A 72089-nucleotide genomic window follows, 5' to 3' on the forward strand; every position below is an offset into this window, starting at 1 on the left:
TGCTGCCTGTGTGTGTGTGTGTCAGGTGCTGCATGTCTGTATGTGTGTGGGTGTGTCAAGTGCTGCATATTTGTGTGTGTGTGTGTCAGGTGCTGCATGTCTGTGTGTTTCTGTCAGGTGCTGCATGTCAGGCGCTGCATGTCTGCGTGTGTGTATGTGTCAGGCGCTGCATGTCTGAATGTCAGGTGCTGTGTGTGTGTGTGTGTGTGTGTGTCAGGTGCTGCGTGTGTGTGTGTCAGGTGCTGCATGTCAAGTGCTGCGTGTCTGCGTGTGTCAGGTGCTGCGTGTCTGCGTGTGCCAGGTGCTGCATGTCTGCGTGTGTCAGGTGCTGCGTGTGTGTGTCAGGTGCTGCATGTGTGTGTGTGTGTGTGTGTAAGGTGCTGCGTGTGAGTATGTCAGGTGCTGCGTGTGAGTGCATGTGTCAGGTGCGTGAGTGTGTGTGTCAGGTGCAGCGTGTGTGTGTCAGGTGCTGCGTGTGTGTGTCAGGTGCTGCGTGTGTGTGTGTGTCAGGTGCTGCGTCTGTGTGTGTCAGGCGCTGCGCATCTGTGTGTGTCAGGCGCTGCGAGTCTGTGTGTGTCAGGCGCTGCGTCTGTGTGTGTCAGGCGCTGCGCGTCTGTGTGTGTCAGGCGCTGCGCGTCTGTGTGTGTCAGGCGCTGCGCGTCTGTGTGTGTCAGGCGCTGCGCGTCTGTGTGTGTCAGGCGCTGCGCGTCTGTGTGTGTCAGGCGCTGCGCGTCTGTGTGTGTCAGGCGCTGCGCGTCTGTGTGTGTCAGGCGCTGCACGTCTGTGTGTGTCAGGCGCTGCGCGACTGTGTGTGTCAGGCGCTGCGTGTGAATGTGTGCGTGTGTGTCAGGTCCGTGTGAGTGTCAGGTGATGCGTCTGGGGACGGCGGGGAGGGATGGACGGACACAGCAGGGAGGGCGGGGGGGATGGACGGACACAGCAGGGAGGGCGGCGGGGGGGATGGACGGACACAGCAGGGAGGGCGGGGGGGGATGGACGGACACAGCAGGGAGGGCGGGGGGGATGGGAGGGCAGGGGGGGATGGACGGACACAGCAGGGAGGGCGGGGGGATGGACGGACACAGCAGGGAGGGCAGGGGGGGATGGACGGACACAGCAGGGAGGGCGGGGGGGGATGGGCGGACACAGCAGGGAGGGCGGGGGGGATGGGCGGACACAGCAGGGAGGGCGGGGGGGATGGGCGGTCACAGCAGGGAGGGCGGGGGGGATGGGCGGACACAGCAGGGAGGGCGGGGGGGGATGGACGGACACAGCAGGGAGGGCGGGGGGGATGGACGGACACAGCAGGGAGGGCGGGGGGGATGGACGGACACAGCAGGGAGGGCGGGGGGGATGGACGGACACAGCAGGGAGGGCGGGGGAGGATGGACGGACACAGCAGGGAGGGCGGGGGGGGATGGACGGACACAGCAGGGAGAGCGGGGGGGGATGGACGGACACAGCAGGGAGGGCGGGGGGGGGATGGACGGACACAGCAGGGAGGGCGGGGGGGGGATGGACGGACACAGCAGGGAGGGCGGGGGGGGATGGACGGACACAGCAGGGAGGGCGGGGGGGATGGACGGACACAGCAGGGAGGGCGGGGGGGATGGACGGACACAGCAGGGAGGGCGGGGGGGTGGACGGAAACAGCAGGGAGGGCGGGGGGGGATGGACGGACACAGCAGGGAGGGCGGGGGGGGATGGACGGACACAGCAGGGAGGGCGGGGGGGGGATGGACGGACACAGCAGGGAGGGCGGGGGGATGGACGGACACAGCAGGGAGGGCGGGGGGGATGGACGGACACAGCAGGGAAGGCGGGGGGGATGGACGGATACAGCAGGGAGGGCGGGGGGGTGGACGGACACAGCAGGGATATGGACGGACACAGCAGGGAGGGCGGGGGGGATGGACGGACACAGCAGGGAGGGCGGGGGGGGGGGGTGGACGGACACAGCAGGGAGGGCGGGGATGGACGGACACAGCAGGGAGGGCGGGGGGGGGGGGTGGACAGACACAGCAGGGATATGGACGGACACAGCAGGGAGGGCGGGGGGGATGGACGGACACAGCAGGGAGGGCGGGGGGGATGGACGGACACAGCAGGGAGGGCGGGGGGGGGGGGTGGACGGACACAGCAGGGAGGGCGGGGGGGGGGTGGACGGACACAGCAGGGAGGGCGGGGGGGGATGGACGAACACAGCAGGGAGGGCGGGGGGGGGATGGACGGACACAGCAGGGAGGGCGGGGGGGATGGACGGACACAGCAGGGAGGGCGGGGGGGGATGGACGGACACAGCAGGGAGGGCGGGGGGGGGTGGACGTACACAGCAGGGAGGGCGGGGGGGGGGTGGACGTACACAGCAGGGAGGGCGGGGGGATGGGCGTACACAGCAGGGAGGGCGGGGGGGGGATGGGCGGACACAGCAGGGAGGGCGGGGGGGGGATGGGCGGACACAGCAGGGAGGGCGGGGGGGTGGGCGGACACAGCAGGGAGGGCGGGGGGGGGGGGCGTACACAGCAGGGAGGGCGGGGGGGTAGGCGTACACAGCAGGGAGGGTGGGGGGGATGGGCGGACACAGCAGGGAGGGCGGGGGGGGGATGGGCGGACACAGCAGGGTGGGCGGGGTGGGTGGGCGTACACAGCAGGGAGGGCGGGGGGATGGGCGGACACAGCAGGGAGGGCGGGGGGGATGGGCGGACACAGCAGGGAGGGCGGGGGGGGTGGGCGTACACAGCAGGGAGGGCGGGGGGGGTGGGCGTACACAGCAGGGAGGGCGGGGGGGATGGGCGTAGACAGCAGGGAGGGCGGGGGGGGATGGGCGTAGACAGCAGGGAGGGCGGGGGGGATGGGCGTAGACAGCAGGGAGGGCGGGGGGGATGGGCGTAGACAGCAGGGAGGGCGGGGGGGATGGGCGTAGACAGCTGGGAGGGCGGGGGGGGGTGGGCGTAGACAGCTGGGAGGGCGGGGGGGGTGGGCGTAGACAGCAGGGAGGGCGTAGACAGCTGGGAGGGCGTAGACAGCTGGGAGGGCGGGGGGGATGGGCGTAGACAGCAGGGAGGGCGGGGGGGGTGGGCGTAGACAGCAGGGAGGGCGGGGGGGGATGGGCGTAGACAGCAGGGAGGGCGGGGGGGGATGGGCGTAGACAGCAGGGAGGGCGGGGGGGGATGGGCGTAGACAGCAGGGAGGGCGGGGGGGGATGGGCGTAGACAGCAGGGAGGGCGGGGGGGGATGGGCGTAGACAGCAGGGAGGGCGGGGGGGATGGGCGTAGACAGCAGGGAGGGCGGGGGGGGGATGGGCGTAGACAGCAGGGAGGGCGGGGGGGGATGGGCGTAGACAGCAGGGAGGGCGGAGGACGGACACGGCAGGACGGACACAGCAGGCCGGGCGGACACAGCAGGGCGGGCGGGCGGCCGGGCACAGCAGGGCGGGCACAGCATCGGAGGACGGACACAGCAGGCCGGGCGGACACGGCCGGGCGGGCAGGCGGGGGACGGACACAGCAGGGCGGCCGGGCGGGCGGACACAGCAGGGCGGCCGGGCGGGCGGACACAACAGGGCGGGAGAAGTATAAGAAAAATAAGAAAGGATGGCATACATCCTGCCGACGCTCCCGCTGAGTTAAGTGGGCCCGGCTTCCTCCGAGCTGCGGCTATGTCCTCCCGCTGACACTCCTGAAGGGGACCCGGCTTCTGCTCCGTCGTTCTCCTCCCCCAGTAAGGCTCCCTCCATCGCTCACGTCCCGCGATCTCCTCCGGGTCTTGTAGAGGCTCCCTCCTTCTCGTCCTCCCGCCGCCTGCAGCTGTCCTCGTCATGCACGAGACACTGCTTCCCGCGCTCTCCTCGTGCACAACTTGACAAGCTCATCTATGTTCACCCCCTGCTTGCGGCCACTGCGCAGGCGCAACAAATTGAAAAGCCCTATCTTTATAATGGGGCATATTTTACTTAATTAAAAAAAAACTATAACTTTTTGAAAAACCACAACCCCAAAAGGCACTACACTGGGACATACTCTATCTAATAAAACAAACCCCAAGTCTTAATTTGTCCTCTATCCTGAGTTATGCCTTCCCAAAAAAATCCTCATTCACTCTATAGGAAAACCATGTCAAAAAGCCACAGAGGGAGTGGCAGAAAAAAACTGACAGTTGGAACTTTAGCTTACTCTCAATTCCTCATTTTTTATTATTTTGCCCTGAAATTTGGCATGCACCAGCGGGTGACGATTCTACACGTCCATGCCAAATTTCAGCTCGGTACGTCCAATCAGTTTTGAGGTGTAGCCCCTCAAACACCATGCCCCCATCTCAGAAGTTGCCTATGGGAGAATTCCGTTTGTTCGATTCAGCCTTAATATAAGGGCACGACCGTGCCCTTATAATAAGGCAAATGCGATTTTTTTCCTTAAAAAACAATATTCTCTTTTGTGTATCTAACCACAGTATTAGGGCCCACGCTGAAGTGCAGAAATCGTTATATGGCGATTTACACACTGCTGCACATGTACGCACACTGCTTGCTGCCTGCGTGAGGATTTAGATTGCGATCATAGTCTGAGTGACGGCGGCGGGCCAGTAACAGGGTGGCGGTGCAGTGTTTTATGGCCGTCAAAGCGGCGTTCGGGGGAGGGTGCGGTACGGACAACAGAGGCATGTCCGATCCATTTCACCAGCTGCGTGATGTCAGCATGAGTTGTAGTTTTGCAAAAAATCGCAAACCACAACTCCTTCCACTAGCATGGGGGGGCCTCCCAGCACAGGGCAAGGCCTCCCCGCATACCAGGTCCCCCCACCACACTAACATATGAGCACTTCGCTAAACAGTGAAGCACTCGCATCTTCAGGGTAGCCCCCTGCCTTTCAGCAGTCGCCGGGCCGCCATGTTTTGGGTCACAGGCCCTGTAAATGGTCCGGACACACCTCCATTGTCCGAACCGAGTCCCCCCAACCCCCACTGACACCCAGAAAATGTTGTGCCGCTGCCCCATCACTGCCCCCACAATCTAAGTCCTAGTGTATGAGCACAGCTGCGTGCGCGCATGCACAAAAGTGCGGAAATCGCTGAATACTGATTTCTGCACTTCAGCGTGTAACACTGAATCAGTCCCTATGTGTGTAAAAAACATTCATTTGTAAAACGGTGTTTTTGTTACATTATTAGGTTACATATAAATAGAATAATGCTAATACTGGCCCTCATTCCGAGTCGTTCGCTCGGTATTTTTCATCGCATCGCAGTGAAATTCCGCTTAGTACGCATGCGCAATATTCGCACTGCGACTGCGCCAAGTAATTTTACAATGGAGATAGTATTTTTACTCACTGCTTTTTCATCGCTCCGGCGATCGTAGTGTGATTGACAGGAAATGGGTGTTACTGGGCGGAAACAGGCCGTTTTATGGGCGTGCGGGAAAAAACGCTACCGTTTCCGGAAAAAACGCAGGAGTGGCCGGGGAAACGGAGGAGTGTCTGGGCGAACGCTGGGTGTGTTTGTGTCGTCAAACCAGGAACGACAAGCACTGAACTGATCGCAGATGCCGAGTAAGTCTGAAGCTACTCTGAAACTGCTAAGTAGTTTGTAATCGCAATATTGCGAATACATCGTTCGCAATTTTAAGATGCTAAGATACACTCCCAGTAGGCGGCGGCTTAGCGTGAGCAACTCTGCTAAAATCGCCTTGCGAACGATCAACTCGGAATGAGGGCCACTGCATTGGGAAAATCACTGAATACTAACACATACAAAAGGAATACATTTGTAGCGCTGCACCTAATGTATAGGTGTAGTACCTGTTGCAATTGTGTGTTTAACATACTTGTTTAGTGAAATTGTGTGTGTTACTTTTGGGTGTTAGAAGACAGTATGAGGGTAATGTTCATACAATAAATACAGTATTGCAGGAAGGGCTGCCATCAGAAAATGTGGGGCCCGGGACTGACAAACTATGCAGGCCCCCCCAAACAATGCATCTGTCACCATACTATACCCTACACAGTAATGCCCCTGACACCATGTTATGCCCCCCACAGTAATGCCTCTGACACCATATCATGCCCCCATATTAATGCCCTTGTCATCATAGCATGCCCCACAGAGTAATTATGCCAGTACCTGCTTGTTGTCAGGGTTTCTTCTCATTGTCAGGGGTTTCCCCTCCCCAGTCGCTGCTGATGGTCTGCTAATGCCCCCGTCCGCCATCTGTCCTCATACATCCGCAGTGATCCAAATCACTCTATTGAAAATGTCCCTCCCAAAATGTCCGCCGCCTCAGAGGAGACAAATATTAAAGATACTAGAGGAGCCTCCTCTAGTGTCTTTAAAAACTGTCTCCTCCAAGGCGGCAGCCATCTTGGAAGGTACATTTTCAATAGAGCGATGCGGATGGCGGCGAATGTATGGGGACAGATGGTGGTTGGCAGCATGAGCAGCCCAGGCCCTCTCTTCTCTGTCAGAGAGGCTGGGCCCAGGATAACAGTGCCCCCAGCACCGCCCTGATGGCAACCCTGATTGCAGATAACAAAAGACATATACAATCCAATTTGAATTACTATTGTATGGATTAAATAAAACAAATTAGATATAAAGAGAGTATATTCAGATTAATTTTGCACAATAATAACGGCATAATACTGAATATGTTAATTAGTCTGGAAACTGGTAGCAGGATGTATAATCAATGTTAACATCATAGCAGAGGACCCTACACTGTGTATCTCTCTGCTATAGCGTCTGAATTCAGGGAATGTTAGTTCAAAAATACTACAATAATTTGTTAAGCTGATAAGTCCCTTCATAGCCTTCCCTCTTGGTCAGTGCCTACATTGACTTTCATAAATTACAGTTGGTAATGTAATTAGGTGAGTGCTGAGCTTTATGATTTTTATTTAAATGTTGTGGTCACTCACATACCATTGGCACCACGGCACCACGGATGTTTGAGTGCTGTGGATTAAAGCCTATTGTTTATACAGGTCGAGTATCCCATATCTGGAATGCCTGGGACCAGGAGCATTCCGAATATAGGATTTTGCGGATAACAGTATACCTGTTATCTGGATGGGTACCGGGGGTTCGCATCGGGTCCGGAACATCGGTGTGGAGGTATCGGAGGTCCGCAGTGGGTCTGAAGCGGGGGAGGGAGGGGGGTTTAGGGGGTTCGCGGCGGGTCCGGCACAACAGCGGGTCTGGCGTGTCCTTGCAGCAGTGACGGTGAGGGAATGACTACAAAGCCACTCCCACACCTGTCTGTGATTGGCCTTGGACTCCAGTGATGTAATGACACCAGGCACATCATGATGTCACTACAGGGCCGAAATATTCTGGTTTTCAGATTTTCGATTTCGGTTATTCGGATACCCGACCAGTATAACATTTGTTTGATTACACTTTCTCCTGCACCCCTATTTTACATGTAAGTCAGATGTTGTCAGATATTCTCCAATTGTTCATTAACTGATAAGCTTGGGTGTGTTTTGTTCTCTTTAAGTGTTTGGAACAGGTCACAGGGCATAAACCCATGATACAAGCATACTGTGTATTTAAATTTAAAGTATATGATGCTTGAGAGCAATAGATTAGCTGAAGGCTGCATAAGCCTGAGGCCATATAAGAGCCCAATTTTTTGTGATTGGTTGTTTATAACTAAGCAGTTGCTAGGTAGATTAGTGTTTTCTCTGGTATTTTTCCTATAGGATTATAGGGCTGTCCGTCAAGGGTGTAGGGGTTGGTCTCGGAATAATATATAAGCCATAGTCATGTGCCTCAGACTTCCTCTTGTCATTTTGGAATGATGGAAGGCTGAGTACACATGCTGTATTTTATACTGTGCTGTTTTTCATGTGGCTTTTATACTGTGCTGTTTTATTTTATCCTGGGCTGTTTTTATTTTATCCTGTGCTGTTTTTATTTTATACTGTGCTGTTTTTATTTTATCCTGTGCTGTTTTTATTTTATACTGTGCTGTTTTATTTTATCCTGGGCTGTTTTTATTTTATCCTGTGCTGTTTTTATGTTATACTGTGCTGTTTTTCATGTCTCCCCATGGTTTCCCTTTAGTGCTGTGATCCCCTCGCCAATTCTGCGTTCCTCTGGGCCTGCTCCCCCCCCCTCCTCCGGCGTTGGGCCGAGGCCGCCGCTCTCGGCGGCTGCGCTCTCGGCTGTGGTCTCCCCAGCCTCTGTGTCCCGATCTTGAAAGCGGGTCCCGGCGGGGTCGCGTTGCCGCGGTCCGCGCCTCTCCTCCGTCTGGCCGGTCTGGATGCGGGTCGGGCGCCCCTGCCGTGGATGCCGCGGGCGTGGTGCTGGCGCGGGTGGTTTCCCCGGCGCCCACGACGCTGCGGATTCCCTTCTCCCCGCTCGGCGTTTCCGAGCGCGCCTCTCTCCCCTCACCGCTGGCGGCTCCGGTGCCCACGTGGGGCCTGGCGGCCCTGGCTGTATGTGGGGGGCAACAGCCGGCGGCTTGTGGAGGCTGGAGCGGCGCGTGGGTAGCAACCGCTCCCCGCCTTCCTGGTAGCCGGTGCCTGGGTATGCTCTGATGGGCGAGGGTGGGTACGGGGGGCCAGACGCTCTGGGGTTGGTGGACGGGGGTCCACGTTTTTTCTCCAGGGCCGCGTGGGGTTGGCGACTTCTTTTCGGGGTCGCCTGCCGCGGGGCTCAAGCCGGGGTCTCGCCTGTGGGCCCCTGCTCCCTGGGGCTGCTTGGTTCATTGTCCCCAGGGCCGGTTCCGGGGCTTCTGGCACCCCGGGCGGCATTAGGGGCGTGGCTTCACACAGGGTGCGTGGTCAGTTACGCCCCCTGTACTGTTGTAGGATGTGCGGTGCGTGATGACGTCATCGCGCACCGCACAGCAAAGGTCCTTTCCACGAAGGTAAACTAGACGCTAAGCGTATAGTTCCCTTCGTGGAGAGGACCTTTGCTGTGCGGTGCGCATTGACGTCAACACGCACCGCACATCATTACAGTAAAGGTCCTCTCCAGGAAGGGGAAACTAGACGCGTAGCGTCTAGTTTCCCTTCACAGCGTGCAGCACACGAAGGGAAACTAGACGCATAGCGTCTAGTTTCCCTTCACAGCGGACAGTTGGACAGCGGGCCGCGGCAGCGGGGGGCACTACAGCAGCAGCGGATCTGGCCATGGTGCGGCGCCCCGGGCAAAGTCCTGCTTGCCCGTGGCAAGATCCGCTACTAATTGTCCCCCACGTGGTACAGTTAACTGGTGTCCCCCGGGGCGCGGCAGCCGGGTCTGTCTGTTGCCTCCTTCCCACAATTTGCGCCATGTGCGGCGGTTTCTGTGCCGGGGTCCTTTCCCGCGTGTTACTTCAGGAACAAGTAATCCAACCCCCCCCCCCCCCGTCCTTTTCGGGTTCATAGCTCGGTAATTTCCCAGCGGCTGCGGCCCCGCGTGCCCGGTTTTTGGCCCTCCTGGCTTCCGGCCTACACCATTGGGTCATCCCGTTTAGCCGCGCTTCCCCTCCTGCCGCGTGTTCCTCCCTCCCATCTGGGTGTTTTCCCTCGCCTCAACCCGCTGTCCCAGGGTTGCAGCGTTTGTTGTGTCCCCGCTTGTGCCTCCTGTTTCTGTGTTTATGTGCGGGCACTTCCTGCGCTTGTTGTCCCCTCTGTTTCATCTGCACAGGTGTCTGCAAGTCCGGGGGAGGCGGTGGATTCCTCGCAGAGGGATTGAGAGATGGCTTTACGTACTTTTCATCTGTGGTTACGGTTTTTGGATTTTACGGCTTGCTGCACCGGGGTCGCGACCTGCTGCGTATCCCCACTTGCTGCAGTTTTGTGTCAGCGCTCGCAATTTTAATCCTAGGTTTCCGCTTGGGCAGATTACGACGTGGAGTCCATCGTATTCGGGGAGGGAACATCGTTTTTTTCCTTGGGTTTGTGGTTGGGGGTCACCCGGCAGGCCAGACCGCACAGTGGGGTCCCAGGTTGCAGGCCCCTCGCAGTTGGCGCTTCTGTGTTGCGCTCCTTGGTAGGGGTGGGGTTTTTTCGCTTATGGCAGGGGCAAGTACACCACAGGCGTCCACTCCCGTTTTCGGCACTCATGCAAATTGGTGAGGCCGGTAACCTGTCCAGTGACGGTGCCCCAGCCACGAGCGGGTAACCTGCCCGTGGTGGCGCGCCGGCATTTTAGGTCCGCTCACGCTGTCCCGCATCAGGTCCGGCGGAAGGGGGATGCAGGACCGGCTTGGGGCTCGTGTGGGCTCTATGCCCTTTTTTTCCTCTCTTCACGTCTTGTCTTCCCTGTGGGGTTGGTGCCCAAGGACCCTGGGCTAATTCCGCCTTTTCCTACATTTGTCTTATCCTCATGGGGTTTCTTTTCATGCTCCGTTTCCTAGGCCATGCGCAGGGTGGGTATTAGTCTTTTAGGGACTCTGCGTATTGTGTCGTCAATATGGGCAGGGTACCTTCTTTTTGGCTAACTTATACGTTGGGTCGTGTTTTCGCCTCTTCCCCTGCGCCCCTATCCCCTGGAATTTTTTGGGCCGCGATTGGGTGCCAGTTTTATGCGGACGGGTGCGTGTCCCTGGGTTTTCTGTCTCATGTGCCTCTTTGAGAAATGCGGAACTTTCTAGCGTTGGTGTATACTGTCCGTCTCCGCCTTCCCCCCCCCCCCCTTGGTGTTGCTCGCTACCGGGACTATTTTCTCTTCATGGGTCTGGGAGGCATTTCGGTTTGCAGCAATCCTTCTGTAGGTTGCCAGGTCTTATTCGGGGTCCTGGGTGTTCCCGTTGCCCCAGTACGCTGCTAGGGCCCTACCGGTTGCCTGAGTTTTCAGGGTTTGGCACTGGGCACAATGGCGGGTTGCTGTCGCCTCCTCGCTGACAAGTTACCGACACTTTTTGGTTTTTATTAACCACTGCTTGGGGCGACTTGAAGTTTGGTTTTAGCGGTTGCAGTCGTCGTTCAGCTCCCCCCCTTTTTTGCGAGCAGGTTTATCCCCATGGGTGGCATAGTTTTTGCAGTAAACCTACGGGCCGCTGCGGGGTCGGCCAGGTAGCATCACGCAGTTTCCCTTCCCGCGAGATCAGATATGTTTTCGTTTATTTGGTTTTCATTCCTATAGTCTTGTTACGGGGAGGTTTTTCCGGCCTCCTCCTCCTTGTTCCCTCCGGCCCCCCTGCGAATGTTGCGACATCTGTTTGTCTGCTTGAGGCACAGTTTTACCATTGCGCGCGCGGAGTCGGAATGGGTTTGCGAATGATTTGTCTTATTTCAGTTTGATAAGTGACGTGGGTTCCGGGGGTGGGGACATAGGTTTTCTCATGCCCGTCTTCTGTCGGGCGGATTGTACGGGTGGCTACTCGGACTAGGTATGTGTTGGCTCCTTCCTCGTTTGGGGCGTCTGCTGCGTCCTGGTGTTTTTTCAGTAGGTTGGATACAGCGGGTGTGTCCCTGGTAGATGGTTTGATGGTTTTCGTGTTCGAGCGTTCTCTGGGAGGTAGGTCCAAGGCAGCCATGTATCCTGCCCTTGCGGGCTTTTCCTTCCGTTCTAGGCTGCGCGGGCTGGTGGACCACGCCTGGTCTTTCGCCCCTTTTGGGGGCTCTTAAGGGTTGGGGTTAGGGTGCGCCCCGTGTCTGAGGATAGCCATAGGCCTGCTATGTGGCAACTTTTGGCGGAGTTGCTGGGTGTGCTGCCTCCTGTCGACGAGTCGGTGTTGGAGGTGGCCCCTGTTTAGATTAGCCCTTGCTTTGGCTTTCTTCTGGGTTTTGAGGGTGAGCGAGTGGTGGCGAGCAGCAGACATTTCGGGATTCCGGGGCCTTTTCTGTAACGAGGGTTGCAGGATGGTCGGTTGCTCTGCAGGAGTGTGATCCAAATCGGATCAAGCAGCTGGGGGTCGCTGGGTGTCCTTGGAGGCCCAGGAGGAGGTAGGTGTCTGCCCGCTGCGCCTGACGCATGAGTATAGATGGGCCTCCGGGGGGGGGGGGGGCGTCCAGTTGCTGATACAGGCGCTCGCTGGTCCTCTCTCTACTTTACAGATTGCGTCTGTGTTTGGGGTCGGTCAGTCCTTGCGGAATGGGGCGGCTGACCATGCGGCAGCCAAAGGGTCCACCACGGCAACTGTTCAGGAGCTGGGTCGTTGGGGGTGTAATTTTAGGCCCTATGCCTTGTGGCTTGGGGTGGCTACCATGCAGCAGCCACAGGGTCCTCCACGGCTGCTGTTCAGGAGGTGGTCCGTTGGAGGTATACTTCTTAGGTCCTATTCCTTGCGGATGGGGGTGGCTACCGTGCGGCAGCCACAGGGTCCCCCACGGCAGCTATTCGGGAGGTGGTCCGTGGAGGTATGCTTATTATAAGTCCTTCTGCATGTGGTACTGTTTAGTTGCGCCTGTTGCGCTAACCCAAAAACTTGTTTAGCCGTCGGTTTTTGAACGGGTAGCGTTCAGGAATCGAGGGTGTGAAGTTAATTTTTTAATTTTCCTCTGAGGGGGCCTAATTACAATTGGCTCATCAAAGGTCCACGGGAGTTTTTTTGAGTTTTCTCCTTTACTTGGGTTAATTCCGTTCTCTGTCACTCGGTTTTCCTATGTAATGTATGTCAGTGTGATGATGTTAGGGTGTTTTTTTTTTGCAGCCATCGATGGTTTGAACAGGAGTGGCTGGTTGGCCACTCTTACAAATTTTGGGCGGCAGGGCATTCCTTGGCGCGTAGGACAGCTGATGTTTTGGTCAGGGTGGTTTGTTGGTTGGGTGTCCATGGTTAAGGGATACTGAGGGGTATTTGTACAGCTCCTTTGCCACCGTGAGCATAGTTGGGGTCATCCTGGCGGTATTGTCCTGCGTTTTGGGCGGCGCCGATAGGGGTCGCGTTGACAGCATTTACCCCAATTTGTTCATTAAGGCTGATTTGCTGGGCCACATTGTCACTGGCCGGAGATCCGTTTTGGGTGGTCAATTAGTCCAGCGTTTTTTTTCATTGGAGGTGGTGGTGCTTTTCTCAGCTATTTAGAAAGCCCGCCAGATGGTAATTCTGATGTTTTGTTGTTGTTATGGTTTTTAGGTGGAGTAGTGGTCAGGCATCCTCTGCTTGTGCTGCGTCAGCGGCAGTTCTACAAGGAGGATGAGGTTCGTCTTCTCCGGCTGGAGTTTTCGGGTTTTCTTAAATGGGGATTTGGTCCTTTCCGTTAGCGATCTTGTTTTCCTGGTTTTTATTGGTTTGGATAGCGGGGCGGTTTGTTAAACCTTTGTGGCGGGAAGTCGCTACCAACCAGTGGTCAGATGGACATACTGTAAGTGGTCATTGTGGGGCACCCTCTTTAGAAGGATGGCAGGTGTGTTCTTACCTTGCGGTTGGACATTTAGACGTTCCCCTGTGGGAATCGAACGTTTGCCAGAGAAAAGAGTGGTGAGTCCTGCACAATGCGGGTTATGCAGGGAGGAGGCGGTGTTGTGGTTTAGTCCCCTCCTCAGTTTTTGTGTTTCAATCTAAATGACTGGAGCTGGTGTCTGGTAGCGACTTTTCCTTTGCCATCCTCCAATATAAACTCAATTCACTTACAATTATAGTTTAAAGAACAGGTCAGCGATCAATAAATATCGTCTGACCTTTAACTACAGCTAACTGTGTCCGTGTCGTTATTTTAGTGTGTCGTTATTTTAGTGGTAAGCTAGCTTAAAGAAGTGTTTATGTCAATCGCAATAAAATTATGGGCGCCTTAGATTAGCTGAAGGCTGCATAAGCCTGAGGCCATATAAGAGCCCAATTTTTTGTGATTGGTTGTTTATGACTAAGCAGTTGCTAGGTAGATTAGTGTTTTCTGTGGTATTTTTCCTATAGGATTATAGGGCTGTCCATCAAGGGTGTAGGGGTTAGTCTCGGAATAACATATAAGCCATAGTCATGTGCCTCAGACTTCCTCTTGCCATTTTGGAATGCCCTCCCGCCCGCCCTGACTATGTTTTTTCCTGCATCTTGTTCTTTCTCGGTTGGCTCTTGACAGCCAGATTGGTGGGAAGTCGCTACCAACCAGCAGTCAGATGGGCATAAGTGGTCATTGTGGGGCACCCTCTTTAGAAGGACGGCAGGTGTGTCCTTACCTTGCGGTTGGACATTTAGACGTTCCCCTGCGGGAACCGAACGTTTGCCAGAGAAAAGAGTGGTGAGTCCTGCACAATGCGGGTTATGCAGGGAGGAGGCGGTGTTGTGGTTTAGTCCCCTCCTCAGTTTTTGTGTTTCAATCTAAATGACTGGAGCTGGTGTCTGGTAGCGACTTTTCCTTTGCCATCCTCCAATATAAACTCAATTCACTTACAATTATAGTTTAAAGAACAGGTCAGCGATCAATAAATATCGTCTGACCTTTAACTACAGCTAACCGTGTCGTTATTTTAGTGTGTCGTTATTTTAGTGGTAAGCTAGCTTAAAGAAGTGTTTGTCAATCGCAATAAAATTATGGGCGCCTTATTGATATTGTTGAAAGTCAGTGTAGGAACCAACTAAAATAGAAGGCTGTGACGGGGTTGGTTAGCTTAACAAATGATTGCAATATTCTGGAACTAACATTCCCTGAATGCAGATGGATTACAGTTTACAATAACTAAACAAGAGTGTACAATAATTAGGTGAGTGCTGACTTTGATCGCTATATATCTCCTATATAATAGCCCTGTAACTCTGTGCCTGACCCTCTAACGCTGGGCGGAGTCACAGAGCCCACCACATGTCCTGCAAATCTCTCTGCAGCGTCCTTCCTCCTGCTGCCTGTCCATCACCCCCCTCCACCATCAGCACACCCCCACTTCCCGGCAGCGGCACAGCAGCAACTGCCGCCTGTCTAACACCCCCCTCCACCATCAGCACACCCTCACTCCCCGGCCGCTGACGCACAATTGCCGCCGCCGCCATACACAAGGGACGGGTGGTGCAGGGGAAGCTTTCATAGACCACTCCCTAATGCCCCGCCTCTCCGTATCCCCTCCCTGCCTGCTTTCCCGCGTCTCCGTATCCCCTCCTAACCGCCCTACGTCTCCATATCCCCGCCCTGCGTCGGTGTGTCCCTTTACTAATGCCCTGCGTCAGTATGTCCCCTTCCTTCCGCCCTGCCTCTCTGTATCCCCTCCCTGCCTCCCCGCTGTATCCCCTCCCTGCTGCCCGCGTCTCCGCGTCCCCTCCCTGCAGCCCCGCGTCCCCTCCCTGCCGCCCCGCGTCTCTCTATCCCCTCCCTGCCGCCCACCTCTCCGCGTCCCCTCCCTGCCGCTCCGCGTCTCTCTATCCCCTCTCTGCCGCCCACCTCTCCGTGTCCCCTCCCTGCCGCCCGCATCTCTCTATCCCCTCCCTGCCGCCCCCCCCCCCCCCTGGTGCCCCGCATCTCCGCGTCCCCTCCCTGCCTCCCCGCACCTCCGTGTCCCCTCCCTGCCGCCCCGCATCTCCACCCTGCCGCTCTGCGTCCCCTCCCTGCCGCCCCGCCTATCCACCCTGCCAGCCCTCCGCATCCCCTCCTTGCCGCCCAGCGTCTCTCTATCCCCTCCCTGCCGCCCCACGTCTCTCTCTCCCCTCCATGGCGCCTGCCTCTCCACGTCCCCTCCCTGCCGCCCTGCGTCTCTCTATCCCCCCCGGCCGCCCCGCCACTCCATGTGCCCCCCCTGTCGCCCCGCCTCTCTCCGTGTGCCCGCCCTGCCGCCCGCCTCTCCGTGTCCCCACCCTGCCGCACCGCGTTTTCCTGTCCCCCCCTGCTGCCCCGCCTCTCCGTATCCCCTCCCTACTGCCCGCCTCTCCGTAGCCCCTCCCTACCGCCCGCCTCTCCCCATCCTACCGTCCCACCTCTTCGTATCCCCTTCCTACCACCCCGCCTCTCCGTATCCCCTCCCTACCGCCCCGCCTCTCCGTATCCCCTCCCTGCCTGCTTTCCCGCGTCTCCGTATCCCCTCCCTACCGCCCACCTCTCCATATCCCCTCCCTGCCACCCCGCGTCTCCTCCCTGCCGCCCCGCGTCTCCTCCCTGCCGCTCCACATCCCCTCCCTGCCGCCCGCCTCTTTGCATCCCCTCCCTGCCGCCCCGCCTCTTTGCGTCCCCTCCCTGCCGCCCCGCCTCTCCGCATCCTCCCCTGCCGCCCGCCTCTCCGTATCCCCTCCCTACCGCCCGCCTCTCCGTAGCCCCTCCCTATCACCCGCATCTCCCTCTTCTCTCCCTACTGCCCCTCCTCTCCGTATCCCCTCCCTACTGCCCCGCCTCTCTGTATCCCCTCCCTACCGCCCTGTGTCGATGTGTCCCCTTACTACCGCCCTGCGTCGGTATGTCCCCTTCACACCGCCCTGCCTCCCTGTATCCCCTCCCTACTGCCCTGCCTCCCTGTATCCCCTCCCTACCGCCCGCCTCTCCGTATCCCCTCCCTACCGCCCCGCCTCTCCGTATCCCCTCCCTACCGCCCCGCTTCTCTGTATCCCCTCCCTACAGCCCAACCTCTCTGTATCCCCTCCCTGCATCTCTGTAAACCTCCCTACCGCCCTGCGTCTCTGTATCCCCTCCCTAATGCCCCGCCTCTCTGTATCCCCTCCCTGCATCTCTGTATCCCCTCCCTACCGCCCTGTGTCTCTCTATTCCCTCCCTACCGCCCTGCGTCTCTGTGTCCCCTCCCTACTGCCCTGCGTCTCTGTGTCCCCTTCCTACCGCCCTGCGTCTCTGTGTCCCCTTCCTACCGCCCTGCGTCTCTGTCTCCCCTTCCTACCGCCCTGCGTCTCTGTGTCCCCTTCCTACCGCCCTGCGTCTGTGTCCCCTCCCTACCGCCCTGCGTCTCTGTGTCCCCTCCCTACGTCTCTGTGTCCCCTTCCTACCACCCTGCGTGTCTGTGTCCCCTTCCAACCGCCCTGCATCTCTGTGTCCCCTCCCTACTGCCCTGCGTCTCTGTGTCCCCTTCCTGCCGCCCTGCGACTCTCTATCCCCTCCCTAATGCCCCGCCTCTCTGTATCCCCTCCCTGCATCTCTGTATCCCCTCCCTACCGCCCTGCATCTCTCTATTCCCTCCCTACCGCCCTGCGTCTCTGTGTCCCCTCCCTACTGCCCTGCGTCTCTGTGTCCCCTTCCTACCGCCCTGCGTCTCTGTGTCCCCTTCCTACCGCCCTGCGTCTCTGTGTCCCTTCCTACCGCCCTGCGTCTGTGTCCCCTTCCTACCGCCCTGCGTCTGTGTCCCCTCCCTACCGCCCTGCGTCTCTGTGTCCCCTCCCTACGTCTCTGTGTCCCCTTCCTACCACCCTGCGTGTTTGTGTCCCCTTCCTACCACCCTGCGTCTCTGTGTCCCCTCCCTACCGCCCTGCGTCTCTGTGTCCCCTCCCTACCGCCCTGCGTCTCTGTGTCCCCTTCCTACCGCCCTGCGTCTGTGTGTCCCCTTCCTACCGCCCTGCGTCTGTGTCCCCTTCCTACCGCCCTGCGTCTCTGTGTCCCCTTCCTACCACCCTGCGTCTGTGTGTCCCCTTCCTACCACCCTGCGTCTCTGTATCCGTCCGCCCTGCGTCTCTCTATCCCCTCCCTACCGCCCTGCGTTTCTGTGTCCCCTTCCTACCGCCCTGCGTCTCTGTGTCCCCTTCCTACCGCCCTGCGTCTCTGTGTCCCCTTCCTACCGCCCTGCGTCTCTGTGTCCCCTTCCTACCGCCCTGCATCTCTGTATCCCCTCCCTACCGCCCCCCCCCCCCTCCTTCCACCCGCAGCATCTACAGACTCCCTGCCTCATCTGCGGTCCCCCCCGCACCCACTACATTCTGCACATTGTGCCCTGCAGGCGCTGGTCACACGGTTGCAAGGGGCTATGCCCCCTTCACCATCGGACGCCCTTTCCTCCTCCAATATTTACCCACTACCAAAGCTAACAACGCAGGTAATACTCCATATAATACAAATATTGAACCCCAGAAAGGCGCCATGAAGTTAAGGGGCGTAGCCCCTTCCGACGGTGTGAAGAGCGCCCGTAGGGCGCAATGAAGCACCTGGTATATATATATATATATATACATGGAAGGTCAATGCGATAGGCGGCACTCGGAGACCTGTACTCAGCAGTAGATTTGCATAAATGCCCCGTATGGGTGCTTTATTCAGACGGAGAAGGGGAGAAATTCCTGAAACGTCACTTGAATAAAGCACACCCTATGGGGCATTTATGCAAATCTACTGCTGAGTACAAGTCTCCGAGTGCCGCCTATCGCATTGACCTTCCATGTTATTGGGGATTGCACCCCAGAGGAGGGTACCGGAGCCAGTTAGTGCATGACTGGAGTGCCAGAACTTTCTGTTTCTCTCTCTCTCTCTCTCTCTCTCTCTCTCTCTCTCTCTCTCTCTCTCTCTCTCTCTCTCTATATATATATATATATATATATATTTGTGTGTGTTTTGGAAGCAGTAGCAGAATCCCAGGTGTGTGATCAGCAGCACCTGGGATTTCCTGATATAAGGGTTTCCAGAGCAGAGTCACCTTGCTCTTGATGGTGGAATAGCTACCCAAGTGATAGGCCAGGTTGTGTGGGTTAGACTAAGGACCACTGGAGCCTATCAAGAGTCTGCCATGCTGAGAGTGCCTGTATGCTACTGTCTGTAATACCGACTGCACATGGATTTAACTTGCTATGTGGTGACTTGCTGTTCAAAATAAACACCAAAAGTGTTCATCTGAGTCTCCGTGTTTGTGATCCTTGTCAATATATATACACACAGGGGGTAATTCCAAGTTGATAGCAGCAGGATTTTTGTTAGCAATTGGGCAAAAACCATGTGCACTGCAGGGGAGGCAGATATAACATTTGCAGAGAGAGTTAGATTTAGTTGGGGTGTGTTCAATCTGCCATCTAATTTGCAGTGTAAAAATAAAGCAGCCAATATTTACCCTGCACAGAAATAACATAACCCACCCAAATCTAACTCTTTCTGCACATGTTATATCTGCCTCCCCTGCAGTGCACATGGGCCCTCATTCCGAGTTGTTCGCTCGCAAGGCGAATGTAGCAGAGTTACACACGCTAAGCCGCCGCCTACTGGGAGTGAATCTTAGCTTCTTAAAATTGCGACCGACGTACGCGCAATATTGCGATTACAAACGAGTTAGCAGTTTCAGAGTAGCTCCAGACTTACTCTGCCTGTGCGATCATTTCAGTGCTTGTCGTTCCTGGTTGACGTCACAAACACACCCAGCGTTCGCCCAGGCACTCCCACCGTTTCTCCGGCCACTCCTGCGTTTTTTCCGGAAACGGTAGCGTTTTCAGCCACACGCCCCTGAAACGCCGTGTTTCCGCCCAGTAACACCCATTTCCTGTCAATCACATTACGATCGCCGGAGCGAAGAAAAAGCCGTGAGTAAAAATACTTTCATCATAGTAAAGTTACTTGGCGCAGTCGCAGTGCGAACATTGCGCATGCGTACTAAGCGGATTTTCACTGCGATGCGATGAAAAATACCGAGCGAACAACTCGGAATGAGGGCCTTGGTTTTGCCCAATTGCTATCAAAAATCCTGCTGCGATCAACTTGGAATTACCCCCACAGTGTATCCGAAAAGTATTCACAGCGCTTCACTTTTCCATATTTTGTTATGTTACAGCCTTATTCTAAAATGGAATAAATTAATTTTCCCCCTCAAAATTCTACACACAATACCCCATAATGACAACATGAAAAAAGTTTTTTTTTTTAGATTTTGCAAATTTATTAAAAATAAACAGCCTTTGCCATGAAGCTCAAAATTGAGCTCAGGTGCATCCTGTTTCCACTGATCATCCTTGAGATGTTCCTACAGCTTAATTGGAGTCCACATATGGTAAATTCAGTTGATTGGACATGATTTGAAAAGGCACACACCTGTCTATATAAGGTCCAACACTTGACAGTGCATGTCTGAGCACAAACCAAGCATGAAGTCAAAGGAATTGTCTGTAGACCTTCGAGACAGGATTGTCTCGAGGCACATATCTGGGGAAGGGTACAGAAAAATATCTGCTGCTTTGAAGGTCCCAGTGAGCACAGTGTCATCATCTGTAAATGGAGGAAGTTCTGGATAGATTGCTTAGAAAATAGGCAAAAATCACTCCGTGTGTATGGGGCATTAGATTTGGGAGGGGTGTGTTCAAACTGAAATCTAAATTGCAGTGGAAAAATAAAGCAGCCAGTGTTTAGCCTGCACAGAAAGAAAATAACCCACCCAAATCTAACTCTCTCTCTGCACATGTTACATCTGCCCCACCTGCAGCGCAACATGGTTTTGGCCATTAGAGAAAGATTTTGCTTTTGCGATCAATCCTGAATTAGGCCCTAAATACTTACATTTCCTCTTGGATTACACTGATGGCTCTGTCACTTCTGGTATTCCCCAAAAAGAGTAACCACTTCCTGCTTTACCTTGATAACGGGTGAAGCAGGAGCTGCTTTTTCTCCCTGGTGAATGGCGTGTTAGTTCATGTAGCGCTTTATGCTTGTATGGGTAAAAAGTTGAATTTCAGTCTAAACATACAGTATTGCATCTATGTTGTGGACTTTCCCCTTAATCTCTTAGCATCATAAAGTACATATATATGAAGATGCCGTTTTTCCAGTGACCATCAAGTACCCTGTTCCATTACTTTTTACCTAAAGTGCTTTTAATACAGTACAATCATCTTCTCTAGGTCTTTCTCTTTCAATAATAATGGTGCTGCTTGTAGCTTCCTCTGTTTGAAATCTGGGGGCAAAATATAGTTTTAAACATAACGTTATTCTATAACTATTACGTTTTGTAAAAAGATCAGGGTTAGCTAAGGGGGCAATAACTAGATATTTGTTGCAAACTGACAATTGATGCTAAGTCAGCTTCTTTGAATACAAAGTAAGGATTTTTTTGTGTATAATTTCCTATGCTCTCTCTTTTCTCTATAATTATATTTCTCTTTTTAGGGTACAAAGGTTATAGGGGTTTTGGTGCAGAAGATTACCTACTGTATTTGATTGATTGCTCTCTAAAAAAAGGAAATACTGTATTACTTTTCTATTCTTTTGATCTTGCTACTAAATTGCCCAGGGAATTCCTGTTAGAGGGTTTCTGTAAAGTTTCTCTGACTGTTCTTTGTATTTTCACTGTAAAGAAACTTTATTTGAAGCATCATCATTTCTAGATGGTCATTTTCCATTATTTTTCCAGGTGTATATGTATCAAACCTTGGAGAGAGATAAAATACCAACCAATCAGTGTATGCCATTTTGCAAGCTGTGTTTTAAAAATGTCAGGAGCTGATTTGTTGGTTCTTTATCTCTCTCCACTTTATCTCTCTCCAAGCTTTGATACATCTCCCCTCCTGTATTTCCAACAGAGTTTATTTGATAGTAAACTTTGTTTTCAACAACTCTTGCAGTTCAGGTGGGGCTAGATTACGGTTGAAACCAGGGCTGGCTCGACCATTACACTTGTTACACAGTTGAGTAAGGCGCAACAGTGAGGAGGGCACCGGGCAGCCTGGACCACGCCCCCAGCCCACCCAGGATGCCCATGCTGTATCCCTGGCTCTGGGGGCTCCCGCCTCCCACAGTGTTCCTGACTCAGCTGGTGCCCCTACCAGACTGGATGGAGCGTGTCAGTAGCAGCACACTGAAAATAATTTAACACTGCTGCTGTGCTGTAACACAGTGGGAAGCACTGCAGCCTGCAGGGGAAACAGACCCTTCTGTGGACCGGCCGCCTAAAGGAGTTGGCGAGTAACTGCTGCAGGCTGCACCCCTCATATGTGACAATGCGACACCCCACTCAGACTAAAAATGTGACAGCCAGAACCGCCGGCTGGGGAGTGGAGCTGTCACTCCGGGAATGGTGGTCTCACCCTGGGAGAAAGATGAGCGCCCTGGGGCAGGGTCTCCTCTTATATAGCTTGGTATCACGGGCTCCCAGTCACTGCTGCTGGCTGTGGTGTGTGTGTGTGTGTGTGTGTGTGTGTCTGTGTGTGTGTGTTCTGTGCAGAGGCAAAAGCAGGCTCCTGGAAGGGGGGGCGGGGGGTTCCAAGGAGGGGTTGGAGACTATATATAAAGGTAAAATGAAACAATGATGTCCTGTGGGTGCAGTTTGTATAAATGTCCCCCATTTTCAAAGTAGGTGTGACATGTGAGCACAAGTGCAATTCCTGTAGTGGATTTCATAACTGTGTGATACTGAGACAGGATGTTATATGCTAACCATGTTCGGTTAGTTTTGCAGGTCAGAGTATCTTGATACAGTGTGTTCCAATGCATTTCGATCGGCGACTGTGCAGGTCCATTGTAGAAAAAAGATTTATTTTCTCTTGGAGTTTGAGTACTCAGAAACCCCCCATGCTTGCGCCACTGCTGTGTGCATGTATAGGGTGGCTGCTGTACATCAGCATGCTGTGTGTGACTGAGCACCACATATGGTGGTGATGAGCGCTACTGTGTGGTGTAATATGAATTGGGGGTACTATTGTGTGGCCACACCCCTTTGTTGTGAGACCACACCCTTTTCCACATCACACACCTTCCACACGCGTTGTCCCTTTATTAGATTTATCCCGTCAAGGTGAGCCAAAATCTTTATTTGCTTACCAAAAAAATTAAGCTTGGACCGGCCCTGGTTGAAACGTTAATGACAATCTAGCACTCCTTGATGTGACTAGTCTGCTAGATATAAATAAGTTGGTATTAGATCATACAGCTAAATGAAATAGGGTTATGATGTTCTCCTAGCTTTGTTCTGAGAGTCAAAAAATCTAAACCTGGCTGGAGACAAAACTTTGACCTTTGCATGTAATACGGAAGACTTAAAAAAGGAAAAGCAGGTGCTGAGTAGAGATGAGCGCCGGAAATTTTTCGGGTTTTGTGTTTTGGTTTTGGGTTCGGTTCCGCGGCCGTGTTTTGGGTTCGACCGCGTTTTGGCAAAACCTCACCGAATTTTTTTTGTCGGATTCGGGTGTGTTTTGGATTCGGGTGTTTTTTTCAAAAAACCCTAAAAAACAGCTTAAATCATAGAATTTGGGGGTCATTTTGATCCCAAAGTATTATTAACCTCAAAAACCATAATTTACACTCATTTTCAGTCTATTCTGAATACCTCACACCTCACAATATTATTTTTAGTCCTAAAATTTGCACCGAGGTCGCTGTGTGAGTAAGATAAGCGACCCTAGTGGCCGACACAAACACCGGGCCCATCTAGGAGTGGCACTGCAGTGTCACGCAGGATGTCCCTTCCAAAAAACCCTCCCCAAACAGCACATGACGCAAAGAAAAAAAGAGGCGCAATGAGGTAGCTGACTGTGTGAGTAAGATAAGCGACCCTAGTGGCTGACACAAACACCGGGCCCATCTAGGAGTGGCACTGCAGTGTCACGCAGGATGGCCCTTCCAAAAAACCCTCCCCAAACAGCACATGACGCAAAGAAAAAAAGAGGCGCAATGAGGTAGCTGACTGTGTGAGTAAGATAAGCGACCCTAGTGGCCGACACAAACACCGGGCCCATCTAGGAGTGGCACTGCAGTGTCACGCAGGATGTCCCTTCCAAAAAACCCTCCCCAAACAGCACATGACGCAAAGAAAAAAAGAGGCGCAATGAGGTAGCTGACTGTGTGAGTAAGATAAGCGACCCTAGTGGCCGACACAAACACCGGGCCCATCTAGGAGTGGCACTGCAGTGTCACGCAGGATGTCCCTTCCAAAAAACCCTCCCCAAACAGCACATGACGCAAAGAAAAAAAGAGGCGCAATGAGGTAGCTGACTGTGTGAGTAAGATAAGCGACCCTAGTGGCCGACACAAACACCGGGCCCATCTAGGAGTGGCACTGCAGTGTCACGCAGGATGGCCCTTCCAAAAAACCCTCCCCAAACAGCACATGACGCAAAGAAAAATTAAAGAAAAAAGAGGTGCAAGATGGAATTGTCCTTGGGCACTCCCACCCACCCTTATGTTGTATAAACAGGACATGCACACTTTAACCAACCCATCATTTCAGTGACAGGGTCTGCCACATGACTGTGACTGATATGACGGGTTGGTTTGGACCCCCCCCAAAAAAGAAGCAATTAATCTCTCCTTGCACAAACTGGCTCTACAGAGGCAAGATGTCCACCTCATCATCATCCTCCGATATATCACCGTGTACATCCCCCTCCTCACAGATTATCAATTCGTCCCAACTGGAATCCACCATCTCAGCTCCCTGTGTACTTTGTGGAGGCAATTGCTGCTGGTCAATGTCTCCACGGAGGAATTGATTATAATTCATTTTAATGAACATCATCTTCTCCACATTTTCTGGATGTAACCTCGTACGCCGATTGCTGACAAGGTGAGCGGCGGCACTAAACACTCTTTCGGAGTACACACTTGTGGGAGGGCAACTTAGGTAGAATAAAGCCAGTTTGTGCAAGGGCCTCCAAATTGCCTCTTTTTCCTGCCAGTATAAGTACGGACTGTGTGACGTGCCTACTTGGATGCGGTCACTCATATAATCCTCCACCATTCTTTCAATGTTGAGAGAATCATATGCAGTGACAGTAGACGACATGTCCGTAATCGTTGTCAGGTCCTTCAGTCCGGACCAGATGTCAGCATCAGCAGTCGCTCCAGACTGCCCTGCATCACCGCCAGCGGGTGGGCTCGGAATTCTGAGACTTTTCCTCGCACCCCCAGTTGCGGGAGAATGTGAAGGAGGAGATGTTGACAGGTCGCGTTCCGCTTGACTTGACAATTTTCTCACCAGCAGGTCTTTCAACCCCAGCAGACTTGTGTCTGCCGGAAAGAGAGATCCAAGGTAGGTTTTAAATCTAGGATCGAGCACGGTGGCCAAAATGTAGTGCTCTGATTTCAACAGATTGACCACCCGTGAATCCTTGTTAAGCGAATTAAGGGCTCCATCCACAAGTCCCACATGCCTAGCGGAATCGCTCCGTGTTAGCTCCTCCTTCAATGTCTCCAGCTTCTTCTGCAAAAGCCTGATGAGGGGAATGACCTGACTCAGGCTGGCAGTGTCTGAACTGACTTCACGTGTGGCAAGTTCAAAGGGCATCAGAACCTTGCACAACGTTGAAATCATTCTCCACTGCACTTGAGACAGGTGCATTCCACCTCCTATATCGTGCTCAATTGTATAGGCTTGAATGGCCTTTTGCTGCTCCTCCAACCTCTGAAGCATATAGAGGGTTGAATTCCACCTCGTTACCACTTCTTGCTTCAGATGATGGCAGGGCAGGTTCAGTAGTTTTTGGTGGTGCTCCAGTCTTCTGTACGTGGTGCCTGTACGCCGAAAGTGTCCCGCAATTCTTCTGGCCACCGACAGCATCTCTTGCATGCCCCTGTCGTTTTTAAAAAAAATCTGCACCACCAAATTCAAGGTATGTGCAAAACATGGGACGTGCTGGAATTTGCCCATATTTAATGCACACACAATATTGCTGGCGTTGTCCGATGCCACAAATCCACAGGAGAGTCCAATTGGGGTAAGCCATTCCGCGATGATCTTCCTCAGTTGCCGTAAGAGGTTTTCAGTTGTGTGCGTATTCTGGAAAGCGGTGATACAAAGCGTAGCCTGCCTAGGAAAGAGTTGGCGTTTGCGAGATGCTGCTACTGGTGCCGCCGCTGCTGTTCTTGCGGCGGGAGTCCATACATCTACCCAGTGGGCTGTCACAGTCATATAGTCCTGACCCTGCCCTGCTCCACTTGTCCGTGGTTAAGTGGACATTGGGTACAACTGCATTTTTTAGGACACTGGTGAGTCTTTTTCTGACGTCCGTGTACATTCTCGGTATCGCCTGCCTAGAGAAGTGGAACCTAGATGGTATTTGGTAACGGGGGCACACTGCCTCAATAAATTGTCTAGTTCCCTGTGAACTAACGGCGGATACCGGACGCACGTCTAACACCAACATAGTTGTCAAGGCCTCAGTTATCCGCTTTGCAGCAGGATGACTGCTGTGATATTTCATCTTCCTCGCAAAGGACTGTTGGACAGTCAATTGCTTACTGGAAGTAGTACAAGTGGGCTTACGACTTCCCCTCTGGGATGACCATCGACTCCCAGCAGCAACAACAGCAGCGCCAGCAGCAGTAGGCGTTACACGCAAGGATGCATCGGAGGAATCCCAGGCAGGAGAGGACTCGTCAGAATTGCCAGTGACATGGCCTGCAGGACTATTGGCATTCCTGGGGAAGGAGGAAATTGACACTGAGGGAGTTGGTGGGGTGGTTTGCGTGAGCTTGGTTACAAGAGGAAGGGATTTACTGGTCAGTGGACTGCTTCCGCTGTCGGCCAAAGTTTTTGAACTTGTCACTGACTTATTATGAATGCGCTGCAGGTGACGTATAAGGGAGGATGTTCCGAGGTGGTTAACGTCCTTACCCCTACTTATTACAGCTTGACAAAGGGAACACACGGCTTGACAAATGTCCGCATTTCTGGTGAAATACTTCCACACCGAAGAGCTGATTTTTTTGGTATTTTCACCAGGCATGTCAACGGCCATATTCCTCCCACGGACAACAGGTGTCTCCCCGGGTGCCTGACTTAAACAAACCACCTCACCATCAGAATCCTCCTGGTCAATTTCCTCCCCAGCGCCAGCAACACCCATATCCTCCTCATCCTGGTGTACTTCAACACTGACATCTTCAATCTGACTATCAGGAACTGGACTGCGGGTGCTCCGTCCAGCACTTGCAGGGGGCGTGCAAATGGTGGAAGGCGCATGCTCTTCACGTCCAGTGTTGGGAAGGTCAGGCATCGCAACCGACACAATTGGACTCTCCTTGTGGATTTGGGATTTCGAAGAACGCACAGTTCTTTGCGGTGCTACTGCTTTTGCCAGCTTGAGTCTTTTCATTTTTCTAGCGAGAGGCTGAGTGCCTCCATCCTCATGTGAAGCTGAACCACTAGCCATGAACATAGGCCAGGGCCTCAGCCGTTCCTTGCCACTCCGTGTGGTAAATGGCATATTGGCAAGTTTACGCTTCTCCTCCGACAATTTTATTTTAGGTTTTGGAGTCCTTTTTTTACTGATATTTGGTGTTTTGGATTTGATATGCTCTGTACTATGCCATTGGGCATCGGCCTTGGCAGACGACGTTGCTGGCATTTCATCGTCTTGGCCATGACTAGTGGCAGCAGCTTCAGCACGAGGTGGAAGTGGATCTTGATCTTTCCCTAATTTTGGAACCTCAACATTTTTGTTCTCCATATTTTAATAGGCACAACTAAAAGGCACCTCAGGTAAACAATGGAGATGGATGGATACTAGTATACAATTATGGATGGACTGCCGAGTGCCGACACAGAGGTAGCTACAGCCGTGGACTACCGTACTGTACTGTGTCTGCTGCTAATATAGACTGGATGATAATGAGATGTAGTATGTATAAAGAAGAAGAAAAAAAAAACCACGGGTAGGTGGTATACAATTATGGATGGACTGCCGAGTGCCGACACAGAGGTAGCTACAGCCGTGGACTACCGTACTGTGTCTGCTGCTAATATAGACTGGTTGATAAAGAGATGTAGTATGTATGTATAAAGAAGAAAGAAAAAAAACCACGGGTAGGTGGTATACAATTATGGACGGACTGCCGAGTGCCGACACAGAGGTAGCTACAGCCGTGGACTACCGTACTGTGTCTGCTGCTAATATAGACTGGTTGATAAAGAGATGTAGTATGTATGTATAAAGAAGAAAGAAAAAAAAAACACGGGTAGGTGGTATACAATTATGGATGGACTGCCGAGTGCCGACACAGAGGTAGCTACAGCCGTGGACTACCGTACTGTACTGTGTCTGCTGCTAATATAGACTGGATGATAATGAGATGTAGTATGTATAAAGAAGAAAGAAAAAAAAACCACGGGTAGGTGGTATACAATTATGGATGGACTGCCGAGTGCCGACACAGAGGTAGCTACAGCCGTGGACTACCGTACTGTGTCTGCTGCTAATATAGACTGGTTGATAAAGAGATGTAGTATGTATGTATAAAGAAGAAAGAAAAAAAAACCACGGGTAGGTGGTATACAATTATGGACGGACTGCCGAGTGCCGACACAGAGGTAGCTACAGCCGTGGACTACCGTACTGTGTCTGCTGCTAATATAGACTGGTTGATAAAGAGATGTAGTATGTATGTATAAAGAAGAAAGAAAAAAAAACCACGGGTAGGTGGTATACAATTATGGGTGGAATGCCGAGTGCCGACACAGAGGTAGCTACAGCCGTGGACTACCGTACTGTGTCTGCTGCTAATATAGACTGGTTGATAAAGAGATGTAGTATGTATGTATAAAGAAGAACGAAAAAAAAACCACGGGTAGGTGGTATACAATTATGGATGGACTGCCGAGTGCCGACACAGAGGTAGCTACAGCCGTGGACTACCGTACTGTACTGTGTCTGCTGCTAATATAGACTGGATGATAATGAGATGTAGTATGTATAAAGAATAAAGAAAAAAAAACCACGGGTAGGTGGTATACAATTATGGAAGGACTGCCGAGTGCCGACACAGAGGTAGCTACAGCCGTGGACTACCGTACTGTGTCTGCTGCTAATATAGACTGGTTGATAATGAGATGTAGTATGTATAAAGAAGAAAGAAAAAAAAAACCACGGGTAGGTGGTATACAATTATGGATGGACTGCCGAGTGCCGACACAGAGGTAGCTACAGCCGTGAACTACCGTACTGTGTCTGCTGCGACTGGATGATAAATAATGATATAAAAAATATATATATATCACTACTGCAGCCGGACAGGTATATATTATATAATGACGGACCTGCTGGACACTGTCAGCAGCACTGCAGACTCCTAAAGTAAGCTACTAGTAGTATCAAGAAGATAGAAAAAAAAAGTTTTTTATTTTATAGAATAAAAAAACACCACACAAGTCACACGACGTGTGTTTAACTTTTACAGGCAGACATTCACAATACAATATAGTATACTATATACTGGTGGTCAGGTCACTGGTCAGTCACACTGGCAGTGGCACTCCTGCAGAAAAAAAGTGTGCACTGTTTAATTTTAATATGTACTCCTGGCTCCTGCTATAACCTAACTGCTCCCCAGTCTCCCCCACAATTAAGCTGTGTGAGCACAGTCAGATATTATACATAGATGATGCAGCAGCACACTGGGCTGAGCACAGATATGGTATGTGACTGAGTCACTGTGTATCGTTTTTTCAGGCAGAGAACGGATTATATTAAATAATATAAAACTGCACTGGTGGTCACTGGTCAGTCACTAGTATAACTAACTAATACTATCAGCAAAATTCTGTACTCTCTGTCTGAGTACTCCTCCTAAGCTCCAGTAAATGAAGTGTCACTGTCTCCCTCTGTCACTAGTATAACTAACTAATACTATCAGCAAAATTCTGCACTCTCTGTCTGAGTACTCCTCCTAAGCTCCAGTAAATGAAGTGTCACTGTCTCACTCTCACTCTCCTATCTATTTCTTCTCTAAACGGAGAGGACGCCAGCCACGTCCTCTCACTATCAATCTCAATGCACGTGTAAAATGGCGGCGACGCGCGGCTCCTTATATAGAATCCGAGTCTCGCGATAGAATCCGAGCCTCGCGAGAATCCGACAGCGTCATGATGACGTTCGGGCGCGCTCGGGTTAACCGAGCAAGGCGGGAAGATCCGAGTCGCTCGGATCCGTGTAAAAAAAGCTGAAGTTCGGGCGGGTTCGGATTCCGAGGAACCGAACCCGCTCATCACTAGTGCTGAGTACAATTCAAAATAAAATTGTCTCAGGGGAAATCTACCAGCTGAACAGAGAGAGGGACAAATGCTGTTTAAAAAAAAATATATGTGAAAAACTAATTTTCACAGGGGCAGATCCATAATAAAATCATAGGGGGCACCACGGAGGGGAAGAGAGTAGGGGTATTTGTGCGGTGCCGAAGGTGTGCTCCTAGAAAAGTTGGTTTTACAAAGGGAACGCCATATCCTTGAGCCACACCCTCATTTTCATCAGAGTTGAACCAAGTCCTGATTCAGAGCTGCCCTCATGTCAGAACTCGGCTTATAGATCCTAATCTTGGGTTTTAAATTGTTTGTAAGTCCCTCCTTCGTGATTTCAGGTATCATTTCACACAGGAGAGTGTGGTCAAGATTGACTGGAAATTACTGGAAATGAATGTTATTGTTGTTAACCTTCGTAGGATGTTCAGGTCTTTTTTGACCCATATCAAATTACACCTTTGGTGTATGCTCCAAATAACATGACTTTAGCTGTTATTATACATTTTCAAAAACTCTACATATTATTGGGGAAATACCGCACTGGTATAAATTTGATATCATAAATGAATATAATAACCAAAATAAAAAGATATAAGGAAAACTTGGTTTTCTTGTTTTTGATTTGGTGGTGCACCCTGAGTCAATAGTAACTAGAGACAACAGGAGGAGAAAAAAGGACTCTTTTTTGGGCGCACTCTTGACTTAATTGATGTATGAGAAAATTGAAAATTTGATCTAAAAAATAACTTTTATTAATGTTACAACAGTAAAATATGTACAGTGGTCAAATGGTATCAAAAGTAATCCAACAAATAAACTTAATAGCAATAGATTAGCTGATATTAGCTATAATGTAATACTCCAATATAATCAATAATAATTGGATGCTAAAATTAGCATGATAGTTCCGGCTGCCGGCGTCCAAAGCCTGTTGTGGGAGATAGAACCCTCCAATTTTACGTGACAGATAAGACACCTGAATACACTATCCCAAAATTAGTTAAGGTGCCTGATGGCATAATATACCAGTTGTCGTGGGGAAAGAAAGGACAAAGTAAGAAATAAGATAGTAGAGTGAATCTGCTGTCAGTGTTAGTCTCTGAGCATTAGGCAAGTCTGTTCTCTACTAAACTGAGTATTCCTCAAGGGTCGCCCACTTGAGTACTGGCCCAGCCCTACACAGATTACCTTCCAAGATCGGACGGTTTTGGGCGTTACCAGTGTGGTATGATAGTAGAGTCGGTGATAAAGGATAATCAGATGCTTCTGGAATCACTGATGAGAGTTCACGAATTACATAGTATCAAAGAAAGTGTCAGAGATAAGATGGATCTGCTGCCAATGTTAGACAGGGACAAGCCCTGAATCAATGGTGAGAGTCCATGAAAGATAGAAAAAGGCTGGAATAAGTGAGGAAGAAGCAGACTCAACAAATTGTCGGCTACTGTGAACAAGAAAAATGTAATGACGTTAGTAAATGAGCTAGATAAGCCAATGTAGAATAATAACTAGGGTAATTGGTTCTGACACCAGATGCAAAACAGTTCAAGTGTAAAACAATGAGATGCAAAAAATTGAAAAACGAGATAGCAGTAGGACATTTAAGTAGAGTCTAATTGAGGCCTGTGGTATTCTGTGCTAAGTAGTTTCAATAATACTGATACTGATGTAGCATATAGCTGATAGTAATAAACATTCTAGCAAGTACACAGAATGCCACTCAGAGGCTAAGATTGCAAAACGACACTATAAATAAATAAATGCCTGTGTGGGTGAGTATAATTACATAAATGAATAGCTGTGCTCAAAGCACATATCACCTAAATACTGAAGTAATAATTAATACATATCACTGTGAACCAGCACATAATTGATCTTGGTAATTAGGTAATAATAAACGTATGGGCATATATAACAAGGAAATGTTATCTCAAAAAATTGACAGAAAAAACTGCACAGGTGATGATATAATGTAAATAATAAACGTATGGGCATATATAACAAGGAAATGTCATTTCAAAAAATTGACAGAAAAAACTGCACAGGTGATGATATAATGTAAATCCATTCAGGTGGCCAGATAATTTGAACAAGGAGAGAGAGAGATATATACTGATATTATGTAGAGAAGTGGAGAAGCCGGCGCTTAGGTAATGTTTGTGGTACTAGTTTTACAAAATTACATAGAAACACCTAATTCTAGCATATAACACGTCTCAATATTTCTTTGAGTGGCAGCTTATGAAACAGAAATTTGTGTTTGTTAGACACATAAAGGTGAATATAAGAAGAGGAGAACACAAGCGCCAAAATGTGTTTTTTAAAATATATAAAAGGTGAACACGGATAGGTGAGGTGGTAGGTTTGACTTGATCACTTATCTGATTTAGATATGCAATGATCTGTCATCCTTCATTTGGATTCAGTACATGGAAATAAAAACAAAGCAAAACATAGGGGTATATTTACTAAGCTCCCGATTTTGACCGAGATGCCGTTTTTTCTTCAAAGTGTCATCTCGGTTAATCTCGGTCATTTACTAAACACTAATCACGGCAGTGATGAGGGCATTCGTAATTTTTTGCAAGTTCAGGTAAAAAATTACGAATGAATACACCATCGGTCAAAACGCGGCTGTTTAAGTATGAATCTCGGTCATTTACTAAGAAGTGCAAAGCCAAAAAAGAACAAACACTGCCGTCAAAAATTACAACTCGTAAAAAAGTGCTTAAAAAAAACAGACCTTTTTTATTTATTCGTGATTGGATAGGCATGCACGGATCCATGAGATCCGTGCATGTATATCAGTGGGAAGGGGTGGGAAAGTGCTTATTTTTTCAAAAAAAATTGCGTGGGGTCCCCCCTCCTAAGCATAACCAGCCTCGGGCTCTTTGAGCCGATCCTGGTTGCAGAAATATGGGGAAAAAAATGACAGGGGTTCCCCCATATTTAAGCAACCAGCATCGGGCTCTGCGCCTGGTCCTGGTCCCAAAAATACGGGGGACAAAAAGAGTAGGGGTCCCCCGTATTTTTAAAACCAGCACCGGGCTCCACTAGCTGGACAGATAATGCCACAGCCGGGGGTCACTTTTATACAGCGCCCTGCGGCCGTGGCATCAAAAATCCAACTAGTCACCCCTGGCCGGGGTACCCTGGGGGAGTGGGAACCCCTTCAATCAAGGGGTCCCCCCCCCCCAGCCACCCAAGGGCCAGGGGTGAAGCCCGAGGCTGTCCCCCCCCATCCAATGGGCTGCGGATGGGAGGGCTGATAGCCTTTGTTGTAAAATAAAAGATATTGTTTTTAGTAGCAGTACTACAAGTCCCAGCAAGCCTCCCCCGCATGCTGGTACTTGGAGAACCACAAGTACCAGCATGCGGCGGAAAAACGGGCCCGCTGGTACCTGTAGTACTACCACTAAAAAAATACCCAAAAAAAGACAAGACACACACAACGTGAAAGTATAATTTTATTACATACATACACACATACATACATACTTACCTATGGCCCCACGCAGGTCGGTCCTCTTGTCCAGTAGAATCCAAGGGGTACCTGTTGAATAAATTATACTCACGAGATCCAGGGGTCCAGGCTCCTCGGCAAATCCAGGGTTAATCCACGTACTTGTTAAAAATAAAAAAACGGTATTCCGACCACGAACTGAAAGGGGACCCATGTTTGCACATGGGTCACCTTCCCACGAATGCCAGAAACCCACTTTGACTTCTGTCTAAGTGGGTTTCTTCAGCCAATCAGGGAGTGCCACGTTGTAGCACTCTCCTGATCAGCTGTGTGGTCCTGTCCTCACTGACAGGCAGCACACGGCAGTGTTACAATGTAGCGCCTATGCGCTACATTGTAACCAATGCTGGGAACTTTCTGCTCAGCGGTGACGTCACTTTAGGTCAACCGCAGGGCAGAAAGTTCCCAGCATTGGTTACAATGTAGCGCATAGGCGCTACATTGTAACACTGCCGTGTGCTGCCTGTCAGTGAGGACAAGAGCACACAGCTGATCAGGAGAGTGCTACAACGTGGCACTCCCTGATTGGCTGAAGAAACCCACTTAGACAGAAGTCAAAGTGGGTTTCTGGCATTCGTGGGAAGGTGACCCATGTGCAAACATGGGTCCCCTTTCAGTTCGTGGTCGGAATACCGTTTTTTTATTTTTAACAAGTACGTGGATTAACCCTGGATTTGCCGAGGAGCCTGGACCCCTGGATCTCGTGAGTATAATTTATTCAACAGGTACCCTTGGATTCTACTGGACAAGAGGACCGACCTGCGTGGTGCCATAGGTAAGTATGTATGTATGTATGTGTGTATGTATGTAATAAAATTATACTTTCACGGTGTGTGTGTCTTGTCTTTTTTTGGGTATTTTTTTAGTGGTAGTACTACAGGTACCAGCGGGCCCGTTTTTCCGCCGCATGCTGGTACTTGTGGTTCTCCAAGTACCAGCATGCGGGGGAGGCTTGCTGGGACTTGTAGTACTGCTACTAAAAACAATATCTTTTATTTTACAACAAAGGCTATCAGCCCTCCCATCCGCAGCCCATTGGATGGGGGGGGACAGCCTCGGGCTTCACCCCTGGCCCTTGGGTGGCTGGGGGGGGGGACCCCTTGATTGAAGGGGTCCCCACTCCCCCAGGGTACCCCGGCCAGGGGTGACTAGTTGGATTTTTGATGCCACGGCCGCAGGGCACTATATAAAAGTGACCCCCGGCTGTGGCATTATCTGTCCAGCTAGTGGAGCCCGGTGCTGGTTTTAAAAATACGGGGGACCCCTACTCTTTTTGTCCCCCGTATTTTTGGGACCAGGACCAGGCGCAGAGCCCGATGCTGGTTGCTTAAATATGGGGGAACCCCTGTCATTTTTTTCCCCATATTTCTGCAACCAGGATCGGCTCAAAGAGCCCGAGGCTGGTTATGCTTAGGAGGGGGGACCCCACGCATTTTTTGGGGGGATTTTACATTGTTTAATTAAAAAAAAAAAAAAAAAAGAACCCCAGCACGGATCACACAGATCCGGCCGAGATTGATTGTAAAAAAAAACGGCAGTGTTTTGCTAATCACTGCCGTAAAATTAGGTAAAAAAAAAACGAATGACATCGACATCGGAAGAAAAGAAAAACACGAATACGACAGCTTAGTAAATCCATCGTAATAAATTCAAAAAGTTGCAGTTTTACACTGTCGATGTCATTCGTGATTGAACTTTGACCTATTTTCGGGAATTACGAATGTTAGTAAATGTACCCCATAGTGTGTACCATTCATAAAACATGTCGCATATACACTGTCTGGATCAGAGCGGCATCATTAGGGATTTAGCAAATTCCCATTAGTAAATATTTCTTAGCCACATCAGTGTAAAATTTAAAAACATAAATTTAATACAATAATATAAGAATGGCTGAATGACACACGTACAAGAAATAAAAACATATAAAGCTTATCTGTCCATAAATTGGATATCTGCAAACATCTGCGACATGTTTTATGAATGGTACACACTATGTTTTGCTTTGTTTTTATTTCCATGTACTGAATCCAAATGAAGGATGACAGATCATTGCATATCTAAATCAGATAAGTGATCAAGTCAAACCTACCACCTCACCTATCCGTGTTCACCTTTTATATATTTTAAAAAACACATTTTGGCGCTTGTGTTCTCCTCTTCTTATATATACTGATATTACCCTGATGATTAGCAGAACTGTCCTGAGTCTCGCAAGCCAGGGAAAGGAAATCTCAATTCCAGGAGGTAACAAGTCCAAGGATTTGGATACGGTTAATTTGCCGACAGTCAGTGGAACACTGTCCGTGCAGGACAGTGCGTGGCCGCCCGGCAGAGGTACACCAGCCGGCAGGCTGATACAGGCGTCTGGAACAGGGACTGTGCAGTCTCTTGTCACGGACGAACGCAGGCGTCCCGTGGTGAAGTAGAAAACACTCGTGCGGGAAATGAGATCGCTTCGTGACACCCGTAACCGCGGATCCACAACCCCCCGCTGGTGCAGCCACGAGACTGGAGAAGCGCCGCGCGGGCAGCAATATGGCGCCTGGCGCTGGACCTGAAGTCACCACTACTGCCTCCAAGAAAGCTGCGGCGGAGGGGACTGACCATGCAGGCTCACAGGTATGCCGAGATCCGGAGGCTCCTGTAACATATGGGGATGTTGTGGCAGCAATAAAAGCCACTATGGCTCCCCTGCTTTCACAGGCTGTCAGTGATATTACGACACAGCTGCAGCACTTACAGCAGAAAGTCTCACACACTGAATCTCAATTGCAGGCTGCTACACATGACATAGAAGGGCTGCACCACTCAGTGAAATCTCTAACTACGGAGAACTATCAGATTTGGAATAAATTAGATGATATGGAAAATCGCTCAAGAAGAAATAATATCAGACTTGTGGGATTGCCGGAATCACTTAAAGGCACGGCGCTGGCTCACTTTGTCCGTGTTACCCTTCCTGCAATTTTAAATATAGAACGGGAATGCAGTGATCTAGTTATTGAGATAGTACACCGTGTGGGTCCGGTGCCCACCCCCAACAGATCACGCCCACGTGTAACTTTGTTCCGTTGTCTGAACTACCTTCATAAAGTAGCATTCTGGTCCGCATCTCGCAAAACGAGAGATATTCAATGGGAGGGTAACAAGCTTTTCATATTCCAGGACTATTCGGTGGAACTGACCCGGGCCCGCAAAGCTTTTTCCCCCATTTGCTCTCAACTTGTTTCAGAGGGCCGCAAGTTTGGCCTGCTCTACCCCGCTCGCTTGCGCATTTATGAGGGTACCTCCCACAAAGATTTTCTGTCGCCTGCTGACGCGGTGGCCTACCTCCGTAATATATCCAGAGAAGACAACGCGGACATTTCTGATCTCCCCTCAGCGACAACTTGACCGTGTGCTACTGAATATCCCCCTGCGGTCTAGTCACTCATTTCACATGGACTGCCCTGGTTCGTTTTGTTATGGCAACTATTACGCACGGACACTGGTGTAGTCCCCGCTACTCCGTAATTGCCTTGCCTGTTCTTAGATTCTGTTTTGACCGATTTTTCTATTTCTTTTTGAAATGTTCCTATTACCGTGCTTATTCTACAGATGCATATTGGGTTACTTTTTGTGTTGGCTGGGATATACCCCATTATGCTGAACTTTAATGGTTATATCGCCTTATTCATTACATTAGCCACAGGTCTTCTATTACATGCTGCTCACTGCATATCGCTTATAACATACTGTTTTTTGGAGCATTTGGTTACATAGCTTTATTACTAGGGGTTTCTGGGTGGGATTTGTTTACGTACATCGCGGTGGGGGAGGGGCTCCTCCTTTATTGCTGGTGCACACCACTTAATGCCAGGGTGCGGGACCGCTACCGCTGGTGTTCGCCCATGCTCGTTGACCGGAGGTCACTGGTCACAGAAGCATCGGCTATTTATTGAAGTATCACATTTTCAATTGTATGGCCTGTTAGTTACTACTGCTTTCCATTACTATTTCTTCTTTCTCCACCTGTTTTGTCTCTTCCCTCCCCCCTCTTTCCCACCCCCCTTTCTCAGGAAGGTGATTATGTTCATGCCTCTTATGCGGACAGCATACAATTCCTCTGTTTTGCCTTTTCCTCTGAACCATGCCTGATCTGATGGTGGGATCTTGGAATGTCGGGGGCTTTAATTCCCCAGCAAAGAGACGGAAAATACTCCTGTATTTGGGTAAACAGCAAATAGACCTGGCATTCCTCCAAGAAACGCACCTAACTCCAGAGGAAACGGCAAAATTGAATGCTCTGAACTGGCGGGTTTTAGGTTTTAGCTCTTTCAATTCTAAGGCTAGAGGGGTTGTTATATTGGTGAAACGTTCTATGCCCACTGAAGTCCTGTCCACTGTTATTGATCCTGAAGGTCGTTATGTGATAATGTCGGGTAAGATTACTGGTAGAGTCTATACGCTATGTAACGTCTATGCACCCAATGTTTATTCCAAGAGTTTCTTTCAATCCTTACTCGCCAAATTGACTCCCCTTCTCACAGACCCCTTAATACTCTGCGGAGATTTGAACCTTATCTCCTCCTCCTATTTGGACCGATCCCATACACCGACAAGACCTCTTTCATTGCCCAAATTTGGGGTCCCTCTATTAGCTGACAGCCTACAGATGGTAGATATCTGGAGAGCCTTACACCCCACAGAGAAGGAATACACGTGCCTCTCAGCGGCCCACCACACACTATCTAGGATAGATTATATTTTATTATCCTATTCTCTATTACCGAATGTGTCAGATTCGCAAATTGAGGCAATTTCCTTATCGGATCATGCCCTAGTTACTGCAACACTTCATTTTCCAGACGTATCCCCTTCTCCTAGACTGTGGAGATTCCCCTCATATCTCGCACACTCCCTGAAATTTCAACAAAGATTGGAATCCTCTTGGGAGGCCTTTAAAACTAACAATACATCCCACTTGGATGAAGATCCAATTTTATTCTGGATGACTGCAAAATCGGTCCTCCGGGGAGACATCATATCCTATGTCTCAGCCACCAATAAGAAATATGCCTCTCAATATATAGAGTTTCAGGGGCCCCTGTCAGCAGCCTATCAGCAATACAAATCTTTCCCGACTCCTCAAAATCGCCTCATATACATCGAAGCCAAAGCACACTTTAATGAATTCATATCTTCCATGGGTAACAGATATTCATTCTCGGTGAACTATCGGTTCTACAAATTTGGCAATAAAACGGGCAAGTTGTTGACGACACTCCTCACTGGTTCCCGCCCTCCCATGGTAACTCATCCTTTGCATACCCTCGCTGGCACTTTAACTACTAATAATCAGGAGATCTCTGATGTCATGAAATCATTTTACAAGGACTTATACTCCACTTCCTCAGGCTCCTCCCCTTCCACTCCTCCCACCCAGTCGCCATGGCCCAAAGACTTTTGGGATAATCTTTCTGTTCCCCAGCTTCATTCTTCCATGGTATCACCATTGCTAGCTCCTATTTCATTAGAGGAAGTCCGGAGTGTCATTGGACAGTTTGGCAGGAACAAAGCACCGGGCCCTGATGGCTTTAGTGCCGATTTTTATAAAATTCTTCTATCCCGAATAGGAGACACCCTGGTGTCTGTCCTTAATGCGATTCTGTCTTCTGACACTCTCCCCAAACATTTCAACACTGCCATCCTCAAAGTCATCCCCAAATCTGATAGAGACTTATCCCAACCGGGATCATATCGTCCAATTTCGCTGTTAAACCTTGATTACAAGCTACTCACTAAAATCTTAGCTAATCGGATTAAATTATTACTCCCTCATATCATACATAAAGATCAAACTGGGTTCATCTGGGGCAGACACTCGGAGATCAATGTACGGAGAGTACTATCTGCCATTTATGCTTCCTCTTCCTCTTCAACTACTCCTTCTCTTCTCTCACTCGACGCGGAAAAAGCGTTTGACATGGTGAACTGGGACCATCTTTTTTCCACACTCCTACACTTTGGCTTCCCTGCAGATTTTGTAAATCTTTTAAAACTTCTCTACACGGCTCCACAAACCCAGATATCCTGTAATGGAGTTCTCTCTTCTCCCTTTGAGATCCAGAGGGGTACCAGACAGGGCTGCCCTTTATCCCCCTTATTATTTGCAATTGCACTGGAACCCCTAGCGATAGCCTTACGCCAATCGAGTGTAATCAAGGGAATTAAAATTGGAGATGTTGACCTCCGCCTTGCCCTCTTTGCCGATGATATGCTATTATTTGTCTCAGATCCGTCGACCTCTATCCCAGAGATCCTTGGATTGATACAGGCATTCGGAGTTAGGGCAGGGTATACGGTTAATGTGGCCAAGTCAGAACTTTTACCCTTAGGCCCCTCCTCCCGTACCATTTCCACACTTCTCCCGTCTCTTTCATTCAAAATTGCCCACACAAAGATTACATACCTAGGGATTCAAATCCCAGCGAACCTTTCCAGACTATATGAGGAAAATTTCCTGTCCTGGCACGTATCACCACACTATTGGATGGTTGGAAATTGTTGCCCCTGTCCCTGTTAGGGAGAATAGCTGTGTTACAGAGTATAGTTTTTCCAAAAATATTTTATCTCATGCAGATGCTCCCAGTCCGCCTTACTAAGCATGACATTCAAGATTTACGGAAAGTTATGTCGAGGTTCTTATGGAAAGGCAAAAAAGCATTCATCGCTTTGGATAAATTAATGGCCCCTAAGTCCGCAGGTGGATTTGGTGTTCCTGACTACGCGTCCTACTCAATGGCGTCTTTATTTAGATGTGCTGCTGACTGGCTGTTTGACAGGGAACTCTTTACAGACTCTGCTTTAGATGAGGCACTATTCACTCCTTACTCCCCGGGGGCATTGCTCCTGTCCGTACCCTCACTGATCCCGAACCACATCCTCACCAACCCCCTTTTTCGTGATATCTATTATAACTGGCGCTCTTTACACAAGAAATTTAAATGTAATCCCGAGAAATCCATATGCACTCCGATATGGGGTAATCTAGCTTTTCCCCCATCTCTCATTAACTCAAATTACCGGCTTTGGAAAGAGAAAGGACTCTCAAACTCTTCCAAAGTATTCGACCCGGGAGGCTCTATGTATTCCTTCTCATCACTCCAAGAGAAATTTGACCTACCCCATTCTTATTTTTTCATGTACCTCCAGACACGACATTATTTAGGCTCAGTCAATCACATGGTTACTACTCCACATGAAGCCCCTCCATCTTCTAACCCACTACTACTCTCGCTTAATATACATAGAACGGGCCCGACACGCATTAGACAAATATATTCTATTCTGACATCTAGTACAACAGAAGGTAGATGGGATAGACTACTTACCCAATGGCGTAAGGATATACCTAGCCTAACTAGTCATCACTAACTCAGTGACCATTATGTCTCTACCCTCAAAGCCCATTCACTGCTATCTTTCCTCGATTTTATTGTTAAGAGCATCTTTACCCTCCTTCCCTATTTACCCTAGTGTACTTCCCTGCCCTCCTCTTCTTCTTCTATCTCTTTCCGAACTTTCTTTCTTATCTTCATACCAAAATAAATTTTCGAATGATGTTTCTAATGTTTAGTTTCAGGGAATATCTTCTTGTGAGTTACTATGGTACAAATATTGAATACCTGAACTGTGGGTATAGGTGCCTTCTTCTACCTCCATACTCCTGTAACTTCGAGGACTATTCCTATTAATGCTACCCTATGCTTTTTGACTTGTTCTTGGAGTGACAGATTTAACGATTTTCATATCATTAAAGACTACAGGATTGTAGAGTATGATGTAAAAAAAAAAAAAAATATTGAGTTCACCGAGCTGCTTTGTTTCTGCTTGTGCGCACTGCTAGGATTGTCTATTTTATATATCTATTATCAGATTGTTAATGTTTCTCATGTTAATATGAGGTGCTGATATAGAATAAGTCAATCATAATGAATCCAGGCATTCTGCTTTAATTTAATATTTTTTTTCTATACCCCAATATTAAGGAATTACAACTTTGTATACTGTAGGTATCACAACTGTACATGACGCTTTCATAAATTATGATGAACATATGGATGGTATAATAGAGGGCCATCAAAATATGGCATTTGTGGCAACAACAGTGACAAGACATTGGGCATAATTCAAACTTGATCGTAGCCATGCAAAATTTTGCACGGCTACGATCAGTTACTCAGACATGCACGTGGGGGGGACCCAGCACAGGGCTAGTCCGCCCCGCATGTCTGGCTCTGCCCCACTGTACAAGTTCAAAAGCATTGCACAGCGGCAATGCTTTTGTACTTGATGAGTAGTTCCATACCAGCGCAGCTCCTGCGCACAGGCAGGGAGCTACTAGTCACTGACCGGGTCATAGCGGCTGTGTGTGATGTCACGCAGCAGCCGCAGCCTGCCCCCCACACGGTCCGGGTACACCTGCGTTGCCCGGACCGCACCCCTAAAAAGGCGGCCAAATGCCACTGGCCCGCACCCTCCTGCCCAGCGACCGCCTCTGCCTGGTAGGGCTGAGATGGCCGTCGGCTGTCTGGCATGCGCCAGCATATGCGCAGTTCAGACCTGATCGGCTGCTGTGCGAAAATGCACAGCAGTGATCAGGTCTGAATTAGGCCCCTTGTCTGTAATGACATCAGTTATAAGAGAGTGAGGCTCCCGAGGACGCACCATATCAAGGAATTGAAATATTTTTAGGGATTTGGATAGATGTCATATTGGGGGACTTTGATTTGATGTGTTGTAGAAGTGATTATTATACCAAACACCCACTAACAAATCCTTTACCTGCTTATCTTGCAATATATCTCTACCAGCTATTAGGGTGCCATTTATAATCAAGGGATCTCTCCCACTGATATATAAACTGTTTGATACACATTATTGGACCAATGCTATACAGGAACTTGTAGACAGTTGTAACTAACACTCATTTGTGAGGCTACTGTGAGCCTCCTTGTAGGTGAATGATACGGTGAGGACAATTCCAAGTTGATACCTCATAGAAGGAGTATGGTGTTATTTATGAGAAATTAACCAAATAGAGGACAGATTAGCATACACCATATTTTTTGTATAGCATTTTTATGCACACTTTCCTTCTGTAGTTTTACACGCATCTCTCTATAATTTTAGTATTTCACTGACAGGACGTGATATGTAATGTTTAATATTATGAAATACAAGGAATGTTTTAAAACCTATACACTACTACAGACAGCCTCTGTTCTACTGTGTTGCACATATGGGAGACTCAACCTGTAATACCCTGCCTAGGGAATATAGCACTAAGATCTCTTACTGGCTGGTTCCTCTGCAACAGGCTGGTAGGATGGTCCCTCTTCCACAGGCTGGTCAATGGTACAGGTTGGCAGGAAAGTCCCTCTGGCAGCTGGCTGGTCTCTGGGTGCAGGAATCCAGCATGCTCTCACTGTGCAGAAAAGTCAACACACTATACTGTTTCTATTAGCCCACTAGCCTCTCATGTAATTGAAGCCACGCCCCCACACACAGCCACTTCCTGGATCTGTTATCAGCACAGACTGAGAGCTGGGGAGATGAAAGCAGTCTCAATCAACAAATTATGTTGATTGATTAACTGCTGTGCAGGCCAAAAGGGTGAGTGGGGAGGAAGGGGCACCCGCTGTGAGCTGCTGCGACTCACACCACTCACTATAGCTGACAGCCAGCTGAGATAGGAAGGGGTTAAGGAGCAGGACTTCACAGACAGTTTGTCCGTAGGCAGGAGTGTGCTAGGGGGGCGACCGCCCCCACCGCCCCCCTCTGTATCCGTGCCTGTTTGGATGTGAACCAGACAGGTGGTAGATACGGATCGCATATGAATGTAGAAATATCCAGCACAAGAATCGTTAATACTGCACAGTGATTTAGAATTAGGATGGGACATGGGGAGTCATTAGAATGATTAAAATGACGCAACTTTGTCTCACCATCCCACAGGAAGGTATCTGCAATAGGATGAATACAGCAACTGTGTGTTATATTAATAAAGGAACAAGTTTCACTGATTATTAAGATTTATGTGCATGTCACTCCACTGAACAAGAGACATATTTATTTATATATATATTTATCGAAAAGATGCTACCTTCTGAGTCATACAAAAGAATAGCGCATGATCATCCAGCTCATAAACAAAATTTTTTTTTTTTTGGTAAAAAAGATTAAGCACAAACGCATTGTTCAGATTATGGGGGTCATTCCGAGTTGTTCGCTCGCAAGCTGCTTTTAGCAGCTTTGCACACGCTAAGCCGCCGCCTACTGGGAGTGAATCTTAGCATATCAAAATTGCGAACGAAAGATTAGCAGAATTGCGAATAGACACTTCTTAACAGTTTCTGAGTAGCTTCAAACTTACTCGGCATCTGCGATCAGTTCAGTGCTTGTCGTTCCTGGTTTGACGTCACAAACACACCCAGCGTTCGCCCAGACACTCCCCCCGTTTCTCCAGCCACTCCCGCGTTTTTCCCGGAAACGGTAGAGTTTTTTCGCACACTCCCATAAAACGGCCAGTTTCCGCCCAGAAACACCCACTTCCTGTCAATCACACTCCGATCACCAGAACGAAGAAAAAACCTCGTAATGCCGTGAGTAAAATTCCTAACTGCATAGCAAATTTACTTGGCGCAGTCGCACTGCGGACATTGCGCATGCGCATTAGCGACTAATCGCTCCGTTGCGAGAAAAAAATACAGAGCGAACAACTCGGAATGACCTCCTATGTGTACAAATGAAGAGAGAAGCATGATAACTGGCAAAGAAGTGGAATCGCATCATCTTCATGATAACTGTATACACCTAGGGTGCATACATTCTATAGTACTGTGAAATATAAGAGACTTTTGGGCCATACACACTGAAAGATTTAAGTGAACAAAATGAACATTCTAGTTCATTCGTTAATTAATGAACGAGAACTCGTTCATATTGTTCAGTGTGTAGGCACCAATGATGAACGATGCGCGGCCCGTGCTCGTTCATCGTTGGTGCCCCGTCGCTTATGCATGCAGGCCAATATGGACAATCTCGTAAATATTAGCATGCACTGCTATGGAGCTGGGTGACGGGGGGAGTGAAGAAACTTTTCCCCCGCCACCGGAAAACACCTAGGTTGCAGGCATTCTATGGTACCGATAAATATAAGAGACTTCAGTGAGCTTTGTTACCACTGTCTCAAATAAATAGTAACATTGGGGGTAATTTAGAGTTGATCGCAGCAGCAAATTTGTTAGCAGTTGGGCAAAACCATGGCCCTCATTCCGAGTTGTTCGCTCGCTAGCTAGTTTTAGCAGAAATGCAAATGCAAAGCCGCCGCCCTCTTGGAGTGAATCTTAGCATAGCAGAATTGCTAACGAAAGATTAGCAATTCTGCTATTAAGTATTTCCTTGCAGTTTCTGAGAAGCTCCAGACCTACTCCTAGATTGCGATCACCTCAGTCCGTTTAGTTCCTGGTTTGACGTCATAAACACGCCCAGCGTCCGGCCAGCCACTCCTCCGTTTCTCCAGCCACTCCTGCGTTTTTACCTGGCATGCCTGCGTTTTTTAGCACACTCCCTGAAAACGGCAAGTTTCCGCCCAGAAACACCCACTTCCTGTCAATCACACTACGATCAGCAGAGCGATTGAAAAGCTTTTTTCGCCCGTGAGTAAAAAAGCATAGTTTTGTGTAAAATTGCTTAGCGCGTGCGCCCTGGTGTGCATACGCATGCGCAAAACTGCCAGATTTTAGCTTATTAGCAATTCTGCTAAAAATAACAGCGAGCGAGCGAACAACTCGGAAGGACCACCCATGTGCACTGCAGGGGGGCAGATATAACATGTGCAAAGAGAGTTAGATTTGGGTGGGGCGTGTTCAAACTGAAATCTAAATTGCAGTGTAAAAATAAAGCAGCCAGTATTTACCCTGCAAAGAAACAATATAACCCACCCAAATCTAACTCTCTCTGCACATGTTATATCTGCCCCCCCCCCCTGCAGTGCACATGGGGGGGTCATTCCGAGTTGTTCGCTCGCTAGCTGCTTTTAGCAGCATTGCACATGCTAGGCCGCCGCCCTCTTGGAGTGTATCTTAGCTTAGCAGAATTGCGAACGAAAGATTAGCAGAAATGCTAATAAATTATTCTTTGCAGTTTCTGAGTAGCTCCGGACCTACTCACAGATTGCGATCAGCTCAGTCCGTTTAGTTCCTGGTTTGACATCACAATCACGCCCTGCGTTCGGCCAGCCACTCCCCCGTTTCTCCAGACACTCCCGCGTTTTTCCCTGACACTCCTGCGTTTTTTTGCAAATGCTGGGAAAACGCTGAGTTACCACCCAAAAACGCCCCTTTCCTGTCAATCATTCACCGATCAGCAGTGCGACTGAAAAGCGCCGCAGAATCCACAGCAAATTTGCTAAGTTTTAGTTAACTAACTAAGCGCATGCGCCCTGCGTGCCTTGCGCATGCGCAGTTTGCAACAAATTGCAGCACAGCGAAAATCGGCAATGAATGAACAACTCGTGATGAGCGCCTGAAATTTTTCGGGTTTTGTGTTTTGGTTTTGGGTTCGGTTCCGCGGCCGTGTTTTGGGTTCGACCGCGTTTTGGCAAAACCTCACCGAATTTTTTTTGTCGGATTCGGGTGTGTTTTGGATTCGGGTGTTTTTTTAAAAAAACCCTAAAAAACAGCTTAAATCATAGAATTTGGGGGTCATTTTGATCCCATATTATTATTAACCTCAAAAACCATAATTTCCACTCATTTTCAGTCTATTCTGAATACCTCACACCTCACAATATTATTTTTAGTCCTAAAATTTGCACCGAGGTCGCTGGATGACTAAGCTAAGCGACCCTAGTGGCCGACACAAACACCTGGGCCATCTAGGAGTGGCACTGCAGTGTCACGCAGGATGTCCCTTCCAAAAAACCCTCCCCAAACAGCACATGACGCAAAGAAAAAAAGAGGTGCAATGAGGTAGCTGTGTGAGTAAGATTAGCAACCCTAGTGGCCGACACAAACACCGGGCCCATTTAGGAGTGGCACTGCAGTGTCACGCAGGATGTCCCTTCCAAAAAACCCTCCCCAAACAGCACATGACGCAAAGAAAAAAAGAGGCGCAATGAGGTAGCTGTGTGAGTAAGATTAGCGACCCTAGTGGCCGACACAAACACCGGGCCCATCTAGGAGTGGCACTGCAGTGTCACGTAGGATGTCCCTTCCAAAAAACCCTCCCCAAACAGCACATGACGCAAAGAAAAAAAGAGGCGCAATGAGGTAGCTGTGTGAGTAAGATTAGCGACCGTAGTGGCCGACACAAACACCGGGCCCATTTAGGAGTGGCACTGCAGTGTCACGCAGGATGTCCCTTCCAAAAAACCCTCCCCAAACAGCACATGACGCAAAGAAAAAAAGAGGCGCAATGAGGTAGCTGTGTGAGTAAGATTAGCGACCCTAGTGGCCGACACAAACACCGGGCCCATCTAGGAGTGGCACTGCAGTGTCACGCAGGATGTCCCTTCCAAAAAACCCTCTCCAAACAGCACATGACGCAAAGAAAAAAAGAGGCGCAATGAGGTAGCTGTGTGAGTAAGATTAGCGACCGTAGTGGCCGACACAAACACCGGGCCCATTTAGGAGTGGCACTGCAGTGTCACGCAGGATGTCCCTTCCAAAAAACCCTCCCCAAACAGCACATGACGCAAAGAAAAAAAGAGGCGCAATGAGGTAGCTGTGTGAGTAAGATTAGCGACCCTAGTGGCCGACACAAACACCGGGCCCATCTATGAGTGGCACTGCAGTGTCACGCAGGATGGCCCTTCCAAAAAACCCTCCCCAAACAGCACATGACGCAAAGAAAAAAAGAGGCGCAATGAGGTAGCTGACTGTATGAGTAAGATAAGCGACCCTAGTGGCCGACACAAACACCGGGCCCATTTAGGAGTGGCACTGCAGTGTCACGCAGGATGTCCCTTCCAAAAAACCCTCCCCAAACAGCACATGACGCAAAGAAAAATAAAAGAAAAAAGAGGTGCAAGATGGAATTGTCCTTGGGCCCTCCCACCCACCCTTATGTTGTATAAAAAAAACAGGACATGCACACTTTAACCAACCCATCATTTCAGTGACAGGGTCTGCCACACGACTGTGACTGATATGACGGGTTGGTTTGGACCCCCCCCCAAAAAAGAAGCAATTAATCTCTCCTTGCACAAACTGGCTCTACAGAGGCAAGATGTCCACCTCATCATCATCCTCCGATATATCACCGTGTACATCCCCCTCCTCACAGATTATCAATTCGTCCCCACTGGAATCCACCATCTCAGCTCCCTGTGTACTTTGTGGAGGCAATTGCTGCTGGTCAATGTCTCCGCGGAGGAATTGATTATAATTAATTTTAATGAACATCATCTTCTCCACATTTTCTGGATGTAACCTCGTACGCCGATTGCTGACAAGGTGAGCGGCGGCACTAAACACTCTTTCGGAGTACACACTTGTGGGAGGGCAACTTAGGTAGAATAAAGCCAGTTTGTGCAAGGGCCTCCAAATTGCCTCTTTTTCCTGCCAGTATAAGTATGGACTGTGTGACGTGCCTACTTGGATGCGGTCACTCATATAATCCTCCACCATTCTTTCAATGGGGAGAGAATCATATGCAGTGACAGTAGACGACATGTCCGTAATCGTTGTCAGGTCCTTCAGTCCGGACCAGATGTCAGCATCAGCAGTCGCTCCAGACTGCCCTGCATCACCGCCAGCGGGTGGGCTCGGAATTCTGAGCCTTTTCCTCGCACCCCCAGTTGCGGGAGAATGTGAAGGAGGAGATGTTGACAGGTCGCGTTCCGCTTGACTTGACAATTTTCTCACCAGCAGGTCTTTCAACCCCAGCAGACTTGTGTCTGCCGGAAAGAGAGATCCAAGGTAGGCTTTAAATCTAGGATCGAGCATGGTGGCCAAAATGTAGTGCTCTGATTTCAACAGATTGACCACCCGTGAATCCTTGTTAAGCGAATTAAGGGCTCCATCCACAAGTCCCACATGCCTAGCGGAATCGCTCCGTGTTAGCTCCTCCTTCAATGTCTCCAGCTTCTTCTGCAAAAGCCTGATGAGGGGAATGACCTGACTCAGGCTGGCAGTGTCTGAACTGACTTCACGTGTGGCAAGTTCAAAGGGCAGCAGAACCTTGCACAACGTTGAAATCATTCTCCACTGCGCTTGAGACAGGTGCATTCCACCTCCTATATCGTGCTCAATTGTATCGGCTTGAATGGCCTTTTGCTGCTCCTCCAACCTCTGAAGCATATAGAGGGTTGAATTCCACCTCGTTACCACTTCTTGCTTCAGATGATGGCAGGGCAGGTTCAGTAGTTTTTGGTGGTGCTCCAGTCTTCTGTACGTGGTGCCTGTACGCCGAAAGTGTCCCGCAATTCTTCTGGCCACCGACAGCATCTCTTGCACGCCCCTGTCGTTTTTTTAAATAATTCTGCACCACCAAATTCAAGGTATGTGCAAAACATGGGACGTGCTGGAATTTGCCCATATTTAATGCACACACAATATTGCTGGCGTTGTCCGATGCCACAAATCCACAGGAGAGTCCAATTGGGGTAAGCCATTCCGCGATGATCTTCCTCAGTTGCCGTAAGAGGTTTTCAGCTGTGTGCGTATTCTGGAAAGCGGTGATACAAAGCGTAGCCTGCCTAGGAAAGAGTTGGCGTTTGCGAGATGCTGCTACTGGTGCCGCCGCTGCTGTTCTTGCGGCGGGAGTCCATACATCTACCCAGTGGGCTGTCACAGTCATATAGTCCTGACCCTGCCCTGCTCCACTTGTCCACATGTCCGTGGTTAAGTGGACATTGGGTACAGCTGCATTTTTTAGGACACTGGTGACTCTTTTTCTGAGGTCTGTGTACATTTTCGGTATCGCCTGCCTAGAGAAATGGAACCTAGATGGTATTTGGTACCGGGGACACAGTACCTCCAACAAGTCTCTAGTTGGCTCTGCAGTAATGATGGATACCGGAACCACGTTTCTCACCACCCAGGATGCCAAGGCCTCAGTTATCCGCTTTGCAGTAGGATGACTGCTGTGATATTTCATCTTCCTCGCAAAGGACTGTTGGACAGTCAATTGCTTGGTGGAAGTAGTAAAAGTGGTCTTACGACTTCCCCTCTGGGATGACCATCGACTCCCAGCAGCAACAACAGCAGCGCCAGCAGCAGTAGGCGTTACACGCAAGGATGCATCGGAGGAATCCCAGGCAGGAGAGGAATCATCAGAATTGCCAGTGACATGGCCTGCAGGACTATTGGCATTCCTGGGGAAGGAGGAAATTGACACTGAGGGAGTTGGTGGGGTGGTTTGCGTGGGCTTGGTTACAAGAGGAAGGGATTTACTGGTCAGTGGACTGCTTCCGCTGTCACCCAAAGTTTTTGAACTTGTCACTGACTTATTATGAATGCGCTGCAGGTGACGTATAAGGGAGGATGTTCCGAGGTGGTTAACGTCCTTACCCCTACTTATTACAGCTTGACAAAGGGAACACACGGCTTGACACCTGTTGTCCGCATTTCTGTTGAAATACCTCCACACCGAAGAGCTGATTTTTTTGGTATTTTCACCAGGCATGTCAACGGCCATATTCCTCCCACGGACAACAGGTGTCTCCCCGGGTGCCTGACTTAAACAAACCACCTCACCATCAGAATCCTCCTGGTCAATTTCCTCCCCAGCGCCAGCAACACCCATATCCTCCTCATCCTGGTGTACTTCAACACTGACATCTTCAATCTGACTATCAGGAACTGGACTGCGGGTGCTCCTTCCAGCACTTGCAGGGGGCGTGCAAATGGTGGAAGGCGCATGCTCTTCACGTCCAGTGTTGGGAAGGTCAGGCATCGCAACCGACACAATTGGACTCTCCTTGTGGATTTGGGATTTCGAAGAACGCACAGTTCTTTGCGGTGCTACTGCTTTTGCCAGCTTGAGTCTTTTCATTTTTCTAGCGAGAGGCTGAGTGCCTCCATCCTCATGTGAAGCTGAACCACTAGCCATGAACATAGGCCAGGGCCTCAGCCGTTCCTTGCCACTCCGTGTGGTAAATGGCATATTGGCAAGTTTACGCTTCTCCTCCGACAATTTTATTTTAGGTTTTGGAGTCCTTTTTTTACTGATATTTGGTGTTTTGGATTTGACATGCTCTGTACTATGACATTGGGCATCGGCCTTGGCAGACGACGTTGCTGGCATTTCATCGTCTCGGCCATGACTAGTGGCAGCAGCTTCAGCACGAGGTGGAAGTGGATCTTGATCTTTCCCTAATTTTGGAACCTCAACATTTTTGTTCTCCATATTTTAATAGGCACAACTAAAAGGCACCTCAGGTAAACAATGGAGATGGATGGATACTAGTATACAATTATGGACGGACTGCCGAGTGCTGACACAGAGGTAGCTACAGCCGTGGACTACCGTACTGTACTGTGTCTGCTGCTAATATAGACTGGTTGATAAAGAGATGTAGTAGTATGTATGTATAAAGAAGAAAGAAAAAAAAACCACGGGTAGGTGGTATACAATTATGGACGGACTGCCGAGTGCCGACACAGAGGTAGCTACAGCCGTGAACTACCGTACTGTACTGTGTCTGCTGCTAATATAGACTGGTTGATAAAGAGATGTAGTAGTATGTATGTATAAAGAAGAAAGAAAAAAAAAACACGGGTAGGTGGTATACAATTATGGACGGACTGCCGAGTGCCGACACAGAGGTAGCTACAGCCGTGGACTACCGTACTGTACTGTGTCTGCTGCTAATATAGACTGGTTGATAAAGAGATGTAGTAGTATGTATGTATAAAGAAGAAAGAAAAAAAAACCACGGGTAGGTGGTATACAATTATGGACGGACTGCCGTGTGCCGACACAGAGGTAGCTACAGCCGTGAACTACCGTACTGTACTGTGTCTGCTGCTAATATAGACTGGTTGATAAAGAGATGTAGTAGTATGTATGTATAAAGAAGAAAGAAAAAAAAAACCACGGGTAGGTGGTATACAATTATGGACGGACTGCCGAGTGCCGACACAGAGGTAGCTACAGCCGTGGACTACCGTACTGTACTGTGTCTGCTGCTAATATAGACTGGTTGATAAAGAGATGTAGTAGTATGTATGTATAAAGAAGAAAGAAAAAAAAACCACGGGTAGGTGGTATACAATTATGGACGGACTGCCGATTGCCGACACAGAGGTAGCTACAGCCGTGAACTACCGTACTGTACTGTGTCTGCTGCTAATATAGACTGGTTGATAAAGAGATGTAGTAGTATGTATGTATAAAGAAGAAAGAAAAAAAAACCACGGGTAGGTGGTATACAATTATGGACGGACTGCCGAGTGCCGACACAGAGGTAGCTACAGCCGTGGACTACCGTACTGTACTGTGTCTGCTGCTAATATAGACTGGTTGATAAAGAGATGTAGTAGTATGTATGTATAAAGAAGAAAGAAAAAAAAACCACGGGTAGGTGGTATACAATTATGGACGGACTGCCGAGTGCCGACACAGAGGTAGCTACAGCCGTGAACTACCGTACTGTACTGTGTCTGCTGCTAATATAGACTGGTTGATAAAGAGATGTAGTAGTATGTATGTATAAAGAAGAAAGAAAAAAAAAACACGGGTAGGTGGTATACAATTATGGACGGACTGCCGAGTGCCGACACAGAGGTAGCTACAGCCGTGGACTACCGTACTGTACTGTGTCTGCTGCTAATATAGACTGGTTGATAAAGAGATGTAGTAGTATGTATGTATAAAGAAGAAAGAAAAAAAAACCTCGGGTAGGTGGTATACAATTATGGATGGACTGCCGAGTGCCGACACAGAGGTAGCTACAGCCGTGAACTACCGTACTGTACTGTGTCTGCTGCTAATATAGACTGGTTGATAAAGAGATGTAGTAGTATGTATGTATAAAGAAGAAAGAAAAAAAAACCACGGGTAGGTGGTATACAATTATGGATGGACTGCCGAGTGCCGACACAGAGGTAGCTACAGCCGTGAACTACCGTACTGTGTCTGCTGCGACTGGATGATAAATAATGATATAAAAAATATATATATATCACTACTGCAGCCGGACAGGTATATATTATATAATGACGGACCTGCTGGACACTGTCTGTCAGCAGAATGAGTTTTTTATAGAATAAAAAAAAAAACACCACACAAGTGAAGTCACACGACGAGTGTTTCACTTTTTCAGGCAATCACAATATAGTATACTACTAACTATACTGGTGGTCAGTGTGGTCAGGTCACTGGTCAGTCACACTGGCAGTGGCACTCCTGCAGCAAAAGTGTGCACTGTTTAATTTTAATATAATATGTACTCCTGGCTCCTGCTATAACCTATAACTGGCACTGCAGTGCTCCCCAGTCTCCCCCACAATTATAAGCTGTGTGAGCTGAGCACAGTCAGATATATATACATAGATGATGCAGCACACTGGGCTGAGCAGTGCACACAGATATGGTATGTGTGACTGAGTCACTGTGTGTATCGTTTTTTTCAGGCAGAGAACGGATATATTAAATAAAACAAAACTGCACTGTCTGGTGGTCACTGTGGTCAGTCACTAGTAAACTCTGCACTCTCTACACTTCTACAGTACTCCTAAGCTCCAGTAAATCAGGTCAATCTCTCTCTCTCTCTCTCTCTCTCTCTTCTAATCTAAATGGAGAGGACGCCAGCCACGTCCTCTCCCTATCAATCTCAATGCACGTGTGAAAATGGCGGCGACGCGCGGCTCCTTATATAGAATCCGAGTCTCGCGAGAATCCGACAGCGTCATGATGACGTTCGGGCGCGCTCGGGTTAACCGAGCAAGGCGGGAGGATCCGAGTCTGCTCGGACCCGTGAAAAAAACCATGAAGTTCGGGCGGGTTCGGATTCAGAGAAACCGAACCCGCTCATCTCTAGTAATGACCCCCATGGTTTTGCCCAACTGCTAACAAATTCTCTGCTGCGATCAACTGTGAATTACCCCCCATGTGCACTGCAGGTGTGGCAGAGAGAGATAGATTTGAGTGAGTTATTTTGTTTCTGTGCAGGGTAAATACTGGCTTCTTTATTTTTACACTGCAATTTAGATTTCAGTTTGAACACACCCCACCCAAATCTAACTCTCCCTGCACATGTTATATCTGCCCCCCACCCCCCTTGCAGTGCACATGGGGGGGGGGGGGGGGGTAATTCAGAGTTGATCGCAGCAACACATTTTTTAGCAGTTGGGCAAAACCATGGGGGTCATTCCGAGTTGTTCGCTCGTTGACGATTTTCGCAACGGAGCGATTAAGGCAAAAATGCGCATGCGCATGGTACGCAGCGCGCATGCGCTAAGTATTTTAGCACAAAACTTAGATTTACTCACGGCCGAACAAAGAATTTTCATCGCTGAAGTGATCGGAGTGTGATTGACAGGAAGTGGGTGTTCCTGGGTGGAAACTGACCGTTTTCTGTGAGAGGGCGGAAAAACGCAGGCGTGCCAGGATAAAACGCGGGAGCGTCTGGAGAAACGGGGGAGTGGCTGGCCGAACGCAGGGCGTGTTTGTGACGTCAAACCAGGAACGAAACGGGCTGAGCTGATCGCAGTGTAGGAGTAAGTCTTGAGCTACTCAGAAACTGCTAAGAGTTATTTATTTGCAATTCTGCTACTCTTTCGTTCGCTATTCTGCTAAGCTAAGATACACTCCCAGAGGGCGGCGGCCTAGCGTGTGCAATGCTGCTAAAAGCAGCTAGCGAGCGAACAACTCGGAATGAGAGCCCATGTGCACTGCAGGTATGGCAGATATAACATTTGCAGAGAGAGTTAGATTTGGGTGGGTTAATTTGTTTCTGTGCAGGGTAAATACTGGCTACTTTATTTTTACACTGCAATTTAGATTTTAGTTTGAACACACCACACCCAAATTTAACTCTCTCTGCACATGTTATCTCTGCCCCCCCACCCCCCCCTGCAGTGCATATGGTTTTGCCCAACTGCTAACAAATTTGCTGCTGAAATCAACTCTGATTTAGGCCCAATGGGGATCATTCCGACCTGTTCGCATGCGATCAAATCACTACTGCGCATGCGTATGCACCGCAATGCGCAGGCGCGTCTTATGGGTACAAAGCGGATCGTTGCTGAGCAATGGATTTAACGAAGAATCCATTCACATGGCCAATCGCAAGGAGATTGACAGGAAATAGGCGTTTATGGGTGTCAACTGACCGTTTTCTGGGAGTGGTTGGAAAAACGCAGGCATGTGCAAGCGTTTGCAGGGCGGGTGTCTGACGTCAATTCCGGGACCAGGCAGGCTGAAGTGATCGCAAGGGCTGAGTAAGTTCAGACCTACTCAGAATCTGCACAAAATGTTTTTGCAGAGCTTGGCTGCACAGGCGTTCGCACACTTGCAAAGTGAAAATACACTCCACTATTGGCGGTGACTAATCGCAGAGCTGCAAAAAGTAGCTAGTGAGCAGTCAATTCGGAATAACCCCCATTGTGCAATATATGTGCTGATTAGCAACATTGTATCAATGCTCCTTTCAAGGAAGCCTGACACAGGATTAAAACACTGTGCAGTGGAAATGCATGCATCCATGGTATTATAATTCAATATAGATTCACTATACCATTCCATTAAATTTGAGGGCTACATACCATAATAACATTGGGCGTATACTATATTGCAACAACCAGCAAATAGAGCTGTAATATATCAGAATAACAGACGGCACACGGCATTGGTCCTAACTTTTAATCATTTTCTTTACTTTTACACTTTTTATTTTTGTCCATCACTTTATTCTATCAACATTTTAAATATATTTCACTTTTTGCAACCCTGTGGGGTTGCATATGACACACTGGGGGTGATTCAGACCTGATCGCACGCAGGCTATTTTTGCAGTGCTGCGATCAGGTAGTTGCCGCCTACAGGGGGAGGGGGTAGTTAATGTGCAGGGGTGCGAACGCTTGTGCAGTGAGCTGCACAAACAAGAGTTTGTACAGTCTCTGAACAGCTCAGGACTTACTCAGCCGCTGCAATGATCCGGTCAGACGATGACGTCAGGAATCCTTCCTTCAAACGGCTGGGCATGCCTGCGTTTTTCCAGACAAATTAAAGTATCTGCAAAGCCTTCAGATGTTGACAGAAATACAAGTACACCCCTTACTTAGGGACCTTGGGGTGTACACAGCCCCAAATACACTTGCAGCTTACACTAACCTATTGCAGAGAGGACTTGCACGTAACCAAGCTGTCCCTAATCTCTTCAATTTTAAATACTAGAATAAATTAATCTTTAAAAAAATACTTGTAGTAATCAGGATTACACCTAGGGGGAATCCGATTGGGTGCAAACTTTTGGCCATAAAATACCTTGCAGACCTCTGGATTACCCTTGGTATACGAACTCCTGATACACATGGTATCCAATTTGAAAAAATTGGTCACTGTATTTTTGTGGTTACAATCCCTGCATGGCGAGAAAAAAATGGTGGATACTTACTGGTGTGTTCCGCCCAGTACGATGGTCTCTGTGGCTCCCAGTAATGTAGAGACAGTGAAGGAGCTCTCACAAAGGTAGATTTTCCACTGTGAATACCAATGGAGTGAAAATGTGCAGCATAGCATTAGAATGTTTTCAACTGGATTGAACATGACGGATGGGTCAAGGAGGATGAGTATGTTGAAGTGACTCCAATGTAGCTGTGAGTAGACTGGTCATACCTGTAGTGAGGGAAGACTCATTTGAGCTGAATTGCAGATGGTCTAGTATGAAGAGAAAAAGGATGAAGCATTTCACGGAGCAGTCACTATTGAGACTGTCTAATTGCATCTGTCTGCATTAGAGGCCCCGTGCAGTTGACCAGTGGACTAGTGTGCATTGGTGAGATAATGTACTTAATCTGGTTGGCGCAATGAGGTAGCTGTGTGAGTAAGATTAGCGACCCTAGTGGCCGACACAAACACCGGGCCCTTCTAGGAGTGGCACTGCAGTGTCACGCAGGATGGCCCTTCCAAAAAACCCTCCCCAAACAGCACATGACGCAAAGAAAAAAAGAGGCGCAATGAGGTAGCTGACTGTGTGAGTAAGATAAGCGACCCTAGTGGCCGACACAAACACCGGGCCCATTTAGGAGTGGCACTGCAGTGTCACGCAGGATGTCCCTTCCAAAAAACCCTCCCCAAACAGCACATGACGCAAAGAAAAATAAAAGAAAAAAGAGGTGCAAGATGGAATTGTCCTTGGGCCCTCCCACCCACCCTTATGTTGTATAAAAAAAACAGGACATGCACACTTTAACCAACCCATCATTTCAGTGACAGGGTCTGCCACACGACTGTGACTGATATGACGGGTTGGTTTGGACCCCCCCCAAAAAAGAAGCAATTAATCTCTCCTTGCACAAACTGGCTCTACAGAGGCAAGATGTCCACCTCATCATCATCCTCCGATATATCACCGTGTACATCCCCCTCCTCACAGATTATCAATTCGTCCCCACTGGAATCCACCATCTCAGCTCCCTGTGTACTTTGTGGAGGCAATTGCTGCTGGTCAATGTCTCCGCGGAGGAATTGATTATAATTAATTTTAATGAACATCATCTTCTCCACATTTTCTGGATGTAACCTCGTACGCCGATTGCTGACAAGGTGAGCGGCGGCACTAAACACTCTTTCGGAGTACACACTTGTGGGAGGGCAACTTAGGTAGAATAAAGCCAGTTTGTGCAAGGGCCTCCAAATTGCCTCTTTTTCCTGCCAGTATAAGTATGGACTGTGTGACGTGCCTACTTGGATGCGGTCACTCATATAATCCTCCACCATTCTTTCAATGGGGAGAGAATCATATGCAGTGACAGTAGACGACATGTCCGTAATCGTTGTCAGGTCCTTCAGTCCGGACCAGATGTCAGCATCAGCAGTCGCTCCAGACTGCCCTGCATCACCGCCAGCGGGTGGGCTCGGAATTCTGAGCCTTTTCCTCGCACCCCCAGTTGCGGGAGAATGTGAAGGAGGAGATGTTGACAGGTCGCGTTCCGCTTGACTTGACAATTTTCTCACCAGCAGGTCTTTCAACCCCAGCAGACTTGTGTCTGCCGGAAAGAGAGATCCAAGGTAGGCTTTAAATCTAGGATCGAGCATGGTGGCCAAAATGTAGTGCTCTGATTTCAACAGATTGACCACCCGTGAATCCTTGTTAAGCGAATTAAGGGCTCCATCCACAAGTCCCACATGCCTAGCGGAATCGCTCCGTGTTAGCTCCTCCTTCAATGTCTCCAGCTTCTTCTGCAAAAGCCTGATGAGGGGAATGACCTGACTCAGGCTGGCAGTGTCTGAACTGACTTCACGTGTGGCAAGTTCAAAGGGCAGCAGAACCTTGCACAACGTTGAAATCATTCTCCACTGCGCTTGAGACAGGTGCATTCCACCTCCTATATCGTGCTCAATTGTATAGGCTTGAATGGCCTTTTGCTGCTCCTCCAACCTCTGAAGCATATAGAGGGTTGAATTCCACCTCGTTACCACTTCTTGCTTCAGATGATGGCAGGGCAGGTTCAGTAGTTTTTGGTGGTGCTCCAGTCTTCTGTACGTGGTGCCTGTACGCCGAAAGTGTCCCGCAATTCTTCTGGCCACCGACAGCATCTCTTGCACGCCCCTGTCGTTTTTTAAATAATTCTGCACCACCAAATTCAAGGTATGTGCAAAACATGGGACGTGCTGGAATTTGCCCATATTTAATGCACACACAATATTGCTGGCGTTGTCCGATGCCACAAATCCACAGGAGAGTCCAATTGGGGTAAGCCATTCCGCGATGATCTTCCTCAGTTGCCGTAAGAGGTTTTCAGCTGTGTGCGTATTCTGGAAAGCGGTGATACAAAGCGTAGCCTGCCTAGGAAAGAGTTGGCGTTTGCGAGATGCTGCTACTGGTGCCGCCGCTGCTGTTCTTGCGGCGGGAGTCCATACATCTACCCAGTGGGCTGTCACAGTCATATAGTCCTGACCCTGCCCTGCTCCACTTGTCCACATGTCCGTGGTTAAGTGGACATTGGGTACAGCTGCATTTTTTAGGACACTGGTGACTCTTTTTCTGAGGTCTGTGTACATTTTCGGTATCGCCTGCCTAGAGAAATGGAACCTAGATGGTATTTGGTACCGGGGACACAGTACCTCCAACAAGTCTCTAGTTGGCTCTGCAGTAATGATGGATACCGGAACCACGTTTCTCACCACCCAGGATGCCAAGGCCTCAGTTATCCGCTTTGCAGTAGGATGACTGCTGTGATATTTCATCTTCCTCGCAAAGGACTGTTGGACAGTCAATTGCTTGGTGGAAGTAGTAAAAGTGGTCTTACGACTTCCCCTCTGGGATGACCATCGACTCCCAGCAGCAACAACAGCAGCGCCAGCAGCAGTAGGCGTTACACGCAAGGATGCATCGGAGGAATCCCAGGCAGGAGAGGAATCATCAGAATTGCCAGTGACATGGCCTGCAGGACTATTGGCATTCCTGGGGAAGGAGGAAATTGACACTGAGGGAGTTGGTGGGGTGGTTTGCGTGAGCTTGGTTACAAGAGGAAGGGATTTACTGGTCAGTGGACTGCTTCCGCTGTCACCCAAAGTTTTTGAACTTGTCACTGACTTATTATGAATGCGCTGCAGGTGACGTATAAGGGAGGATGTTCCGAGGTGGTTAACGTCCTTACCCCTACTTATTACAGCTTGACAAAGGGAACACACGGCTTGACACCTGTTGTCCGCATTTCTGTTGAAATACCTCCACACCGAAGAGCTGATTTTTTTGGTATTTTCACCAGGCATGTCAACGGCCATATTCCTCCCACGGACAACAGGTGTCTCCCCGGGTGCCTGACTTAAACAAACCACCTCACCATCAGAATCCTCCTGGTCAATTTCCTCCCCAGCGCCAGCAACACCCATATCCTCCTCATCCTGGTGTACTTCAACACTGACATCTTCAATCTGACTATCAGGAACTGGACTGCGGGTGCTCCTTCCAGCACTTGCAGGGGGCGTGCAAATGGTGGAAGGCGCATGCTCTTCACGTCCAGTGTTGGGAAGGTCAGGCATCGCAACCGACACAATTGGACTCTCCTTGTGGATTTGGGATTTCGAAGAACGCACAGTTCTTTGCGGTGCTACTGCTTTTGCCAGCTTGAGTCTTTTCATTTTTCTAGCGAGAGGCTGAGTGCCTCCATCCTCATGTGAAGCTGAACCACTAGCCATGAACATAGGCCAGGGCCTCAGCCGTTCCTTGCCACTCCGTGTGGTAAATGGCATATTGGCAAGTTTACGCTTCTCCTCCGACAATTTTATTTTAGGTTTTGGAGTCCTTTTTTTACTGATATTTGGTGTTTTGGATTTGACATGCTCTGTACTATGACATTGGGCATCGGCCTTGGCAGACGACGTTGCTGGCATTTCATCGTCTCGGCCATGACTAGTGGCAGCAGCTTCAGCACGAGGTGGAAGTGGATCTTGATCTTTCCCTAATTTTGGAACCTCAACATTTTTGTTCTCCATATTTTAATAGGCACAACTAAAAGGCACCTCAGGTAAACAATGGAGATGGATGGATACTAGTATACAATTATGGACGGACTGCCGAGTGCCGACACAGAGGTAGCTACAGCCGTGGACTACCGTACTGTACTGTGTCTGCTGCTAATATAGACTGGTTGATAAAGAGATGTAGTAGTATGTATGTATAAAGAAGAAAGAAAAAAAAACCACGGGTAGGTGGTATACAATTATGGACGGACTGCCGAGTGCCGACACAGAGGTAGCTACAGCCGTGAACTACCGTACTGTACTGTGTCTGCTGCTAATATAGACTGGTTGATAAAGAGATGTAGTAGTATGTATGTATAAAGAAGAAAGAAAAAAAAAACACGGGTAGGTGGTATACAATTATGGACGGACTGCCGAGTGCCGACACAGAGGTAGCTACAGCCGTGGACTACCGTACTGTACTGTGTCTGCTGCTAATATAGACTGGTTGATAAAGAGATGTATTAGTATGTATGTATAAAGAAGAAAGAAAAAAAAAACACGGGTAGGTGGTATACAATTACGGACGGACTGCCGAGTGCCGACACAGAGGTAGCTACAGCCGTGAACTACCGTACTGTACTGTGTCTGCTGCTAATATAGACTGGTTGATAAAGAGATGTAGTAGTATGTATGTATAAAGAAGAAAGAAAAAAAAACCACGGGTAGGTGGTATACAATTATGGACGGACTGCCGAGTGCCGACACAGAGGTAGCTACAGCCGTGGACTACCGTACTGTACTGTGTCTGCTGCTAATATAGACTGGTTGATAAAGAGATGTAGTAGTATGTATGTATAAAGAAGAAAGAAAAAAAAACCACGGGTAGGTGGTATACAATTATGGACGGACTGCCGAGTGCCGACACAGAGGTAGCTACAGCCGTGAACTACCGTACTGTACTGTGTCTGCTGCTAATATAGACTGGTTGATAAAGAGATGTAGTAGTATGTATGTATAAAGAAGAAAGAAAAAAAAACCACGGGTAGGTGGTATACAATTATGGACGGACTGCCGAGTGCCGACACAGAGGTAGCTACAGCCGTGGACTACCGTACTGTACTGTGTCTGCTGCTAATATAGACTGGTTGATAAAGAGATGTAGTAGTATGTATGTATAAAGAAGAAAGAAAAAAAAACCACGGGTAGGTGGTATACAATTATGGACGGACTGCCGAGTGCCGACACAGAGGTAGCTACAGCCGTGAACTACCGTACTGTACTGTGTCTGCTGCTAATATAGACTGGTTGATAAAGAGATGTAGTAGTATGTATGTATAAAGAAGAAAGAAAAAAAAACCACGGGTAGGTGGTATACAATTATGGACGGACTGCCGAGTGCCGACACAGAGGTAGCTACAGCCGTGGACTACCGTACTGTACTGTGTCTGCTGCTAATATAGACTGGTTGATAAAGAGATGTAGTAGTATGTATGTATAAAGAAGAAAGAAAAAAAAACCTCGGGTAGGTGGTATACAATTATGGACGGACTGCCGAGTGCCGACACAGAGGTAGCTACAGCCGTGAACTACCGTACTGTACTGTGTCTGCTGCTAATATAGACTGGTTGATAAAGAGATGTAGTAGTATGTATGTATAAAGAAGAAAGAAAAAAAAACCACGGGTAGGTGGTATACAATTATGGATGGACTGCCGAGTGCCGACACAGAGGTAGCTACAGCCGTGAACTACCGTACTGTGTCTGCTGCGACTGGATGATAAATAATGATATAAAAAATATATATATATCACTACTGCAGCCGGACAGGTATATATTATATAATGACGGACCTGCTGGACACTGTCTGTCAGCAGAATGAGTTTTTTATAGAATAAAAAAAAAAACACCACACAAGTGAAGTCACACGACGAGTGTTTCACTTTTTCAGGCAATCACAATATAGTATACTACTAACTATACTGGTGGTCAGTGTGGTCAGGTCACTGGTCAGTCACACTGGCAGTGGCACTCCTGCAGCAAAAGTGTGCACTGTTTAATTTTAATATAATATGTACTCCTGGCTCCTGCTATAACCTATAACTGGCACTGCAGTGCTCCCCAGTCTCCCCCACAATTATAAGCTGTGTGAGCTGAGCACAGTCAGATATATATACATAGATGATGCAGCACACTGGGCTGAGCAGTGCACACAGATATGGTATGTGTGACTGAGTCACTGTGTGTATCGTTTTTTTCAGGCAGAGAACGGATATATTAAATAAAACAAAACTGCACTGTCTGGTGGTCACTGTGGTCAGTCACTAGTAAACTCTGCACTCTCTACACTTCTACAGTACTCCTAAGCTCCAGTAAATCAGGTCAATCTCTCTCTCTCTCTCTCTCTCTCTCTTCTAATCTAAATGGAGAGGACGCCAGCCACGTCCTCTCCCTATCAATCTCAATGCACGTGTGAAAATGGCGGCGACGCGCGGCTCCTTATATAGAATCCGAGTCTCGCGAGAATCCGACAGCGTCATGATGACGTTCGGGCGCGCTCGGGTTAACCGAGCAAGGCGGGAGGATCCGAGTCTGCTCGGACCCGTGAAAAAAACCATGAAGTTCGGGCGGGTTCGGATTCAGAGAAACCGAACCCGCTCATCTCTAGTAATGACCCCCATGGTTTTGCCCAACTGCTAACAAATTCTCTGCTGCGATCAACTGTGAATTACCCCCCATGTGCACTGCAGGTGTGGCAGAGAGAGATAGATTTGAGTGAGTTATTTTGTTTCTGTGCAGGGTAAATACTGGCTTCTTTATTTTTACACTGCAATTTAGATTTCAGTTTGAACACACCCCACCCAAATCTAACTCTCCCTGCACATGTTATATCTGCCCCCCACCCCCCTTGCAGTGCACATGGGGGGGGGGGGGTAATTCAGAGTTGATCGCAGCAACAAATTTTTTAGCAGTTGGGCAAAACCATGGGGGTCATTCCGAGTTGTTCGCTCGTTGCCGATTTTCGCAACGGAGCGATTAAGGCAAAAATGCGCATGCGCATGGTACGCAGCGCGCATGCGCTAAGTATTTTAGCACAAAACTTAGATTTACTCACGGCCGAACAAAGAATTTTCATCGCTGAAGTGATCGGAGTGTGATTGACAGGAAGTGGGTGTTCCTGGGTGGAAACTGACCGTTTTCTGTGAGAGGGCGGAAAAACGCAGGCGTGCCAGGATAAAACGCGGGAGCGTCTGGAGAAACGGGGGAGTGGCTGGCCGAACGCAGGGCGTGTTTGTGACGTCAAACCAGGAACGAAACGGGCTGAGCTGATCGCAGTGTAGGAGTAAGTCTTGAGCTACTCAGAAACTGCTAAGAGTTATTTATTTGCAATTCTGCTACTCTTTCGTTCGCTATTCTGCTAAGCTAAGATACACTCCCAGAGGGCGGCGGCCTAGCGTGTGCAATGCTGCTAAAAGCAGCTAGCGAGCGAACAACTCGGAATGAGAGCCCATGTGCACTGCAGGTATGGCAGATATAACATTTGCAGAGAGAGTTAGATTTGGGTGGGTTAATTTGTTTCTGTGCAGGGTAAATACTGGCTACTTTATTTTTACACTGCAATTTAGATTTTAGTTTGAACACACCACACCCAAATTTAACTCTCTCTGCACATGTTATCTCTGCCCCCCCACCCCCCCCTGCAGTGCATATGGTTTTGCCCAACTGCTAACAAATTTGCTGCTGAAATCAACTCTGATTTAGGCCCAATGGGGATCATTCCGACCTGTTCGCATGCGATCAAATCACTACTGCGCATGCGTATGCACCGCAATGCGCAGGCGCGTCTTATGGGTACAAAGCGGATCGTTGCTGAGCAATGGATTTAACGAAGAATCCATTCACATGGCCAATCGCAAGGAGATTGACAGGAAATAGGCGTTTATGGGTGTCAACTGACCGTTTTCTGGGAGTGGTTGGAAAAACGCAGGCATGTGCAAGCGTTTGCAGGGCGGGTGTCTGACGTCAATTCCGGGACCAGGCAGGCTGAAGTGATCGCAAGGGCTGAGTAAGTTCAGACCTACTCAGAATCTGCACAAAATGTTTTTGCAGAGCTTGGCTGCACAGGCGTTCGCACACTTGCAAAGTGAAAATACACTCCACTATTGGCGGTGACTAATCGCAGAGCTGCAAAAAGTAGCTAGTGAGCAGTCAATTCGGAATAACCCCCATTGTGCAATATATGTGCTGATTAGCAACATTGTATCAATGCTCCTTTCAAGGAAGCCTGACACAGGATTAAAACACTGTGCAGTGGAAATGCATGCATCCATGGTATTATAATTCAATATAGATTCACTATACCATTCCATTAAATTTGAGGGCTACATACCATAATAACATTGGGCGTATACTATATTGCAACAACCAGCAAATAGAGCTGTAATATATCAGAATAACAGACGGCACACGGCATTGGTCCTAACTTTTAATCATTTTCTTTACTTTTACACTTTTTATTTTTGTCCATCACTTTATTCTATCAACATTTTAAATATATTTCACTTTTTGCAACCCTGTGGGGTTGCATATGACACACTGGGGGTGATTCAGACCTGATCGCACGCAGGCTATTTTTGCAGTGCTGCGATCAGGTAGTTGCCGCCTACAGGGGGAGGGGGTAGTTAATGTGCAGGGGTGCGAACGCTTGTGCAGTGAGCTGCACAAACAAGAGTTTGTACAGTCTCTGAACAGCTCAGGACTTACTCAGCCGCTGCAATGATCCGGTCAGACGATGACGTCAGGAATCCTTCCTTCAAACGGCTGGGCATGCCTGCGTTTTTCCAGACAAATTAAAGTATCTGCAAAGCCTTCAGATGTTGACAGAAATACAAGTACACCCCTTACTTAGGGACCTTGGGGTGTACACAGCCCCAAATACACTTGCAGCTTACACTAACCTATTGCAGAGAGGACTTGCACGTAACCAAGCTGTCCCTAATCTCTTCAATTTTAAATACTAGAATAAATTAATCTTTAAAAAAATACTTGTAGTAATCAGGATTACACCTAGGGGGAATCCGATTGGGTGCAAACTTTTGGCCATAAAATACCTTGCAGACCTCTGGATTACCCTTGGTATACGAACTCCTGATACACATGGTATCCAATTTGAAAAAATTGGTCACTGTATTTTTGTGGTTACAATCCCTGCATGGCGAGAAAAAAATGGTGGATACTTACTGGTGTGTTCCGCCCAGTACGATGGTCTCTGTGGCTCCCAGTAATGTAGAGACAGTGAAGGAGCTCTCACAAAGGTAGATTTTCCACTGTGAATACCAATGGAGTGAAAATGTGCAGCATAGCATTAGAATGTTTTCAACTGGATTGAACATGACGGATGGGTCAAGGAGGATGAGTATGTTGAAGTGACTCCAATGTAGCTGTGAGTAGACTGGTCATACCTGTAGTGAGGGAAGACTCATTTGAGCTGAATTGCAGATGGTCTAGTATGAAGAGAAAAAGGATGAAGCATTTCACGGAGCAGTCACTATTGAGACTGTCTAATTGCATCTGTCTGCATTAGAGGCCCCGTGCAGTTGACCAGTGGACTAGTGTGCATTGGTGAGATAATGTACTTAATCTGGTTGAGAGCTCCTGGCTGCAGCTGTGCTGTTCCATACTGCTGGCACTCCCTTATCCACCAGTGACATGCAGGGTTGTCTTTTTGTATGGGCTCAATGGGCAGTTGCTCCAGGGCCCCAGAAGTATAAGGGCCCTAGGCTGATAGCTGAATGTGCACTTTTTCCAGGGGTGCCAGATTTTTTTTAAATCGGCACAGGGAACTGGAGATATCCAACATCAAAGCAGTGGTCCCCATTTGAGCCTGTTAATTGCTCCTCCCAGCCAGATATCTCGGGTTCTGTCTGACTTACTGATGGCCTGTTTTTCTGAGGGAATACTCAAAAAGCTGGGACTCTCCCCTTTTTGTGGACACTGGCAAGTTGTCTCTACTATGCCCAGATATCATCCTTCCAGCAACTGGTCCCCGCTCGAGCTCCACACGCCTGGTATGCAGTTTTATATTTTCATTGGTGGATTGCTCTGGCTCCTGAACTCTGATCTCCAAGTCCCCAGTACCTCCCGAAAGGTGTGACAAGCTAGTTTTTTTTATCCCATTAAAAGCTATAAAATCTATTTCCAGGAACTGGAGATATCTGTAGTCAAGCAAACTGCCATCCCACTGGAAAAAAATGAATATTATGCCTACTCCACTATCCACCTCTCCCCTGCATATTAAACAACCCATACCATCCTGGTAGTCATGTACTGGGGCTCCTTCATTTAGCCCAATGGCCCCTTCTACAGTTTAGTGTTCTCCCTCCAGTCCTATCTCTCACCATCTGTGAGGAAAGGAGTAATTAGCAGAAATTACTGCTCCAGGCCATACATGCTGGGCATAAGATAGAACACCCCCTACTGCCCACGGGACATCAGAGCTGTCATGATAGTACCCCCACCCCTACCATTGGAGGATGCATACACTGCTGTTAAGACGACCTCGGTGACATGCAGTGAGGTAAATGGCTTTAGAAGCCATTGGCTAGAACCAGATTTAAAGTTAAACACAATATATGAGCCCAAGGGTTCATGTGGGCATTATACAAAGATGCAGCAGTATATACTGCTGGAAATTTGGTGAGTTTTGATTAGGAATGTGCAGAAAAAGTAATCGGGGGAGGTACTGCCTTACCTGCCATAGACTTTATAAAAGTGATTAGAATAATACAAAGAAGATATATATAATATATTCTATGTATGTTTCATATACTTTATTTAGTCAAAACTCTGGTATACTATAGTATGACAGGAAAGGCCTCACCACATGTCACTGTTATCCACAGGATTCAGCCCACAACCTACTAGGTATACGTGGAGGAATACCTAGGGAGCAAGCTCACAAGAAGGAGCAGAGTTCCCACTGCAATACCTTTATGTAGGCTCCTGCTGAGCTCTGGAACCAGACCTGCATATTCAGATTTGAAATTGGTGCTGCAGCCTGTAGACTCACTACAGTTCCACTGAGCCATACTATACGCTATTGGAGAGTGCATTCTTCATTCACATGGAATCCGTGAGGTGCACACTGCACAGCAGAAGGTCCCTACACGGGTGAGGTATTCCCTGACCGGCAGCACCTCTATATAATACTACTATTACTGGTCCCTGCATTTTGCAGTGAGATCTATCACATGCTTTAGTGAACCAGTTAATTTTAGGGGAATACTACTGAGAAATATGTTAGATGGTAGAAGAACATTGAGCATATGGGCTCATAGACAATGATGATGTTGTTGAGTGTGCTTTCAGAGTGGTGATTATTATTATTATTATTATTATTATTATTACATTTTATTTATAAGGCACCACAAGTGGCACACATTTAAACAATACAGGGTATACAGAACTTAACAGTACAGTAACTGAAAAACTAAAACAGGGCACAGATAACAATTTATTACACAATACAGCTGATTTGTAGGGAAGCAAAGTAGTAATCTGTGTACTACTAGGGGCAGGCGGCCATTGGAAGAGTGAGAGGAGATGCAGGTATATACGGTCGCTGAGTATGAGAGAGCTGTAATTAAAGTGTGAGAGATTCCATACCCAACCCCTGAAAATAGAAGGGAAGAGGGTAGAGGTTAAAGTGAGCCGGAACAGGGCGGAACTGCGTTCCGTCAGCTCCAATTGGAGATGGAATGTAGTTCCGCCTCCTCCGACTCACCTAACCCAGAATGTGAGCCCGAAGCCGCTTGGGGATGCCGGGCGCCCGCTGAGGTTCTGTTTACAGCGGGCACCGGCACCTTCCCCTCAGCGGCAGCTAGAGCTCACTCCTGAGGTCTGGCTTCCGGCTGTGTGTGGCGCTATTGGAGAGACGTCATGACGTCTCTCCCATAGATCCGAGGACCAGATGGCCAGGCGGAGGTCAGCAGTCCGGAAGCAGGAGCGGGGCTGGTGAGTATTGTGTTTTTTTTGTGTGTGAAGCTGCACTACTAGGGGGCAGCTTCTACTGGTGGCTGCTTATACTGGGGGCATCTGTACTGGGGGCATAACTACAGGGGGCATCTGTACTGGGGGCAGCTCTACTGGGGGCATCTGTACTGGGTGCATAACTACAGGGGGCATCTGTACTGAGGGCAGCTGTACTGGGGCATAACTACAGGGGGCATTGCTACAGGGGGCAGCTCTACTGGGGGCATCTGTACTGGGAGCATAACTACAGGGAGCATCTGTACTGGTGCATAACTACAGGGGGTATCTGTACTTGGGGGCATTACTATGGGGGCATTACTACTGGGGGCAATATTACGTGGGGCATTACCACTGGGGACATATCTACTGGGTGCACTACTAATGAGGGCATTGCATAGGGTTACTTAATAAGGGGCATCACTCCTGGGGACATAAGGGGCACTACCACTGGGTGCACTGTATAAGGGGCACCAATACTATGGGCTCTACATAAGGGGGACTACAACTGTGAGCACTACCACTACAGTGGGCATTGCATAAGGGGAACTACTACTGAGGGCATTGTATAAGGGATGCTACTGCTGTGGTCATGTGTATTAGGGGTACTTCTACTGTGGGCATTATGTGTATTAGGGGTGCTACTACTGTGGGCTTTGTGTGTAAGGGGGCACTAATGTGTGTGATAACATGAATATGGGACATTACTATGCTGTGTAATGTGAATAAAATTGTGCTACTATGCGGCGTAATTTAAATTGGGGATACTATTGGGTGACCATGCCCCTTTTTTGTGACGCGCACCTACGGCACGCACAATCGCTTTAGAGCTGACGTGGGGGTGAGTTCCACCACCTCTCCAGGACCACTTTAAGCACTGGAAGAGGATCATGCTCCAAGGAGCTTACAATCATCAACACAATTAGAATATTTAAATAATGTGGGATTCGTCCTCAAAGCGTTGCCACTAAGGTAACTGTGTGTATGAGTACTTGCCTACTTATCATCTAGTAAATCCCCCTTAACTTATTTTCCGGAATTAGTGTAAGCAGTTAGGCATTTCTTCAGCAGGTTGTTTGCTATAGGCAACACCACATTTTCTACACAATTAGCAAGGAACCATTGCAGAAATCCCCTACTGAATTACAGTATTACAGTATTGCAAAATACAAAAAAACCCACAAATAATTTAAATCAGTATGATGAAAACCAGTAACAGAGCTTTGAAATTTTGCCTGGTAATAGAAACATCCTGGACCTGTTATCTACTTTGCAATAACTAGAACACAGTTGTATACTGGAGAAACAGGATCTTAAAAAAATATTCCAGTTAATCTAAGCACTTAGTTCTCTTGGATAAATAATAATGATGATAATAATAATAATAATAATAATAAATGATAATAATAGTTGTTGTTGTTGTTGTTGTTGTTGTTATTATTATTATCTAAAAAGAAGAGAAAAAAAAGAACGCATTTATATTGATAAAATTGCAATAATCAAATTCCAAGCCATAAGCTTGACTAAGGATCATTAATTAGTTACCTATTATAGCAAATAAAACAGTGACATCTGGATCCTATTATGTAACAGCTTCCAAATACAAATAGCACACAGAAACATCCAAACTTAATTATCCAGTAACAACTCCCATGATACTCCTACTTCAGAGGATATATTTTGCTGATAAAAATCATGTAGCCTAGCATGCAAAACTCATATTTATGTTACACTTGCTGATTTACTATTCCAAATATGTGAAAGTTATGGCTACATTACATACTGGTGGAATTAACATATTATACTTCCCAATGCAATTAGGTCTCTGGATCATTTGGTGGATATACTGTACTACCATTTTTTTTTTAAAGAAATCAGAAGAGTGAACCTATAGCCTTAAAAAAGTACATAATACATTGCATAATTATACTGCTTTTTCATGGAAATGTTCACATCACCTATACTTCTAAGTTATCGGTTTCCGATCCATTTCAGAGTTATGCTCCAGCTAATAGAATACAAGTAAATCATTTTAGCAAAACAATTGTATCAACCTCAATGGATTCAGCATCCTTTTCAGTAATTGCACGGGGCCTAATGTAATAAGTAGGCACATGGCTTTCTTTCCCATTGATTTTCAGTGGTGCACACGTGACCTTGATTCAAGATAAAGTGGGTTGAGGAACGTGTATTCCAATGAACCTGAGGAGATATTATTTTAGTTTAGTGTAATTATTTGGATTATGATGCCTGCTGTGTATTTTACTTATACCACCTTTTACACCAAAATCGCAGATCCAACCTGGGGTCTGGAACACAGTTCCAATCCGGGTAAGACACGGGGTTTCCCCCCGTTTACACTGCGGTGCCGACCCAGGATATTCCTGGGTCGGAAACATTCACACTGCACATGGGTGCAGTGTCTTTAAGCACAGGGGAAACTCGCTGATCAGGTCCCCTGAGGCACCTATGTCATGCTGGGGGCAAGCTCAGCACTCTGGCAGCTATTATGCTGCTCCCAGCCTCTGTCTCTGCAGTAAATGGATGCCGAACTCAGCATGTGCTGTGTCCCCCAACCTCCCGTCCGGTCGCAGTACGCTGCAGTTAGGAGGTATGGGCTCCCGAGTTGAATGATCCGGGTTACCCATATACATTGCCCCTGTACATGGGTTCTATCTGTGTTCAACCCTGGTCAAGACCTGGGTAAATCGATTACTTTTGGGAGTCGTTCACACTGACGGCCGACCCGGGTCGACAGCGCCGCCATCAGGGGGCTGCTGGGGGCACAGCTGTCCCGGGTCCAGCCTCTCTGACAGAGAGAGAAGGGCCTGGAATGCTCATGCAGCCACCTGCCCACCTGCCACCATCCCCGCCGTTCCGCGGTCGTCCCCGCTGTTCTGCCGCTGTCCTCCGACCCTCCAGCAGCTCTGTATTAAAAACTTCCCTCCCAAAATGGCCGCCGCCACAAAGGAGACCGTTATTTAAGATACTAGAGGAGCCCTCTAATATGTTGAATAACTGTCTTCTCTGTGGCGGCAGCCATTTTGGGAGGGACGTTTTCAATACAGCTGCAGGAGGACTGAGGAGAGCAGTAGAACAGCGGGGATGGAGGCGGGCAGGCAGAGGCATCAGCATCCTGTGCCCTGTGAACAGCGCACATGTATGTATGCATGCATGTGTGTGTATATATATATATATATATATATATATATAATACACACACACATGTACATGTTAACTAGTGCTATTTTACAGTGGCGGGGCCCTGCCTATTTTGTCAGTCCCGGGCCCCGCAATTTCTGTTGGCAGCCCTGCGGGTCGACCCGGTAATAACCCGGGTTTTTGGCTTGGTGTAAAAGGGGAATGTGATACAATTTGGGTATTACAGAACTTTAGAAATTTGTAAGCAGCCAAAAAAACATATGTAGACAATGGGGCCCATTTGTACACAATCTTTATAATGATAATAATAATAATAATAATAATAATAATAATACTACACTAACCACTGAGCACTATTTTTCTTCTTACAAGTGTGCATTAACTGGAGTAGGATGCACTCTTACAGTGTCTTAATTGTTAGCAATCATGCATTCCAGTTTCAGTTTTTTCCAGCAATACCTGTAAGTGCATTATTTGTAGTGCATGCCACATTTTTGGTGGGGTTTAGGTGAGACCCTTATGGGCCACCCTCTCCCCTAGTTGTCCTTTTGGGGAGGGCTGGAGACTGTTTCGTTCCCCAGGGGGAAACTTCGGCCAACCCTGGGGATACTCAAGGGTCCTTCTGCACTTCGGCAAGGAGGAACCCACAGACCCTTTTTCCCCTCAGTAGGCCTATTGGCTCTGAGGGGTTGGGGAGTAACGGGGCCATTCTCCTTTTGGAGAGGGTCCAATTCCTACACCCCCAGCACGTTTTGCACAAGACACTGGGTAATGAAGCCACGCACCTCGGGCTTCAAGTAAAAAAAAATATTTTTGTAGTGCATGCATTGTGTTTTGTGTTATTTTGGTGCCTATAGACAGTAGCGGATTTACCACTGGGCAACCAAAGTGGCTGCTTAGGGCCCTGTGGGTCCCAGGGGAGCTGCTGACAAGGCTGTATAAAGGGCATTTCCGGCGGACCGTGAGCTCCGCTGAAATTGTCTGGGCTGGCAGAATACTCAGTAATTAGACAGCACATTCCTGTGTCTCCAGTCCTGCAGTACTGTGCGTGTGACCC

Source organism: Pseudophryne corroboree, chromosome 8, assembly GCF_028390025.1.
Source record: "Pseudophryne corroboree isolate aPseCor3 chromosome 8, aPseCor3.hap2, whole genome shotgun sequence".
Lineage (NCBI taxonomy): Eukaryota > Metazoa > Chordata > Amphibia > Anura > Myobatrachidae > Pseudophryne > Pseudophryne corroboree.